This window comes from Rattus norvegicus, chromosome 2 (genome assembly GCF_036323735.1).
Source record: "Rattus norvegicus strain BN/NHsdMcwi chromosome 2, GRCr8, whole genome shotgun sequence".
Classification (NCBI taxonomy): Eukaryota; Metazoa; Chordata; class Mammalia; order Rodentia; family Muridae; genus Rattus; species Rattus norvegicus.
In genome coordinates, this window is record NC_086020.1 from 180,904,730 (window position 1) to 180,963,001 (window position 58,272).

General features: G+C 39.4%; 3 protein-coding genes across 3 annotated transcripts; all 3 read right to left on the minus strand.

Annotated features, from left to right (window-relative positions):
- Positions 1-23,418: 23,418 nt before the first annotated feature.
- On the minus strand, positions 23,419-25,139 carry LOC120100586 (late cornified envelope protein 1C-like). The gene is made up of 2 exons (XM_063282771.1): positions 25,087-25,139; positions 23,419-24,060 (listed from the first exon to the last, which is right to left on the minus strand). Exon 2 carries the CDS (start codon positions 24,035-24,037, stop codon positions 23,615-23,617), a length of 423 nt encoding a protein of 140 aa, XP_063138841.1. The 5' UTR covers positions 24,038-24,060; positions 25,087-25,139; the 3' UTR covers positions 23,419-23,614.
- Positions 25,140-28,961: 3,822 nt separating this feature from the next.
- Positions 28,962-29,623, minus strand: LOC103695131 (late cornified envelope protein 1C-like). Its single transcript, XM_039103328.2, has one exon. The coding sequence runs from the start codon at positions 29,551-29,553 to the stop codon at positions 29,140-29,142; it is 414 nt and encodes a 137-aa protein (XP_038959256.2). The 5' UTR covers positions 29,554-29,623; the 3' UTR covers positions 28,962-29,139.
- Positions 29,624-47,094: 17,471 nt separating this feature from the next.
- LOC120100587 (late cornified envelope protein 1B-like) lies at positions 47,095-48,411 on the minus strand. The gene has a single exon (XM_039103329.2). The coding sequence runs from the start codon at positions 47,748-47,750 to the stop codon at positions 47,310-47,312; it is 441 nt and encodes a 146-aa protein (XP_038959257.1). The 5' UTR covers positions 47,751-48,411; the 3' UTR covers positions 47,095-47,309.
- Between the last annotated feature and the right edge of the window lie 9,861 nt (positions 48,412-58,272).

Here is a 58,272-nt window from a genome sequence, read left to right on the forward strand (position 1 = left end):
CTATGGGTATCTCTTTTTTTACGTTAGGGAAGTTTTCTTCTATGATTTTGTTGAAGATATTTACTGGTCCTTTGAGCTGGGAGTCTTCACTCTCTTCTGTACCTATTATCCTTAGGTTTAATCTTCTCATTGAGTCCTGGATTTCCTGTATGTTTTGGACCAGTAGCTTTTTCCGCTTTACATTATCTTTGACAGTTGAGTCAATGATTTCTATGGAATCTTCTGCTCCTGAGATTCTCTCTTCCATCTCTTGTATTCTGTTGGTGAAGCTTGTATCTACAGCTCCTTGTCTCTTCTTTTGGTTTTCTATATCCAGGGTTGTTTCCATGTGTTCTTTCTTGATTGCTTCTATTTCCATTTTTAATTCCTTCAACTGTTTGATTGTGTTTTCCTGGAATTCTTTCAGGGATTCTTGTGTCTCCTCTCTATGGGCTTCTACTTGTTTATTTATGTTTTCCTGGAATTCTTTCAGGGATTTTTGTGTCTCCTCTCTATGGGCTTCTACTTGTTTATTTATGTTTTCCTGGAATTCTGTCAGGCATTTTTGCATTCCTCTCTGTAGGCTTCTACTTGTTCTCTAAGGGAGTTCTTCACGTCTTTCTTGAAGTCCTCCAGTATCATGATCAAAAATGATTTTGAAACTAGATCTTGCTTTTCTGGTGTGTTTGGATATTCCATGTTTGTTTTGATGGGAGAATTGGGCTCCGATGGTTCCCTGTAGTCTTGGTTTCTGTTGCTTGGGTTCCTGCGCTTGCCTCTTGCCATCAGATTATCTCTAGTGTTACTTTGTTCTGCTATTTCTGACAGTGGCTAGACTGTCCTATAAGCCTGTGTGTCAGGAGTGCTGTAGACCTGTTTTCCTCTCTTTCAGTCAGTTATTGGGACAGAGTGTTCTGCTTTCTGTCGTGTAGTTTTTCCCCTCTACAGGTCTTCAGCTGTTCCTGTGGGCCTGTGTCTTGAGTTCACCAGGCAGCTTTCTTGCAGCAGAAAATTTGGTCTTACCTGTGGTCCCGAGGCTCAAGTTCGCTCGTGGGGTGCTGACCACGGGCTCTCTGCAGCGGCAGCAACCAGGAAGACCTGTGCCGCCGTTTACGGGAGCTTCAGTGCACCAGGGTTCCAGATGGTCTTTGGCTTTTTCCTCTGGCGTCCGAGATGTGTGTGCAGGGAGCAGTCTCTTCTGGTTTCCCAGGCTTGTCTGCCTCTCTGAAGGTTTAGCTCTCCCTCCCACGGGATTTGGGTGCAGAGAACTGTTTATCCGGTCTGTTTCCTTCAGGTTCAGGAGGTGTCTCAGGCAGGGGTCCTGCCGCTCCTGGCCCCTCCCCCACGGGAGCCCAGAGGCCTTATATAGTTTCCTCTTGGGCCAGGGATGTGGGCAGGGGTGAGCAGTGTTGGTGGTCTCTTCCGCTCTGCAGCCTCAGGAGTGCCCACCTGACCAGGCGGTGAGGTCTCTCTCTCTCTCTGGTTGTGATACTTCTAGAATGGAGTGTTTACTCAGCAAATACTTGTGAAGCTCCCCAGTGGTAAGTTCCTCCTGACACCTGATGTTTTCTAAGATAGCTTTTGTCTGTTTGGTCCCCACATTCCACTGAAACAGTAGTCTTTTAAAAAAAAACTATAGAGCAAATATAAAAGAATAAATTGACATTCTTCTCACAACACTTGCAAAAACTAACTCAAAATGAATCAAGTATCTGAAAAGCTAAATCAATAAAACTCTATGAAGAAATTCTTCATGGCCTTGTCAGCACATGTGATCTTGGTTCTCCTGGATCATTTTATTAAATAGACAATTACCACTGATATTTATGGCATTCCTGGGCTAAGAGAGTGAGCAAACTCTCTTCCTAAAAGGTCTTGTCTCAATTGGTGCATTATTTCCCTTGTGGATAACAAAAATAATTTTTGTTTCATTTTGTTTGTATGGCTTAAGAATTGGCTGAACAATCAACTTTACACTTGTTACTGTGCTAGTTGGATTATTTTAGCAGGGAATTGGAAGATTCACCCTGTAAATATATCCCTGAGGTCCCCTTATTACTAAAATAAATATGCTTTACTAGCTATACATTTAACAGAGGGATCGTGTCTAGGATATACACATAACTTAAAGAAATAAACTTCAAGGGACCTAGTTTGTTTTTTATTGCTGTTATAAAACACTGATCAAAACCACTGTAGACAGGAAAATGTCCATCCTTTGGGGAAAACAAAGCAGGAACTGAATCAGGAGCTTGAATGCAGAAACTGTAGTAGTGATTAGAAAATATTACTTCAAGACACTGAAGAAAGAAATTGAAGAAGACCTTACAAGATGGAAAGATCTCCCATGCTCATGGATTGGCAGGATCAATATAGTAAAAATGGCCATTTTACCAAAAGCGATCTACAGATTCAATGCAATCCCCATCAAAATACCAATCCAATTCTTCAAAGAGTTAGACAGAACAATTTGCAAATTCATCTGGAATAACAAAAAACCCAGGATAGCTAAAACTATCCTCAACAATAAAAGGACTTCAGGGGGAATCACTATCCCTGAACTCAAGCAGTATTACAGAGCAATAGTGATAAAAACTGCATGGTATTGGTACAGAGACAGACAGATAGACCAATGGAATAGAATTGAAGACCCAGAAATAAACCCACACACCTATGGTCACTTGATTTTTGACAAAGGAGCCAAAACCATCCAATGGAAAAAAGATAGCATTTTCAGCAAATGGTGCTGGTTCAACTGGAGGGCAACATGTAGAAGAATGCAGATCGATCCATGCTTATCACCCTGTACAAAGCTTAAGTCCAAGTGGATCAAGGACCTCCACATCAAACCAGACATACTCAAACTAATAGAAGAAAAACTAGGGAAGCATCTGGAACACATGGGCACTGGAAAAAATTTCCTGAACAAAACACCAATGGCTTATGCTCTAAGATCAAGAATCGACAAATGGGATCTCATAAAACTGCAAAGCTTCTGTAAGGCAAAGGACACTGTGGTTAGGACAAAACGGCAACCAACAGATTGGGAAAAGATCTTTACCAATCCTACAACAGATAGAGCCCTTATATCCAAAATATACAAAGAACTCAAGAAGTTAGACCGCAGGGAGACAAATAACCCTATTAAAAAATGGGGTTCAGAGCTAAACAAAGAATTCACAGCTGAGGAATGCCGAATGGCTGAGAAACACCTAAAGAAATATTCAACATCTTTAGTCATAAGGGAAATGCAAATCAAAACAACCCTGAGATTTCACCTCACACCAGTGAGAATGGCTAAGATCAAAAACTCAGGTGACAGCAGATGCTGGCAAAGGATGCGGAGAAAGAGGAACACTCCTCCATTGTTGGTGGGATTGCAGACTGGTAAAACCATTCTGGAAATCAGTCTGGAGGTTCCTCAGAAAATTGGACATTGAACTGCCTGAGGATCCAGCTATACCTCTTTTGGGCATATACCCAAAAGATGCCCCAACATATAAAAAAGACACGTGCTCCACTATGTTCATCGCAGCCTTATTTATAATAGCCAGAAAATGGAAAGAACCCAGATGCCCGTCAACAGAGGAATGGATACAGAAAATGTGGTACATCTACACAATGGAATATTACTCAGCTATCAAAAACAACGGCTTTATGAAATTCGTAGGCAAATGGTTGGAAATGGAAAATACCATTCTGAGTGAGCTAACCCAATCACAGAAAGACATACATGGTATGCACTCATTGATAAGTGGCTATTAGCCCAAATGCTTGAATTACCCTAGATGCCTAGAACAAATGAAACTCAAGACTGATGATCAAAATGTGAATGTTTCATGCCTTCTTTAAAGGGGGAACAAGAATACCCTTGGCAGGGAAAAGAGAGGCAAAGATTAAAACAGAGACTGAAGTAACACCCATTCAGAGCCTGCCCCACATGTGGCCCATACATATACAGCCACCCAATTAGACAAGATGGATGAAGCAAAGAAGTGCAGACCGACAGGAGCCGGATGTAGATCGCTCCTGAGAGACACAGCCAGAATACAGCAAATACAGAGGCGAATGCCAGCAGCAAACCACTGAACTGAGAATAGAACCCCCGTTGAAGGAATCAGAGAAAGAAGTGGAAGAGCTTGAAGGGGCTCGAGACCCCATATGTACAACAATGCCAAGCAACCAGAGCTTCCAGGGACTAAGCCACTACCTAAAGACTATACATGGACTGACCCTGGACTCTGACCACATAGGTAGCAATGAACATCTTAGTAAGAGCACCAGTGGAAGGGGAAGCCCTGGGTCCTGCTAAGACTGAACCCCCAGTGAACTAGACTGTTGGGGGGGAGGGAGGCAATGGGGGGAGGGTTGGGAGGGGAATACCCATAAGGAAGGGGAGGGGGAGGGGGGAGGGGGATTTTTGCCCGGAAACCGGGAAAGGGAACAACACTCGAAATGTATATAAGAAATACTCAAGTTAATAAAAAAAAAAAAGAAAATATTGCTTGCTGGTTTGCTCTCCAGGTTCATGTTCAGCTATCTTTGTTATACCTATAGAACAATCAATTGAATTATCCTTTTTCCAGATGACTGGAACTTGTGTGAGGTTGCCAAAAATCTAACCAACACACCAAAACAAACAAATAAACAAATTACTTAAAATTGGGTTATAGAACTAAGTAGCTGTCACAAGAAGGGATATAGATGTTATGAGAAATGTTATTTTAAGTTCAGTATCTATAACCATTTAGGAATTGCAAAGTAAAACTAATTTGAGATTTTATTCCTACCCCAGTCAAAATGGATAAGATTTTTTAAAACTTATAACTAATGCAGGCATGCATGTGGATAAAGTGAAAGATTTGCCCACTGTTAATAGGACTACAAACTGGAGCTGACATTATGGGAATCGGTGTAGAAGCTCCTCAGAAAGCTTGAACTCAATCTAGCAAACAATCCAACTCTACCACTTTCTTGAGCACGAATCTATAGGAAATCCATCTGACTACAGAGATGCCTGCTCATCCATATCCTTTACTGTTCCAATAAAAATGACCAGGATGTAGAAACAGCATGGATGCCATCCACTAGTTAATAGATAACAAACAGGAAGTGTCTAGGGTGAATTAAGGCTTCTAGCGGATGCCCTGGGTGAATTAAGTCCTGAGGGAATTTCTATTTTGGCATGAGCATAGTTTGTTGAGGACTTCAAGACCAATTTGTCCATGGCAAATTTGCAAAGCCATAACTGCCTATGGACCAGGCTCCTGAGGAATGGTGAAGTCCAGGTGTGAGTGTTCGTGAAGGATCGATCAGTGTGTATACAAGGGCTAGCAACTGCAATGTCCTTCTAACAGATGCTTATAGTCGAAGACTATTATGCCACAGAAACTTCTTACATAGACTAGCTGGTCTTCCTCTTATTCTATATCTAATAAACATGCTGACATGCTGATTTTCTGAGTTTTTCCTCCACTAACACTCTCTGTCTCTGTCTCTGTCTCTGTCTCTGTCTCTGTCTCTCTCTCTCTCTCTCTCTCTCTCTCTCTCTCTCTCTCTCTCTCTGTGTGTGTGTGTGTGTGTGTGTGTGTGTGTGTGTGTTCCTAAATATAACCTGTTCATTCCATATAATGTTACCTGTATTTATGTTTTCTGGTCTGACCATTTGGCAGTGGGCAAACAATTGTTGTGCTCTTCCCTGGGGAAGATTATTTCAACTGCTCCAGCTTTACTCGCTTGCCTATAGTTCTTTGTCTGTGGTTGAGTCCTCATAAGTTTTTCTCTGTCCAGTCTGGCATATACATTGGTTTCATCCTTGTTCAGCTCATGTTTGGGCAATCATGTTAGTGAAAATTTATGGGTGTAGCTTCTGATATTACTAGGAGACCCAATCTTAAAGCAAGCTTCTTAATCCTTTAGCTCTTACAACTTTTCTGCCATCCTCTTACACAATGTTCCCTGGGCCTTAGGTGTTTTATAGATTATATCTATTGGTACTGGGCTTCACAACTCTGCATTTTGTTTGGTGGTTTTCTATAGTAGTCTCTGTTGCAAAGAGAAGTTTTCTTGTTGAGTAGTGAAGGCTACATTTACCTATGGGTATAGGACAACTGTTTATAGATTGTTATTAGGGATTATACTGGTTTAGTAAATTGGTAATTGTAGATTTTCCTCCAATAAACACGAGCTAACTAGCACTGAGTAGTTAGCTAGGTTTCCAGGATGAGGCATATTCTCCTTCTTAAATACAATAAGAAAACTGTTGGTTGCCACTAAATAATGCATGCCACCACTGCCCTCTTAGGGTTAGTGTGCAATGCTGCTTGCTGCTGCGGTTCATAGCTGGGTGGGATTTTTGGTGCCTCTCTCCCTTGAAAGGTTGCAAGATGTTTTCTGGGATCATGGAAGCTGGTCCTTAGGAAGAAAGTGTTCCTCCCTAATTCCAAATCAGGAGTATTTGAGCCCCATACTTTGGGTTTTCAGCAATAGGCACTTACATTTATCTCTGAGGAATAACCAAGGTCAATAGCAACAGACCCTATGTTTTGGGAGTCTCTTGAACATCCCTGGTCGGGATGTACTACTTCTGTTTGGTATTGGAGTTTGGGTTAGGTGTTCTTTGGGTCTTGGGTCTTGAAGGGAGTATTATTGGTCCATGTTAGAAAAGTTCATTAAAACTATCTATGTAAATTTATTGAGTATAAATAGTTAGTGGTACCATTTCTCTTGGCTTTTTCAGGCATTCTTGTTATTTTGTTCACCTCCCCTCTGTCTTTATCTTCCCCTCCCTTACCTAAAGTGCCCCCTTTTCCCATTTTTCCTTCAGATCGCCCGTATCCTGCCATTCCCCTCTCTGTCCTCCCTATTTCTTCCAAACCAATGTTTCTGTTTTACCTTCCTTGTTTCTTTAGTTACTGCAGGCTATGTACTCACAGCTGAAGATTTGGAGATAGGTTCTTCCAATAGGGGAAAACATGTGTTTGTCAATAAACTTCTTATCCAATCTTCCATAGATATTTTCCCATACTGATGTCAGCTCTCTTTATCAAACTTCAGGACTATCCTTCGAACTCCGAGGAAGAATTTCATCCAATTCTTAACTATGTTGTAACATATACATCTATATAAGCATACATGTGCACACACATACACACACACACACACACACAAAGTATATGAAGGGTAATATGTGATCTGAGAGTTAAGGTCAAATAATAGTAGTGATGAAGATTGGAATAAACTGTAATTGCCATGACTTGCAATCAAATGAAATTAGCATTATTTGATAAAGTGGAACCAAAAAAATACTATATAAAAATAATATATATTTATTGCTTATCAGAAAGTTCTCATATTCCAGAAAGATAAAAATATATCTGTCTATAGTTCTAAAACCATGTCCTCATAACAAAGATTAATTCTATCATTCATATTAACCCTTTAGTTCTGCCTGCCTTTGCATCTCTTGGAGCTTGACTCTATCTCTACCTCCCCATCCTAATCTACAGGTTTATTAGTTCAAGGCCTCTAGGCCTGAAGAAAGAAATCAGAAACCATCAAGTTTTGTTTTAATGTGTGTCCCATGAACATGCTATTAGGAGTATGTTTATGTAGTTGATGTGACAACCAGTACAAGTTTATACATTAGGTTGGCTGAGATATAGATGGTAAATTCTCAGCATATTTGGATTCAAACTTTTTAATTTGCTTGCTTTGTTTATATAAATGTCAATAGCTATCAGTGTCAATAGCTTCAATTCAGAATATAATTTGATCATCTTAAATATTAGCTTTCTGGGTATGTGTTATAAAAAACTGGGCACTGACATGAATAAGATCTAGAATGAGAATCATGGCCAAATTAGAATTGATATGTGTGGGTCATGTTGTAAAGTTTTAGGAATGATTAGTTATTTCTTTTGCAAATGGTTAACTGTGTCCATCTACATAGCTTAAATCATTCAGACCACAATATAAAATAAAAATATTTTATGATTCAATATGAATGAAAAATAATTTTGAATGAGGCTTTGATATATTTGATTCTATCTTTTCTGAAATACACTTCATACAATATTCATAAAATATAATTTAAAATTGTTTGTATCCACATATTGCTCAGTCGCAGGAATATTTTCTGAGAACTGTCATCAGATTATTTTGGTCACTGTGTCAGTATCATAGAGCAGTCTTGCATACTTCACACATATCCTATATGCTGTAACCTATTGCTTCTAGACTACAAGCCAGTGTAACACATTACTGTTCTGAATACTGTTCTGCAGGCAATTGTAACATGTTGAATATTTATATGCCTAAATATAAGTATAAATCAAAAATGAGTGGAGCATGAAGAACTGGAAGGAATTCTGGGTGAGGCAGTGAATGATGAGTGAGTGTGAAGATTGGGAGAACCAGGATAACACCACAGACTTAATCGCCACTTTCCCTTGGGTCATTCTAAAGCAAAGGAAAACAAGCAAAATGTTTTATTAATAATAAATTAATCTTAGCTTATTATACCTTCATTAAATTATAAGCATTTAAATCCTTTGTAACTTTTTGTTTTATACTGAGATTTAGCTGAAAACGAAGCAAATACAGCTATACTAGTTTCTTTCTTTATACACCTATTCTATAAACATCTTTCTGTGTAATTTAAAAAGTACTTTACTTTTATTTGTTAAAAATTAGGACACAAGACAGGCATGGTAGAACATGATATAACTCTAGTACTTGGTGGGAGAACTGTGAATTTGGAGCCAACCTACATTACATAGTAAATTTCGATCAAGCTTGGGCTGTGCAATATAACAGTCTCAGAAAACCAACCATACAAACAAGTGGGGGTAAAAGCTGCAAAAATCTAAGGCACAAACACACAACCCAAAATTATCAACACCATTGCGTCTACTTCCATATCCTGTCCCACTAAGAGTCTTCGGAGACACCAGCATATGTGGAGCTAATTCCTATGGTTACAGCACCCTCTTCTGGATCCCCCTGATAACTTGCTGCCATTCATTTTGAGGAACAGTACCTTTTAAGAATGGTTTGCTTCTGTCTTCATCATAGATTCCTTTGCAAGCATAAAACATATCATGAACAGTTTTACCTTCTTATGAAAATCTTTCTGCCTTGAAGTCAAATTTTCAAATGTTTTAAGGATCTTGCTTAGACCTCAAATGTGAAGTTACATGTTTTCTGCTCTTACGTTCTTTTCTTTGTCTTCCTCTCTTACAATCTTACTGGTCTAATTGCAACAACTCCTCTTCAGTCCAGTTTTCAACACTCTCTCATGCATCTCCACACAAACACAAGCCCAAGGTTGTTTTCTGTCTCAATTATAGATTTGTTGATATTTTGCAACCTCCTTACGCTTGACAAAGCCTTTGAAGTTATGGATGAACCTCTTCTCCCAGATGCCACTCATTCATTCATTGGTGATGTCACCTCAGCCCCAACAGGTTCCTATATGCAGATATGGTGATGCAATCCTTTCATAACTGCACCACTGTCTTCTCAGTCCATTGCATAAACAGGATAGGTCAATGTTCTCATGTGTTACTCCCTATATAGCTCCTTCTTCCCACTAGTTGAAGAAATTGTGTTTGTAGGGAGAAATACCACTTTATTATGATGATGAAGATTGCTCATGGAAGAAGTATGTGTGAGAGCATTACCAACAATAAGCAAAAAATGTAAAGTTTTTCTGCTCTGATGACACTTTACATTATACTGGCATAGTTATTCAGTAGCATCTCAGAAGAGGAACTAGGGCATTCCTGATGTCTTATTTCTGAAGTGTACCAAGTATGTGTTTAGTGATATGTTTGAAGGGGTTGGAACTCTCACTATGGTAGATCATGAATGATTTCTTGTAGCCTACAGCACCACACTAAAGCTAAATTGTGATCCTTTCTTTGCAATCCTAGAAACTTTCCATTGATGTGGCCTGTTTACAAGTAAAAGTTCTTTGAGACATTTATTTCCTAAATTAGACAGGAGTCATCAGTGTTGAAGAGTTATGCTGATAAGAAGCAAAGTTTCTCATCTGCCTTAACATCAACATCTACAGCTTCTTTTACCATTTTGATAAAAATTCCATTTTCATTTATTTTACCAAATTAATGAGTTGATTACTTAATCAGATTCAGCAAATAGGTCGTAACTATTGGCTTTGGACATGTCTGACCAGCAAACAATCCTTAATTGTTCTTGTTAGTGTTTTTGACTGAACTTTATTGCCAGGACTACTACCTAATGTAGCCTATTACTGCTTTTGCAGAGGACTACGTTCTCAGCACCTTCAAGGTGGCTCACAACCTTCTATAACTACAGTTCCAGCAGATCCAGTGCTCTTTTCTGATTTTGACAGGTGCCAATCATGCATGTGGTATACATGTTAGTCTGCAGGCAAACATTCACACGCAAACAAAAAAAAAGCTTCAAATATTTGTCAGTAAAAGATTTGAGAACTGAAGTTACAAATGCAAAAAAACAATTATCTACTGTGATCAAGTAGGCTTCATCATAGAGGTGCAAATATGGTTCAAAATATATAAATCAATAAGAGTAATCTAAGACCTCAAAGACAGAAACCACATGATCATCTCATTAGATACAGAAAATATTTTTTAATAAAGTTCGATATCTTTTCATGGGAAAATTCCTGAGGAAACTAGGGTTGTTATATAGGTATAAGGCCAACAATTGACAAGCAGGACTTCATAAACTAAAATGATTCTACACAGGTAAGGAAACAATTAGGTGAGCCAGAAGCCCAAAGAATGAGAGAAAATTATTTCCATCTATACATCTGACAGGATTAATAAAGAGGGACCTTAAATAATGGTCAAAAGGAAAAAAGAAAAGAAAACAACAGCAACAAACTAATGATATATTTAAAAATGGGTCTGGGATCTGAACAGAGAACACTCAAAGGACCAAATTTACTTAATTAACTAATTAATTAATTAATTAAAGCCAAGAAATATCTTTAAAAATGTTTACCATCCCTAGCTGGAACGAACCTGAATATGTGCTGTTGGAGAACTAGCTTTCACAGAGCCCAAAAGCTCTCTGCAAGCCTCCAAAGTAGGAAAGCAACCAATAGTCCTACACAGCTGTGATGCTGAAGAATCACAAAAACAATCACATGGCGTATTAACCCTAAGAGTGCAGTAGCCGCATATATATACCTTAAATGGTAACAAACAGCTCTCTAATTGCACTTAAAATCTGCCCAACTAGAGGGAAATCATGTCAGATACTGGAAACCTACACAACTACCTATGAATAGTGATGTCATGGATCTCAGAGGAGAACCTAAAACTACTACTTTACTCAACCAGCATAATCTCTAACTACTCCCTAAATATGTGTTCTTATACCCACAGCTAAGACTAGTAGTCTTCACCCTTCATCGAGGGAATTTCTCTTTGCAAAAGACAGATCTCTGAAGAAAACCACAACCAATCAAAATGCAGAGTTGTGGATCCCATTCCCAATGCACACATGTATAGCTTCTGTACCCTAAAGCACAGGGTTCATTGTTGAAAAGAGGGAGGAATGATTGTAAGAGCTGGAGAAACAGGTAGTTTGCTGTGAGACTGTGTTTTCTAGAAATATCAGAGGCTACATCTAAAAAGGCTCATCAACAGAACTTCCTAAGCATGAGCTGAACAAAGAGACAACACAACAATAGACATGCTAATATGGATGGGCAAAAGCCTTAATCCTATACAAAGAATTGCAGGCAATTTAAGGAGTGCTAAGAGAACGGAATAGTCTTCCCTAGGAAAAGCATAAAAATGGTTAGTCAACATCAAGGTGAGCTGAGAGAGGGAGAGGTGAGGAAGGGAGAGAGGGGATGAGAAAGGGAGAGAGAGAAAGAGAGAAGTGGGGGAAGGGAGAGAGATAGATAGTTGTAATCATTTTGTAGCACTCAAGTAAATCACCCATATGCTTTATATTAAGGAATGAGCCATTCTTAGCACAAATTAGGCAGACCCTGCCCTAGACCTTAAAGCATGAAACAGGCTCTGACACTGACACATAATTTTGACACTTGTAGAGCCATAATGATTTTAGGAAAATCTAGAAAACTGTGAAAATGTTAAAGTCATAGCCCTTGTTTCAAAGAAGATAAGATATAATTTGTTTTGGAGTCAAATATTAATGACTGTGGCCTGAGAACACGGATTCAAGCTATATCAAATCCCATGTCTCATGCTGCTGAGGATGTGGCTAATGAAGTCTGGAAACAGCTGCTGACTTATTGTTCTTGCCTCAGGCCAGGTGGACAGCTTCTCAAGCCTGGACTTGCCTAGGCTTGCCCAGTTCTTGGAAACAAAGATTTAGGCCTTGTCTCCTTAACCGCCAATTTGAAGCCAAGGACTCAGGCTAGCCTTCTCAAATACATCCCAAGAGGTTTCACCTGCTAGTCAGCTGGTATTTGGTCAGATACAGAGGTGGGAACAGAATGGTTATTAAGGGAATGAAAATGACCCAGTATAAATTATAATGATGCCCTGGACTGGCAAGATTCTAGCCTCTCCACAATCACTGCCCTGATGAGTTAGTTGGCCCTACAAAAGGCTCAGTGTGAGGTGTAATTCTACCCTGGGGCTTTTATTTTTAATAATAGTGTCCGTAAGTGTTAAATGACCAATGCCTTAGAATCTTCAATAAAAAAAAATCTCTAGTGGATATTTTCTCATGAAAAAAGTATGGTGTCTTAGTCATGGTTTCTATTCCTGCACAAACATCAGTACCAGGAAGCAAGTTGGGGAGGAAAGGGTTTATTCAGCTTAAACTTCCACATTGCTGTTTATCACCAAAGGAAGTCAGTACTGGAACTCACACTGGGCAGGAAGCAGTAGCTGATGCAGAGACCAGGGAGGGATGTTACTTACTGGCTTGCTTTCCCTAGCTTGCTCAGCTTGCTTTCCTATAGAACCCAAGACGACCAGCCCAGGGACAGCACTACCCACAATGGACTGGTCCTCCCACCTTGATCACTAATTTAAAAATGCTTTACAGGTGGGTCTCATGATGGCATTTCCACAACTAAGGCTGTTTTCTCTGTGATAACTCCAGCTTGTGTCAGGTTGACTACAAAACCAGCCAGTACAGATGGAGAAACAGATTGGAGAAAGGCACTTAGCATTATAGTTTGAATCGATTGAGATTCAGAATCATAGCACTCTCCATGGATCCATGGTTTGGCCATTTTTCCCCAAGTTCTTGACAATGTTTTAAAAGTCTGTTTAAGGCATTATAAGCTGGGGGTTCATGACTCAATGAAGCTTGGAGTCCAAACATGGTCCATGAATGAAGCTGTGTGAGATTTCTGAGAGCTTCTGAGAAAACGACAAGAAAACAGGACAAGAGTCTCATAACCTCTGTTGCTCCTTAGTATGGATTTGTTTTAGAAATTTGTTTTTTTTTTTTGCCCCTCTCAGCTGTAGTAAATAAGATTATGTTTGCTTCAGACCCATCATCTATTATTATTATTTACATGATGTTTCCAAGCACAGGGTGTCCTCTTGTCTATATCTGGCTTGAAGTCATATGACTTTGCCCTTGTGACGTGTACAACTTGAACTCAAGTGAACTTGGCTCACATGACCTTGCACAAGGCCCTCAGAATATAATTTTTCTCATGCTCTGAATAAAGTTGGCTAGTACATAATATTTGAGTCCACCTCATTTTTAGCCTCTACTCTCCCAGCTTCAGACTGCCAAATAGATCACTAATATTACTAGGGGGCTGTACTTTAAATGTTATTCCTCTAACTTGCTCCAGTCTGTGCTTTCTGCTTCCTGACCCACTATTGTCATACCCCATCCATTATAATATCATGTTTCCAATTTTTCATACTGGATTCCCCACTATGTATTTCTAGCTATAATGGAGTGAAACTATGAAATCCCCAGCCAAAATAAACATTTCCTGGTAAGTTTCAAACCTGGGACACAAGGCTGAGGTGCCTGATCAATATATCAAAGGAAACCTGGTGGCCAGGATTTCTCAGCATCCCTTACTTAGTCCTTACCTGTTACAGGGTGTGCTTGGCATACCCTACCACCTACTATGAATTTTCCACCCCAGGGACACTCTTGCCCTTCCACCTGAAGTTTTTCCCTATATAATCCAGACATTTTGGTTGCCTTTTCTTTTTGTACCTTTGGCCCCCTGGATGTTGCACCTGGTTCCCTTTCCCCTTCTTTCCTTTCCCTTCCTCTTCTCCTACCTCTCCCAAATTTGTTTGCCTCTAGTTACGTCTCCTTTATCTACAATAAACTTTACCCTTAACCATACCTAGGAGCAGACATGTCCTTTCCTTTCCTTTTTTCTTCTTTTCTTCCTTCAATCATTTTCTTCTTGCAGTTGTGTGTCACAGAAGAAATACACTGAATATCATAGAGGAATATAAGGAATATTAGATAAGGCCTAGAGTAGCACAAAACCTGAGGGATACATAAGCTAGGATGCATAATAGAGAGGGAAGGAACTCCCTAGTGGAAACATGAAGAATGTGGTCCAACCTCAACTATTAGTCAGTTACAGTGTTGTCCTGATGGTAAGGAGACATCTGTCAACACTGAAGGGGAAGGAAATGCTTTAGGAGACCAGTTTCTGTGAGGACAAAGGTCAGAAACTAGTATCTAAATAGGCAGGTTACAGGAATTGAATAATCAAGTTCATAGATATAACTCTTTCCTTCATATTTACTTAAATCCTGTGACTGGAATGGGATGTAGAAGAACAGAATATCCTACACAATATAACTTACTAAGCCACCTGAGATATTAACTAGGTTCCCAGTAGTATAAAATCCCAACATAAATGCTGAGCCTTGAAGAAGGGTATACTATAGATGTCCCATTTGTGGCTGTGCATGCCACTGATGATCTCTGTACTTTGACCAGTTGTAAGCTTCTGCCTTATCCAAAGGAATATATTTTAATAAGATAAATAAGATTTTAATCAAACATTCACAATTTGACTTGAGCTTTTTGTCTCCTATATCCACCAGCATCTTCCACAGAAGTAACACTGTAGGTATTATAGTAGAGTTATAAAAAAATACTAGTTTAAGCCTGGAGTATGTAGTTATCTACATATTAATAGATTATTAAATACTTTGAGTAATATTATCATGACTTTACTGTTTATAAATAGTTAATCTGCATTTATTAGGTCATGCTCACAGATGACACACTCTGAGATACACATACAGACATATGTCAGCTTCAAGGCCTCTTATAACCTTTGGTTGGGTTTTTCCAACAGGACTTAGCTATGGGGAAGTGACCTGGATGTCATTGTCTTGCCTCAGGATGGGGACTAGTTCCTGATTCCTGGAATGATGTGGAGAAGAAGTCATCTAATTCAAGCTCCACTCTTGAGATGAGTGGATATCTGACAGGTTCTTGCACTTGATGAATGGGTCAATTCAATGAATTCAGAACCTCGTGTTCTGAATAGCAGCTATTAATGAAGATGAGATTACTTCCTAAGTATCTTATCTTTCCAAGGCTACCCTAGCTCATTTATTCATTCTGTCTGTCCTCTACATTGTGTTGTTTCACCTTCTCAATCTGTAGAAAATAAGAAAGGAAATAGTGAAGGGAACAATCTCACTCTGAGTTATTTTTCAAACAAACCTCCCATTTGCCTCTTTTTTGAGCTACTAACCAACAAAATTATGAATTTAGATTCTCCAACTACAAATCCTTCTTATATGACTAATCTATAGTCATTATTCCAAAACTAACCATAATTAATAGCCTCAATATATAACAAAATATCAAAAATAAACACCAGTAGGAAAAATATCAACTGGTTTACAAAAGACACAATCTGTTCTCTTACCCACATATTCAAAAACACACATACTCTCACACAAAAGCTGATGTTCATCTTTACTAATAGTAAAATAAATACGAAGAGAACAAGAAAGCACCCTGTATTTGAAGACATGCTGTCAGATTCCTTTATGTATTTCAAAATAACAATAATTTATAATAACACACTGCCCACTTGTAATGTGAGGGAGTTTATAATAATATACTATTATCTTAGGGTGATAATACAAAATAGTGCAACTATTCTAGAAGTCAGTGTGTACTAAATGATGTGTAGAAAATGTATACAAAGCATGCACATTTCCTTTTATGTAATTCTGAGCTTCTAAGCATCTGAAGAAGAAAACATTTGTACATATGAGATATAAATACATAAGAATATTTCATAGGTAAAATAAGAGATCAGCAAAATTATGAAATGAATATAAATATGCAGTGCGTCAAAGATAGCTTAGTGAGAAAAGCACTTGTCATGCAAGACTGAAATCCTGAGTTGATCCCTAGCATCCATGATAGATGGAAAGATCAAACTAAATGTTTTCAGAACTCCACATGTATGCAGTGGTATATACTCTTCACTCATCTACATACACATAATAAATGAATATTTTAAAGGGTTCAACATATTAACATGCACAGTACTCTCGATGACATCAGCAATGCTATAGAAAAACTTACTCAATAAAAGAACCATCAATAATGACAAGGAAATTTTTACTTAATAGTGATAAAATCTAACTGAGTAAACCAATAGTATAACCCCTTTCATTTACTGTGTCCATTCAATAAAAAACTTCAGAGTCATCACATAAACCAAGTGACACAAGTTGCAACACCAGAAATAGACCAAGCAGACATTATACAAGACTCGATATCAGAAACTCTGAATCCAACATCCTTGGAGGAATGCATAATCTCAATTATGCATAGTCATTGTTAGACTACCCAGCCATTACAAGTAAGAAAATATGATAAATGTTTTTATAATATACATTAATTCTATCAGTTATATTCCTCTAGATAACCCTTGTGAGATCAAAACAGAAAAAAAAAATATATATATATATATATATATATATATATACCTTGCAGGTTAAGAGTTCTGTTTACAGTTAAGAATAAGTTCCTGTTTGACCCATCTGCTCTGGATGTGCTTAATCATGTGTCTAAGAGGTGGATGAGCAGGAAATATGTCAAAATGTATTCTTGTCCCTGATTGGATATGATGAAATGCAGTGAATTGTGAGATTTGCCTTTTTAAGCCTCTGCAAGTGTGTCTCCTGATCGTTTTCTGGGAACCCAGAGATTGCCCTTGTTAGAGAGTCAATCTGACCAGGATTTAATGAAAGCTTGCTTTAATTTTGGCTTTAAATGTGGTAATGGACTTATTCTCAACTGCTGGGGACTAACACTCTGATTCAAGAGACACTTCTTCCCTTAGGTTGTCTTCTTTCAGGTATTTGATGAAAACTTTAAGAGTAACTAATGCAGTGCTTCTCCTGTGCAGGTCCTTGTGACTAGAGTAACATATAGAAAAAGGTCTCAGGACACCTTAGGTGGGTAGCTGTGGGCCCATTACACTAGCACGCCCTGTGCCCTCAGCATATGAGCAGGGGCATTAGAAGAACGATCCCCTGCTTCTGTGTGGCTCCTGTGATACATCATTTCTAGAATTCCTGCCCCACTGCACGCTAGAGGCTGGGTGGGTCGGGCAAAGTAGGAGCTCCAAACATGGAATAGGAAAGAGAATGGCAGAATAACTATTTCCACCGTTCATTGCATCATCTTGGTGGTACCTGACCCTTAGGTTTTTTCTTTGAGTTTAGTGTCCATCTTTTCTCATCTTTTTCTTCAATATTGCTTTATTAGCACCAGGTTTCTAGGTTTGAACAAAGAAACATACATACCTTCAAGACAGTAGTCCTTAAACTGTGGGTTGAAAACACTTTGGGGGTCAAATGACACTTTTACAGGGACTTCCTAAAACCATTGGAAAACAGAGACCTTTACATTATAATTTATAATACTAACACAGTTACAGTTATGAAGTAACAACAGAAATAATTGTATGCTTGTTGGATACTACAACATGAGGGACTATGTTAAAGTGTCACAGCCTTAGGAAGGTTGAGAGGCACTGTGCTAGGGCTTTTTATGTATGTTCCACCTTGTTCTCAGAGGGATCATCTATCATCTATCTATCTATCTATCTATCTATCTATCTATCTATCTATCTATCTATCTATCTATCCTCTCTCTCTCTCTCTCTCTCTCTCTCTCTCTCTCTCTCTCTCTCTCTCTCTCTCTCTCTCTCTCGTGAGCAGTCATTATACCCTGCCAGAAGAATAAATATCTGAACCCCATTTTTTTTGGAGTTTTTGTCTAGTGTCTCTTTTTTCCCCCTCCATCTTTATTAAATTGGGTATTTCTTTTTTTTTCAATTGAAAGAGAGATCAATGTTTATTTGTAATTTTATGCTTTTTTTTCATCTTTATTAACTTGAGTATTTCTTATTTACATTTCGATTGGTATTCCCCTTCCTGGTTTACGGGCCAACATCCCCCTAACCCCTCCCTCTCCCCTTCTATGTGGGTGTTCCCCTCCCCATCCTCCCCCCATTACTGCCCCCCCCAACAATCACGTTCACTGGGGGTTCAGTCTTGGCAGGACCAAGGGCTTCCCCTTCCACTGGTGATCTTACTAGGCTATTCATTGCGACCTATGCAATTGGAGCCCAGGGTCAGTCTATGTATAGTCTTCGGGTAGTTGCTTAGTCCCTGGAAGCTCTGGTTGCTTGGCATTGTTGTTTATATGGAGTCTCAAGCCCCTTCAAGCTCTTCCAGTCCTTTCTCTGATTCCTTCAACGGGGGTCCCGTTCTCAGTTCAGTGGTTTGCTGCTGGCATTCGCCTATGTATTTGCCGTATTCTGGCTGTGTCTCTCAGGAGAAGATCTACATCCGGTTCCTGTTGGCCTGCACTTCTTTGCTTCATCCATCTTATCTAGTTTGGTGGCTGTATATGTATGGACCACATGTGGGGCAGGCTCTGAATGGGCCTTCCTTCATCCTCTGTTCTAAACTTTGCCTCCCTATTCCCTCCCAAGGGTACTCTTGTTCCCCTTTTAAAGAAGGAATGAAGCATTCCCATTTTGGTCATCCTTCTTAAGCTAAACCACATTCTTAACCCAGGCTCCAGATACTCAGAGTATTATGAAATAAAAACTTCCACCACTGACGTGTAGGGAAGGGATGATGATGGTCAAAATGATTGAGTCTGGAAAAGAGCAGCAAGAAAGACTTTATTATTCTGTAATAAAGAAAATAAGTGACACTTCTGTAGGCAGGGTTGGGATTCATAATTTTCCACATGATTTCAGCATCCCAGAGCACAGGACAGGAGGAGAAGAGAATAACTAGTGTCCTCCTTCTCTACTGCTTGTCTGAGGTGCTCAGGGCAAAGGTAAGAAGTAGCTCCAGATTGCTGGCTACCAACACAGTTGTAGCATGTACATTAGATATAAATTATAGGGAACAGGAATCCCCAAAGTCATCCTTTTAAGATAGCTTGAGTTGGAAAATTTTCCCTAGCTGTCAGGTTTGCAACTCTGGAACTGGACATCCTCAGACATCACATTAGTTCTAGTAGCACATATGTAAGTTAGTAAAGATTCCTTATCATTTCTTACTCAAGTTCTTCAAGTATAAAATATGGATTTTAATAATCTTCACTTCATCAATTTTCAGAGTATTAAATTATCTAGTTTAATACTGGTCAAATGGTTTCATGCACATTTTTTCCATGCCGAAAGATATCATCATCGCCATCATCATCATCACCACCACCACCACCCATTACTATCACCATCTATTATACTTAATCAGTCTAGAGGAGCATGTAGACTTTACTGTGACATACTTAGTCTACTTTTCCATAGCATCAGAGAATACTATTTCTTTTCCACATGGCTCAGGCTATGCAATGCCCCCATCTGGCAGAAATGTGTAACACCCCAAAGGGACCTGCCCCAGTAACACATGGCTGTCACTTTTTTCCTCCATATGTTATAACAAAAGCACCTAGACAGAATGATAATGTCCTGCTTGTCCTCTACTCAGGAGCAGAGCTCACTGACTTGAGATCAGTTGGTCAAGGTTTTTTCTGGATATTAAGTTAAATAGTGGTCTAGTCATCAACTTGACTTACATTTGAATTTTAAAAAGATTTCAATATATTGGAACTGAATAAACATTGATCATCTTGTCACGTCTCAACAATTTAAAATACTTGAATTTATGGCAATAACAAGACAATGAACAAAATTAAACCTTTCCAGATCTTATTATATAAAAATAATTGTGAATCACAGCCTATTGAGAAAGACTGAGTTTTCGTTTAGTGAGGTGTTCCAGGCACGGCCAATGCCTTGCACTGTGTCAATTACTAGAAATTCTACCACAGTAATAAGGACCACAGTAAAGCAAAATATATAATGCTATAGAACATATATCTGTACCTATATGAGGATAATAGGACCAATAGGCAACATGTGTGGTAGACTGCTCCTTTCTGTATGCAAGGAGAGAGTGATCAGTCATTATATCCTATCAGAGGACTGACTATCTGGATCACATTTTTTTTTCCTTTTTTAAAATTATTTTTTTATTCTTTTACAATCCAGATTTTATTCCCCTCTCACTCCACCCTCCAACTGTTCCATATCCCATACCTCCTCTCCGCAACCCCCTCTCCATGGACGCCCCCACCCCACCAGACCTCTAAATTTCCTGGGACCTCCAGTCTCTTGAGGGTTAGGTACATCTTCTCTAACTGAACCCAGACCCAGCAGGCCTCTGCTGTATATGTGTTAGGGGCCTCATATCATCTGGTTTATGCTGCCTGGTTGGTGATTCAGTGACCGAGTGATCTTGGTCCAGGTTAAATTGAGACTGCTGCTCCTTTTACACAATAGCCCTCCTTAGTTTCTTCCAGCTTTTCTCCAATTCAACCACAGGGGTCCGAAACTTCTGTTCATTGGTTGGGTGCAAATATCTGCATCTGACTCTTTTAGCTGCTTGTCAGGTCATTTGGAGGGCAGTCATGATAGGTCCCTTTTTGTAAATGCTCCATAGCCTCAGTAATAGTGTCAGGTCTTGGGGCCTCCTCTTGAGCTGGATGCCACTTTGGGCTGTTACTGGAGCTTCTTTTCCTGGGGATCTTCTCCATTTGCATCCCTGCAGTTCTTTCAGACCGAAAGAATTATGGGTCAGAGTTTTGACTGTGGGATAGCAATCCCGTCTCTCACTTGATGCTGTCTTTCTGCAGGAGGTGGACTGTACAAGTTCTCTCTCCCCACTGTTGGGAATTTCATCTAAGGTCTTCCCTTAGAGTCCTGAGAGTCTCTTACCTCCCAGGTCTCTAGTACATTCAGGAGGGTCCTCCCAACCTCTTAATTCCCAAGGTTTCCTGTTTCCCTTCTTTCTGCTGGCCTTCAAGACTTCAGTCCTTTTCCCCCCACTCAATACCATGTTTTCCTTTCTCCCCCACACCCCATACCCCCATCCTCGCCCCACCTCTGTTCCCTTTCTCTCCCAGTTTCCTCCTTCCCTCCATGCTTGTGGTTGCTTTCTTCTCCTTCCCAAGTGGGACTGAAGAATTCAAGGTCCATACATAAACATAATAAAAGCAATTTACTGCAAACCAACAGCCAATATCAAATTAAATGGAGAGATACTTGAAGCAATCCCACTAAAATCTGGAAGAAGATAAGGATGCCCACTCTCCTAATATCTGTTCAATATAGTACTTGAAGTGGTAGCTAGAACAATGAGACAACAAAAAGAGATCAAGGGGATACAAATTGGAAGTGAAGAAATAAAGCTATCACTATTTGCAGATGATATGATAGCATACATAAGCGATCCCAAAAATTCTATCCAGAGTACTTCTCCAGCTGATGAACAACTTCAGAAAAGTGGCCAGATATAAAATCAAATCAAAGAAATCAGTAGCCTTCCTTTATACAAATGATAAACAGTCTGAGAAAGAAATTAGAGAAACAACTCCCTTCACAATAGCCACAGATACTATAAAATATCTTGGGGTAACTCTAACCAAACAAGTGAAAGATCTGTATGACAATTATTTCAAGACTCTCAAGAAAGAAATCGAAGAAGATTTCAGAAAATGGAGAGATCTCCCATGCTCATGGATTGGTAGAATTAACATAGTAAAAACGGCCATCCTACCAAAAGCAATCTCCAGATTCAGTGTAATCCCGGTCAAAATCCCAACACAATTTTTCAAAGATATGAAAACACAATTCTCAATTTCATCTGGAAAGGTAAAAGACCCAGAATAGCAAAAACAATTCTTAACAATAAAAGAATGGCTAGGAAAATCACCATCCTTAAGCTCAAACTCTACTATAGAACAATAGTGATAAAAACTGCATGGTATTGGTACAGAGACAGACAGGTTGATCAGTGAAATAGAATTGAAAATCCAGAAATAAAACCACACACTTACACACACTTTATCTTTGACAAAGAAGCCAAAAAATATACAATGGAAAAAAGAAAGCATCTTTGATAAATGGTGATGCTCTGCCTGTCTGTATGTAGAAAAATGAAAATAAACCCATATTTATCACCTTACCCAAAGCTGAATTCCAAGTGGATCAAGGACCTCAAAATAAAACCAGATGCACTCAATCTAATAGAAGAGAAAGTGGGAAAGAATCTTGAACTCATTGGCACAGGGGGAAATTTCCTAAACAGAACTCCAATGGCTCACGCTCTAAGATCAAGAATTGATAAATGGGACCTCATGAAAGTGGGAAGCTTCTGTAAGGCAAAGGACAGTCAATAAGACAAATCAGCAACTACAGATTGGGAAAAAAAATCTTCACTAACCCCACATCTGTTAGAGGGCTAACATCCAAAATACATAAAGAGCTCAGAAAGTTAACAGACATTGAATACTGAGTATTATGGAATAAACTACCACCACTGACTGAAACGTAGGGATGGTGATAGTCAAAATGATTGAGTCTGGAGAAGATCAACAGGAAAGACATTATTATTCTGTAATAAAGAAAATAAGTGACACTTCTGTAAGAATGGTTGCGATTCATAATTTTCCACATGATTTCAGCATCCCAGAACCCAGGACAGAAGAAGAGAACAACCACTGTCCTCCTTCTTTACTGCTTGTCTGAGGTCCTCGTGGCAAAGGTAGGCAACAGTTACAGACTGCTGGCTACCGACACAGCTGCTGCCACTTCTGCTGCCACAGGAGCCACTGCAGTTCTCACTGCTAGAACAGCAAATAGTTGTGTGGGCCCCTAAAGAAACAGTAACACCAATAGGCAACATATGGGATAGACTGACCATCACTGTAGGCAGTAAAGATGAGTGAGGAGCCACTGTCCACACCCTGTGAGTTAACCTGCTACTGTTTCACACAGACCCAGGCTTCTGAGTCATCTTTGGAACAACTGAGCCTTGACTGGCAAAGCTGATTTGTAAGGTGCTTGTAGTCAAATAGTCAAGAGTCTAGAGAAGATTGTTAGGGAAGCACTTTATTATTTTGTCCACAAGAAGACAGACCCTTTAAAAGAGCACATTCAAAACATCTCACAGGATTACAGCATTGTAGAGCCCAAGACACAGAGGGCAGCAGGAGAGTAGAACAAGCCAGGGAAGGTCTTCTGAACATGGCTTCCTCCTGAATGGCTTATCTAATGTGTTAGTTGCTCAGGTCAGCAGCAATCCCCAGACTGCTGGCTACCACCACAGCTGCTGCCACAGCAGCCACTGCTGCCACCACTGCTGCCACAGCAGCCTCCACTGCTGCCACAGCAGCCACTGCTGCCACCACTGCTACAGCATCCAGAGCTGTGGCGATGGCGATGGAAAGATCTGCGGGGTCTGTGGTGGCTCAGGCAGCAGCCTCCACCCCCAGAGCTGCAGCAGCCACCAGAGCTGGAGCCACAGCAGCCCCCAGAGCTGGAGCCACAGCAGCCCCCAGAACCCAGGCTACAGCAGGAAGACACAGGGGGGCACTTGGGAGGACATTTAGGGGGGCATTTTGGAGGGCACTTTGGTGTCTGGCACTTGGGAGGGCACTTGGGGGTGCACTTGGGAGGGGGCTGGCACTGCTGCTGGTTCTGCTGGCAGGACATCTCAGATGGTGAGTGCTCTGGTGCTGTGGGAGAATCACAGTGCAAGTTAGAACCAGGATCCTGGGGCTATCCTATCCACCTCTAAACATCACTGATCATCATAGAAAGTCCATAAAAGTAGTTTTATTTCTAACATATCCCAAAGCTTTCTTCAGTACTGGTCAGTAGAATCAAATTGTCTTGCAAAATTTGACAGGGAAAAGGAGATTCTTATTCTTCAGAGGAACCTTCCTCCAGTAACAACCCCTAAGTTTAGAGATTTCATAGTCTGGAGTCATAATCCGTATAATTTCCTCATCCATTAATTTCTCTGAATGACAATGCCACTGTGCTTGGTCTACAGTCATTGTATATCATGGTAATTCTTAGGACAGTTCCATGGATTCCTGCCACTTCCAAAACCGATGAGGATACTGACATCAGAGAAGGAAATAAAGATTATTGATCAGTGTTCACACTCCATTTAATAAAAGACTTATCCATTCCTGAAGCCATCAACCAGGTCTGGTTCCTTGTTTCAGGCAAGTCTAAACTCATGTGAACACCCTACCTTGACTGGTGTTTGACATAGTAATTCTTGTGCTCAGTGTCTTAAAAATTCTGAGCAGCTGTGATCAAATTCCAGATCCATGGCGCTGTGATTTCCAAGCCCAAAGATCCCTTTGGTGCCCTGTCCTCCCTGTTAGTCTTGCTTTGCAGGCTATCCCAAGGAGGTGTTACAAAAGGGAGCTCCCCCTCCTGAAGCCTACCTAGCTCCTCAGCTCTCTGTATTTCAGGTTTCCATCCTGAGCACCCACTCCACAGGAGGGCAGAATATCCACTCAGATTCTGAAGTCAGAGGAACCTAGTTCCTTCTAATACCTCCCAGGAGTTTTAGAGTCCCTTTGACTCAACCACTCCTACCCAGCCTTCATCACCCCCCACCCCTTGCTCTCTGCTCTGCTAGCATGACTCAGCTCAGTGGCTTTACCCAGCTCATTTTGACTTGCCACCTCTCCTCTTAACTTCCCTCTGTATAGGCCATTTTCCCAATCCCAATGGGCACTTACCGAGGTTACAGGCACAGAAGATCTGTAGATACCTCAGAAGGTAAATGAATGGAGGTGCTCTGTCCTTCGGCCCTTTTATTCTGATCCTGGGCTCTGCCCAAGTCTGTGAGACAGTGATTGGGCATGAGAGGCCCTGCCTACACTCACATGATCCTCTGATTAGTGATGAACAGATAGGTGTTTCTCACCAGCCTTCCTCTGTGGAGTTCATGGATGCTGCATCCAGCTTGGACTATGATGTAGACATGAGATGAGGAAGTGGATTCCTGTCAAACTTAATCTTACATACCTGAAGGATCCATAAGAGTATCTCATTGCTCAGCTGATCATTTTGAGGCTCTTTTTGAATGATTCACATTCCAAGTTTCAGGTTTAAGGTACAAAGTTGATTTCGCATCTATCTCCCTCCGTCCTGCCCACTATATGTATTTGACAGTACCATCTTCTCTTCTCTTTGTCTCACCCTTACCACTATCATTAGTTCCATTTACTCCTACAGACAGTTTCACTTTGAATTTCATGTCATATATAATTATACAGCTTTGTATGTCTATATCAAATTGAGCAATGAAAGCATGAGAGACTATATATACTTTTCTTTCTCCAACTGCCTTAATTCACCTAATAGAATTATCCTGTTATTTTTATTTCTCTGAAAATAACTTCTTTGAAAAAAACCCCAACATACACCATATTTTCTTAATCCATTCCCCTATGTTAGATATGAAGATTTGTTCTGTAATTTATATATGGTAAAGACTCATGATAGTGATATACGAGTGTCTGTGCTATGTTGACGTGGTGTCATTTGAGTAAATGTCCACAAGTGTATATAGACATAATAGGTCCATTTTTCACAGTGACTTATATTACCAGTGGGGTAAGAGAGAATCTCACTGTAGTTTGTATTGGATTTGCGTTTCTACTATGGCTATCAAATTTGAATATTTTCAAATGATTGAAAGTCATCTTATTCAATTGTATTTTGATTTCTGAGAAATATCTATTAATTTCACCAGCCCATTTGTATGGAGAGACATTCCAGGATTAACAGGTACTTGCTGACTGGGTGGGTCCTTGTCCTACAAAGGAAGAAGTTGAATTTGTCCGTCTGTCAAGGACTACTTGACCTTCCCCAGGTAGAGGACATGGGGGTAGACTCCCCAGACAAGGTCAGGGAAGGGGGAACCCTGCTAGTAAAAAAGTCCTCCATTTTGTGCCCACTGCAGAAGAGATATCCTGTAACATGGTAGATTGCAACCTTAATTAGCAGGGTATTCTCACATAATTTTACCTTCTCTGTGAATTTTTTAATGTCTTAATATGTGTGTGTATATTTATAAATTCAGCAAGAAAATTGACCAGTTGGCTATTTAGTAGGTAAAGGAACAGAATATAGGGTCTAAAGGTGTGAGGAGAGTGTGAGGAAAGGGATGGCAATGGCCAGATTCTACCATGGTCCGAGAATCAAGTGACAGACATGAAGAGAATCACAAGTTAAAAAAACAAAAATGTCTCGGTGTTACTGAAGGGCCTTGATAATTTTATTTGTTGTATTATGTTACTTGTGTTTTTTTGAAACAGGATTTCTCTATGTAGACCTAGAACTCACTCTGTACACTAGGCTAGCTTTGAACTCATAGAGGCAGTGCTTTAATTTAAAGGCAAAGCACAGAATTAGTGGGAAAAGACAGACATACGGACAACCTAATTTGCACTTTTAGTATTTGTCTTGATCTTCTACCTACTGAGACATTAGTAGCCAGCAGCATGAGAGATAGGAACCAGGCAATGGCAATTCAAGCAGGAAGAATGAATTATCTAATAGGCACTTGCGCACAGTGATGTAAGTCCCACATCACCTCACTGCATGCTGTAATGTAGGATGGCGTTCTTTTGGAGGGTTCGGAACTTCGGCAAGGTGAATGTGGCTTTTTAATGGTTTTGAAAGAAATATTTTTTCTAATCCCCAAAATGTGTGATGCCCCACCCAGCCATTAAGTTCTCAAGTATGACTCAGACACTTAACCAGTCTCAGGTGGATGAAGAAGCAAAGTACATTCTGCAAAAGCCTCTGAACTTCTGGCTGCTGAGTCACAGAAGCTGGAGGTCCCTATACCTGGCAGCATCACTACATCACCCAGAGTCTGCTGTGGTAGTTCAGACAGCAGTCATCACATGCTGATCTGTCCTAGGTACCGACTGACTGTCCATGTGAGAAGAAAATGGGGTAATTTAGACAAACACTCAGTAAAAGTGGGTCAGTCGCATAAGGAGGTAATGGTGTCTGATGTAGGGTCCAGCAGCTCCCTGTTCTGTAGTAAGCATATATTTATTGGTGGATGACCAAGCTGGAGCTTAAGCAGAGTAAAAATCCCACAGAGCTGGTTCATTCCTGCTCCATTGTCTTTATACAACCATTTCTTTACATGTTCTAAGCTTCTTCAGGATAAGCCATAGAGAAAATTATCTCCAAAATAGTTTGACAAACATTTTGAATTATAGCATCGGATCCTCAGTTTGACCTTGTAAACAAATGAATTTTTCCCCCCACAGAAGAAGCCAATAAGAGCAAGTGTTCCCTATAGCCATCAATATATACTCTAAAAGCTGTCAGTAAGGAAGAAATTACATTTCTTTGGGGAGGTAATTCCCAATATATTTAAGTAATGTACTTCGCAAATGTGTGTATGAGCCATAAAATAACACACATCTACATATATGAGAATAAGGAGTACAAAGGTTATCACATGAATTGTTAATCCCAAGTTACAATCATTGCACAATGAGAGGCTTTGTACTGATTGGCCACCAGTGAGCATATCCCAGCTTATCACGTTTAATTATCCCAAACCAGGTACTTTCCTTTATGGAGACACTAGCCTTTTCCACCTTTCCCCATGGTACAAGTAATTTCACCTTGTATATCAAGATTCATCCTTAGAGCTTCTGGTACAGAAGATGTCTAGGCACCACTCCTGACCACTTAAGGGACACTGAAAAGGGTGAGGGTCACACATCTCTGTAAGTGTTTGGACCCAAATGTGCTTTTGGTCACCGAATAGGGACTAAATTGTCACAATAAAGGCTTCAAGTAAGAACAGGAAGTGAACACATGTTAGTTTATGTGCAATATCAGAGGCCTAAGGGCATTAAGAAATAAAGTGTGTCAGGCATATATGGATGGAGGCATGACCACCAACATTCTCAAAGCATGCCTGCTTGAAGGTTCATTGACCTTTAGCAGATTTTCTAGCATCTCTTCAGTTCCTGTTCTACCTCTGCGTTGAGCCCATGTCCAGATTCTCATGTTCTGATGTTTCCCTCTGGGAAGCTCATGAAGTTCTTTAGAGAAATCACTTATCAGGACCACAGAGAAAAAAAAAAGAGAACCAGAGGTGGTGAGTAGATATTCTCTAGTTTTAAGCCCTTTTGCCATGTCCTTGCAATCTCCCTTCAGCCTGTGACACTCGCCCTGGTTATGTGAGCACACAAATGACCCAGAAATGGGTCCCAAAAGTGTTGACTGACTGCTCATCGTCTGCCTCCTTCTGTGAGGTCAAAAGGAAGCTGTTTCAAATCTGCAGGTAGGAAACCAGCGAGTAGATCCTTCCCATCACCTGCCTCATCCTCTCCTCTGTTGCGTACACCTTCCACTTTCTTAGAACTCTGTCTATACGACTTTAGCCACAGCTCTTCAGATGCAAGCAGAGAAAAACAGATCCATTTGAGCTTCTGCATGCTTCTCATTGTGCTCCTACTGCATGGGAATCTGGTGGCCCATATTACTGCTATAGGCTGTAATTCCATTGACTTGCTAATAACACCGACTTAGAAGTATGCTGTTGTTAAAAATAAACACTAGTTTAGTCATGTTTGAAAGGGGAGATTTTTATTATTGCAGTCTGTTCATTTTAGGAGAAAGTCACAACTTTGCATAGGATGACCAAGAGTCCAGAATATAGAGCACAACAGAAAAGAGGAGTGGAGTCAGGGCTTCTGTCTGTATTTGACTTCTGTCTCCACAGCTTGTCTGAAGTCCAAGGGCCCAGATCAGCAGCAGTCCCCAGACTGCTGGCTACCACCACAGCTGCTGCCACAGCAACCACCACTGCTGCCACAGCAGCCTCCACTGCTGCCACAGCAGCCACTGCTGCCACCACTGCTACAGCATCCAGAGCTGTGGCGATGGCGATGGAAAGATCTGCGGGGTCTGTGGTGGCTCAGGCAGCAGCCTCCACCCCCAGAGCTGCAGCAGCCACCAGAGCTGGAGCCACAGCAGCCCCCAGAGCTGGAGCCACAGCAGCCCCCAGAACCCAGGCTACAGCAGGAAGACACAGGGGGGCACTTGGGAGGACATTTAGGGGGGCATTTTGGAGGGCACTTTGGTGTCTGGCACTTGGGAGGGCACTTGGGGGTGCACTTGGGAGGGGGCTGGCACTGCTGCTGGTTCTGCTGGCAGGACATCTCAACAGTGAGAGCAGTAGATCTGTGGAAGAGTTGCACACATGTCAGAACTAGGACTCTGGGGCTACCCTTCCCCTCTGCATCCATAATAATCAGAGACACACTCTAGAGGTTTCTGCTGTGAAATATTCATCCTCTTACATGATCACTATTATTTATTGTAAGCTTCAGAAACCCACATAAACCAGTAAAAACTGACATTTAGTGTCTAGCAGTGAATGACAAGCTAGGAAGTATAAAATGGTTCTGAATCACAGACTTGGAAATTGACTGTTTAAAGCATCATTTCAGGTAAAATGGATTTCACTACAAAGAGAAACATGTACCCTATTGTCTCCATCTCTTCCTTTGAAGGCTAGCCCAGGGCTGTGTTTTGGAGTGCATCAATAGAATATGCACAATTTCCTGTGCTTCTGAGAGGCCCACTCTTCTTATATATTTGGTTGTGAGCCTAGCCTTTAACGGCTGAGCCATCTCTCCAGCCCGAGGCCCACTCTTCTTAAGGGAAGCTTATTCTGCTCAGAGCCCTAAGTCAAATGGATCCTGACTGCTCATGCCTCCTATGGATGTCGGAATGCTCTTTTCTTTACCCATCATTCTGGCCCATCCTAAGTCCTCTGGAAGAATGGCCTCCAGGCTCTGTGGTTCTTCTCAGCCTCCCCTCCAGCTCTCCTCTCAGCTTTCCTCTAGTTCAGTCCACGCTCTTGCTCCCAATGGACACTTACCAAGAGACAGACAGCACAAGATCTGTAGGCACCCCAGGAGGACTGAATGGAGGTGCTCTGCCACTCAGCCTTTTTATTCCAATCCTGGCCTCTGCCCAGCCCGTGAGACAGTGGCTGGGCTTGGATGACCCTGACTCCTGACACCCATATGGTTCTGTGACTAGTGATGACCAGATGTTTCTCACCAGACTTACTCCTTGGGACTCAAAGATACTCAAGCATGGACTATGGTTTAGGCATGAGGTGAGGAGGAAGTGGATTCCTAGCATCCTTAACTTCACATACCTGAAAGGCATGTGCTTAGAGACTGCTCAATTCTTAGTCTATCTCACTTGATTCCTATTTCTAGTGTTCCCTTCTGTCCTGATAGTCTTTTAATCAAATTTACTCTAGATAGAGTTCCTAAAACTGCAGTGCTCAAGCGTGGCTACTTGCATAGTGTTTTGTACTCTCCTTATGTGTGTAACTCCATAACCCATCTAAACAGGCAAAACTCTGGTCAAGTAATTTGAGTGAGCAGAGGGATGATATGAGGTTTTGAAACCTATTTGACCAGTACATTTTTCCTTTTTAAGTGTAACTTTTAAAAATAGAAGAAAATTACTTATGTCTGTAGTGAAAGTCAGTAATATATTTGAAAAGGTAGGAGAGAATAAATCATCTATAGAACATTGAAAACTCTTAACAAAAATACATGTTTAGCCTGCTGAATAAAGAGGGGAAAGTTAGTTCTTTTAAAAGAGTTAACTGAATGTGTGTTGATATAGTCAAAATACATCATATACATGCAATAAACTTCACATGGAAACCCCATAAAGTTAATGTAATATAAGAATAATTTTTCAAATTCTAATATTTTCTAGAGAAAATTAATTTTGTTGTTTGTTGCTTGATTGATTCATTTTTCTCAGGGTCATGTGAGATAAAGGAAATGATATCTGATGTCTGCAGATGAGAAATATGTAGAAAGGAGAAAATTCTGTGAAATGATGTATGCATATTCTTCCATGTGAATCAAAGTGTGTAAGAAGAGACACATTTCTCCCTGACAGGAGCAGGGGACTTCAAGGGCAAGAATTCTTACTAATTCCTGGGATGTGTTTGAGCTGTGTTTTTAGGCCCATGTACTCCCTTCATTGCCCTGGTTCTCACAAAAGTCTACTGTTCTACAGTTTGCATATGGATGGGTGTGTTGAATGTCCCCATTTTGGAAATCTCACTGGAAATCTATTAGGTTTAATTTAGAACAAGGTGATTATAAAGACCATCACATGGTGATAGTCTCTACAAACTGACCAAACTCAGGAAGATAGTCAAAATCAGAAGGAGTCAGGGGAGAAGCAAGGCCTCTTCTGCTAGCTACCTTGGACTCCAGAATGGGTAAGATTGGGAATAATGTTCAAGTCATATGGGAATAATTAACACCAAGGAAATGTGTGAGAGATGACATCTACCTATCTATAGATTTGGGGGAAACTTGAATGCAATTTATCATGACTCCATCTGTCAATTTATCCATTATCTGTTGTCTATCATTTGTCTGTTTACTTATAATGTACATATCTGCCTTCTCTCTATTATGTATCTGTCTTTCATCTATCTATATATCTATCATCTAATTTTCATCTGTTATCTATAGTTTAATATCCTTTATCTTTTTGTCTATCTATCTATGTATCACTTATTTGTCACCTATAATCTACTATGCACATGTCTACCATGTGTGCACATATCTATCTATCCTCTAACTAGCTAGCTATGTATTTATTTACATATCACTACTACTCAATTTTTCTCAGAGGCTTTACTATTTACAGGTGCTAACATTCCTTGTCAGAATTTTGGCACTAGGCTATGTGATTTTTCCTGAATTATTTTCTAATATTAGATGCAAGATATGACTCTTCTCTTAAATAATTTACATTAATTAATTATTTTGGTCTTGTTCAGGACTCCCAACAGGTTAAAGTAAAAATCCAAAGTGCTATCAGATACAGCTTTTTACTTAGCCTGCATCTTAAACATTTTCTACCTTCCCTAATGAATGTTTTTGGCTAAATCCCACTATATTTCACACTTGCTACAAAATGCTTCATCGTACAACACATACTGAATACTTTGCCCTGCCATGTCTACTCATCACAGTCCCTTTGATTTTTTTTCTTTTCATGTAACATGTTATTTACATAAGCCTATGGTAAATTTTTTGACAACCTTTCCAGCATTTTGTATTTATCTTCATTAATTCAACACAGGAAGATGCATACATTAGCCGTTTAAAGATATTTAAATACTCCAACATTATCAATGATATTTCTGTATATTAATACTTACTCCTAATGACATGGGTCACCCAATAGTAATCTGCAATTTCAGACTGCAGGGTGAGGCATGGTGACCACATCATCTAAAGATCTGCCACCAGTGTCTCAGCAGCTGTGACGTTTGTTCTCCTGGTGAGGTTACCCCCAGAGGGCTTAGTAACAGGGAGAGGCCAGGAACTGACTGCGGGGTTCTCCAATGGCGGCTCTGCACACGTCAGCTTCCAGCTATGGGATGATGGGTGGCTAAGGTGCCAACTGGTTCGTACCTCTGCCTGTGTTCAGGACAACACCCAAGACTTCAGTTGACTTGGATAAGTGGTGTGTAGGTATGATGCTTACTTCAGGAAGACTGGAATTTGATCCCTGACTATGAGCTCAGCTGGGTTAGATGTCAGCTCAAGGTGGCTGCCATGCTCAGCCAAGCTTTGATTTTGCTGAGGCTCACTTTGACATGGTTCTCTCTTTTGGGGTAAAATTTCCACTTCATCAAATATAAGAGAAAACTGTTGAACTGTTACCATAATCAAATCATACCGGATAGTTTTGTCTTCTTTGTTAGCCTATAACAATATTTAGTGTATTAGTTCCTTCCTTCAGTTTTATAAACCTTTTATACAATCATTATATAAGGCTCTGTATCTTAAACCAAAAAACTAGGGACTAGGGGAAGGAGCAATACTAGATACCAGGAAGGCATTAGTCTAAATAATTAACTAAAGGGAAGAAAGAGTTTGATCAGGGATATAAAATTCACTGTCCCATGTCACATTGGCATGCCGGTTACTTTACCCAAGTCATAGAACATCTGAGTGAGTTATCTAGGTTCAAGAAAAATAAGACTTAAGGATAATTAAAGTCGATTCTCTCTTCAACAGACGAAGATCATTACAGAAAACCATAACTAATCACAATGGGCATAGCAAGCAACCACGTGATGCCTGGCTCCAGCAAAAAGCTTAGAAGCCATAGTAGAATGTTCAGTTGCTGAAAATCATGCTAAACATTATCCTTCAGCGTTTATTATTCTCCAGTATTATTACTGAGGACATAAAATTATTTATTTTTACTCACTGAATCCTGTTTCCATAAGCAACATTGTTAAATAGTACACTGGACAGAAAACGTATTTGCATCATTCTCTTCCCTAGTAGCTATCAAAAATATGACATAATGAAAAATATGACTATTATCCTTTTCCAAATGAAAAATTTTATGTAAGAAATACCAAAGATAAATGGTGGTTTCATGTTGATTTTGTTCATTAATTTCAAAAGTGACTTATAACCCATTCTCTACCTTTCAAAATGAAAATATCATGTCATTTACCCTTTCTTTTTCTCTCTCAAACTCTTCCCTTATACCTCCCACCTTGATCTCACTCCAATTCCTGAACACTAGTTTTTCAATCATTGTTGGACAGATATATGTACACATGCATTCCTAAGTATATAAATGTAACAAAATCACTCCTTATGGTATTACTTGGCTGCCTATGAGCAGAGCTAACCTCTTAGCATTGGATAGTCAGTTTCAGGGCTCTTCCCAAGGCAGACTATTTCTCCTGTTCTCAGTATTTTTTTTCTTTATGTTTTTATCTATCATCCTAAATTGATCAATGTTCTATGTTAGAAAATTTCCAGCGATGGCTTCTGGTGGATTCTGCCACCACATCTAACAGTCCCCAGCCTATATCTGCTCTGCTCCTGCCTCTCTGTCCAAAAGGGCCATCAGTATTCTGTAGTTGCCTATATTTTCTTTCCTAAGACAGAATCCAGCAAGATTTCACTATTCTATGTTAACATGTCTAATGATGCTATCTTTTTTCAAGTCTTGTTTAGAAGCAGTGTTGGTGAGATTACACGGATACGACATTTTAAACACTTTTAGGGAATTAAATCTCACAAACTTCCAGTTTTTCTGTCTCTTATAATCTTTCTTCCTCTTCTTCCACTATGAGCTCTAAGCCTTCCTTGCAGAAGCTATATTGTTTACATATCTTAGGAACTAGACACCACATGGTCTTTTGTTCTCTGCATTTTAATTGGTTGTGGCTTCCTGTAATGATCTCTGTGACAAAGAGAAGTTTTCTTGGTGAGGGATGAAACTCATTCTTACCTGTGGGTATAAAATAGATTTTTAAAATATACTTAGGAATTGTGCTGATTAGCAAAGTGACAGTTTTAGGAGCTCCTCCAAAATCAAAATCCATGACTTGATTAGACATGGGCAGTTGGGTAGGTTTCCAGTACCAGCCATGATTTCACTCTTGTTGAGCAAGTTTTAAACCCAGTTAGAGAGCTGTTGTGTACTTACAAGAATCTGTGCCACTATTTTACCCTTAGGGTTATCTCATCATGCTTATTGTTCTTGCGGTTCATTGGAATCATAGCTGGATGAGTCTACTGGTTGCTTTTGTCCCTTGTCGGCTTGCATGATGCCTTCTGGAATCATGAAAGTTGGTGCTCAGAAAGGAAGCTATTGGGTCAGAACCAATGAGGATCCTCTACATTCTATATATAAGGCCCCACTTATAAATTTTTGGCTTAAACTCCTGGATAAATGGGTCCTAGTCAGAAAGTCCTTTCCTACACCTATATTCTGAAGGGTACTGCATAGGTTTGGTTTTGTTTTCTAGAAATTTCAGTGCTGGGGCTGGGGATTTAGCTCAGTGGTAGAGCGCTTACCTAGGAAGCGCAAGGTCCTGGGTTCAGTCCCCAGCTCTGAAAAAAAGAACAACAACAAAAAAAAAAAAAAAGAAATTTCAGTGCTTTAGGTTTATATTCTATTTTTTAATTCACTTGAAATTGGATTCTGTGAAAGATGGCAGATAAGGGTTTAATTTCATTGTTCTACATGTAGACATCAGTTTTTTCTGGCACTGTTTGTTATAGATGCTGCCTCTATTACAGTGTGTTTCTTCGGCAAGTTTGTTCTATATCAGATGACTAAAGTATAATCAGTTTTGAGTCTTCAATTTTGCTTTAGTGGATTATTTATTTATCTGTTTTTGTGCCAATACCAGATTGTTTTTATTACTATGTGTCTGTAATATGTCTTAAGGTTCAGACTTACATTCCTTCCAGGGGTTTTTGTTGTTGTTCAGAATTGTTTTTTCTATTCAGGGTCTTATGTGATTGCATATATATATTTAGAATATTTTTTCTATTTCTGTGAGGAGAGAAGTGGAGATTTTAATTCAGATTTAATTAAATCCATAAATGGTTTTTGATAGAATGATAACTTTCACAGTATTAGTTTTACCAATCCATAAGCGTTTGACATCTTTCCATTTTATAGTCTTTCTCTAGTTTTCTTCAGGGGCTTTGTTTTTCATTGTAAAGACTCTTTATGTTCTTGGTCAGGCTTTTCCTAGAAATTGTATTTTCTTGAGGTTATTGAGAATGAAAATGTGACCATGGTTTCTTTCTCTGTATGTTTGTTTGAGGTGAACTGAATAGCTATTGATTTTTACAAGTTAGATCCTGCCACATTGGTAAAATTGTCGATAATTTCTAGAAATTTTGAGGTCAAGATTTTAGATTCTCTTATGCATCATGTCATGTCACCTGCTGATAAAGGTAACTTGGCTTCTTTTTATCCATAATTTTCTTTAATTTCTTTCTTTCGCCTCGTTGCTTGAGTTGGTGCTTCAAATACAATATTAAAAAAGTAGTGCAGATAGTAAATATCCCTATCTCATTCTTCATTTCAGTGGGATTTCATGTATTTTTTTCTCCATTTAGGATGATATTGGGTGTGATTTTTCATATATAGCTTCTATTATGTTGAATGATGTTCCCCTCAGGCTCTTTATTCTCTTGAACTTTTTACCATAAAGGCATGTTGGATTTTGTCAAAGACTTTTTCTGCATTAATTAAGATAACCATGCGACCTTTTGTCAGTTACTCCATTTATGTTATTACTTTTATTTTCTTATGTTAAATCATCCCTGCATCTCAAGAATAAAGTCAAGATACTCATACTGTAAAACTTTTTGAAGTCTGTATGTATGCTTTCTGGAAGTATTTTATTGAGTATTTTCTATCTATGTTCATCCAGAATATAGGTCTATAGATTCTACTTTTAATGGTGTCTTTACGTGGTTTCAGTATTAAAGTGATACTGCCTTCATAGAAGAAGTGTCTACCACTGGACCTTCTTTTCCTCAGGCTCTTCTCCATTTCCATCCCTGCAGTTCTTTCAGGCAATAACAATTAATGGGTCAGAATTTGACTGTGGGATAGCAAACCCATTCCTCACTTGATGTCCTGTCTTTCTGCTGGAGTTGGGCTCTACAAGTTTCCTCACCCCACTGTAGAGCATTTCATCTAGAGTCCCCCAATTGAGTCATGAGAGATCCTCACTTCCCAGGTCTGTGGAACATTCTGGAGGTTCCTCCAACTTCTTACCTACTGAGGTAGCCTGTTTCTATACTTTATGCTGGCCCTCAGGGCTTCAGTCCTTTTTCGCCATCCAATAGTAGATCATGCTCCCCCCAACCTCTGCTGTTTCATTTCCTGACCAGGTCCCTCCCCCACTTTGTGGGTGCTTTCTTCTTTCTCCCTGTGGGACTGAGGCATCCACTTGGGCCCTTCAGCTTGTTGACATTTTTTGAGTTCTCTAGACTACATCTTGGGTATTCTATACTTTTTTTCTAATATCCACTTATTAGTGAGTACATACTGTGCATGTTCTTTTGTGTCTGAGTTACCTCATGCTTGATGATATTTTCTATCCATTTGCCTGCAAAACCCAGGATATCCACATTCTTTTTTTTTGTTGTTAGAACTTTTTTTTTATCTTTTTTTTTTATTAACTTGAGTATTTCTTATTTACATTCCGAGTGTTATTCCCTTTCCCGGTTTCCGGGCAAACATCCCCCTAATGCCGCCCCTCCTTATGGGTGTTCCCCTCCCCATCCTCCCCCCATTGCCGCCCTCCCCACAACAGTCACCTTCACTGGGGGTTCAGTCTTAGCAGGACCAAGGGCTTCCCCTTCCACTGGTGATCTTACTAGAATATTCATTGCTACCTATGAGGTCAGAGTCCAGGGTCAGTCCATGTATAGTCTTTAGGCAGTGGCTTAGTCCCTAGAAGCTCTGGTTGCTTGGCATTGTTGTTCATAAGGGGTCTCGAGCCCCTTCAAGCACTTCCAGTTCTTTCTCTGATTCCTTCAACGGGGGTCCTATTCTCAATTCAGTGGTTTGCTGCTGGCATTCGCCTCTGTATTTCCTGTATTCTGGCTGTATCTCTCAGGAGCGATCTACATCCGGCTCCTGTCGGCCTGCACTTCTTTGCTTCATCCATCTTGTCTAATTGGATGGCTGTATATGTATGGGCCACATGTGGGGCAGGCTCTGAATGGGTGTTCCTTCTGTGTCTGTTTTAATCTTTGCCTCTCTATTCCCTCCCTAGGGTATTCTTGTTCCCCTTTTAAAGAAGGAGTGAAGCATTCACAATTTGATCATCCATCTTGAGTTTCATTTGTTCTAGGCATCTAGGGTAAATCAAGCATTTGGGCTAATAACCACTTATCAATGAGTGCATACCATGTGTGTCTTTCTTTGATTGGGTTACCTCACTCAGAATGATATTTTCCAGTTCCCACCATTTGCCTACGAATTTCATAAAGTCATTGTTTTTGATAGCTGAGTAATATTCCATTGTGTAGATGTACCACATTTTCTGTATCCATTCCTCTGTTGACGGGCATCTGGGTTCTTTCCAGCTTCTGGATATTATAAATAAGGCTGCTATGAACATAGTGGAGCACGTGTCTTTTTTATATGTTGGGGCATCTTTTGGGTATATGCCCAAGAGAGGTATAGCTGGATCCTCAGGCAGTTCAATGTCCAATTTTCTGAGGAACCTCCAGACTGATTTCCAGAATGGTTGTACCAGTCTGCAATCCCAACAACAATAGAGGAGTGTTCCTCTTTCTCTGCATCCTCGCCAGCATCTGCTGTCACCTGAGTTTTTGATCTTAGCCATTCTCACTGGTGTGAGGTGAAATCTCAGGGTTGTTTTGATTTGCATTTCCCTTATGACTAAAGATGTTGAACATTTCTCTAGGTGTTTCTCAGCCATTCAGCATTCCTCAGCTGTGAATTCTTTGTTTAGCTCTGAACCCCATTTTTAATAGGGTTATTTGTCTCCCTGCGGTCTAACTTATTGAGTTCTTTGCATATTTTGGATATGAGGCCTCTATCTATTGTAGGATTGGTAAAGATCTTTTCCCAATCTGTTGGTTGCCCTTATGTCCTAACCACAGTGTCTTTTGCCTTACAGAAGTTTTGCAGTTTTATGAGATCCCATTTGTCGATTCTTGATCTTAGAGCATAAGCCATTGGTGTTTTGTTCAGGAAATTTTTTCCAGTGCCCATGTGTTCCAGATGTTCCCTAGTTTTTCTTCTATTAGTTTGAGTATATCAGGTTTGATGTGGAGGTCCTTTATCCACTTGGACTTCAGCTTTGTACAGGGTGATAAGCATGGATCGATCTGCATTCTTCAACATGTTGACACAAAAGAGAAACAAGTTGAGAAAGAAATTAGGGAAACGACACCCTTCATAATAGACCCAAATAATATAAAGTACCTCGGTGTGATGTTTGTGTCCAGTTGAACCAGCACCATTTGCTGAAAATGCTATCTTTCTTCCATTTGATGGTTTTGACGTCTTTGTCAAAAATCAAGTGCCCATAGGTGTGTGGGTTCATTTCTGGGTCTTCAATTCTGTTCCATTTCTCTATCTGTTTTTCTCTGTACCAATACCATGCAGTTTTTATCACTATTACTCTGTAATACTGCTTGAGTTCAGGGATAGTGATTCCCCCTGAAGTCCTTTTATTGTTGAGGATAGTTTTAGCTATCCTGGGTTTTTTGTTATTCCAGATGAATTTGCAAATTGTTCTGTCTAACTCTTTGAAGAATTGGATTGGTATTTTGATGGGGATTGCATTGAATCTGTAGATCGCTTTTGGTAGAATGGCCATTTTTACTATATTAATCCTGCCAATCCATGAGCATGGGAGATCTTTCAATCTTCTGAGAACTTCTTCAATTTCTTTCTTCAGTGTCTTGAAGTTCTTATTGTACAAATCTTTTACTTGCTTGGTTAAAGTCACACCGTCACACCGAGGTACTTTATATTATTTGGGTCTATTATGAAGGGTGTCATTTCCCTAATTTCTTTCTCAACTTGTTTCTCTTTTGTGTAAAGGAGGGCTACTGATTTATTTGAGTTAATTTTATATCCAGTCACTTTGCTGCAGTTGTTTATCAGCTTTAGTAGTTCTCTGGTGGAACTTTTGGGATCACTTAAATATACTATCATATCATCTGCAAATAGTGATATTTTGACTTCTTCTTTTCCGATCTGTATCCCCTTGACCTCCTTTTGTTGTCTGATTGCTCTTGCTAGAACTTCAAGAACTATATTGAATAAGTAGGAAGAGAGTGGGCAGCCTTGTCTAGTCCCTGATTTTAGTGGGATTGCTTCAAGTTTCTCTCCATTTAGTTTAATGTTAGCAACCGGTTTGCTGTATATGGCTTTTACTATGTTCCGGTATGGGCCTTGAATTCCTATTCTTTCCAGGACTTTTATCATGAAGGGGTGTTGACTTTTGTCAAATGCTTTCTCAGCATCTAATGAAATGATCATGTGGTTTTGTTCTTTCAGTTTGTTTATATAATGGATCACGTTGATGGTTTTCCGTATATTAAACCATCCCTGCATGCCTGGGATGAAGCCTACGTGATCATGGTGGATGATTGTTTTGATGTGCTTTTGGATTCGGTTTGCCAGAATTTTATTAAGTATTTTTGCATCGATATTCATAAGGGAAATTGGTCTGAAGTTCTCTTTCTTTGTTGGGTCTTTCTGTGGTTTAGGTATAAGAGTAATTGTGGCTTCATAGAAGGAATTTGGTAGTGCTCCATCTGTTTCAATTTTGTGGAATAGTTTGGATAATATTGGTACTAGGTCTTCTATGAAGATCTGATAGAATTCTGCACTAAACCCGTCTGTACCTGGGCTCTTTTTGGTTGGGAGACCTTTAATGACTGCTTCTATTTCCTTAGGAGTTATGGGGTTATTTAACTGGTTTATCTGTTCCTGATTTAACTTCGGTACCTGGTATCTGTCTAGGAAATTGTCCATTTCTTGCAGATATTCAAGTTTTGTTCAATATAGGCTTTTATAGTAAGATCTGATAATTTTTTGAATTTCCTCTGAATCTGTAGTTATGTCTCCCTTTTCATTTCTGATTTTGTTAATTTGGATGCACTCTCTGTGTCCTCTCATTAGTCTGGCTAAGGGTTTATCTATCTTGTTGATTTTCTCAAAGAACCAACTTTTGGTTCTGTTGATTCTTTCTATGGTCCTTTTTGTTTCTTCTTGGTTGATTTCAGCTCTGAGTTTGATTATTTCCTGCCTTCTACTCCTCCTGGGTGTATTTGCTTCTTTTGGTTCTAGAGCTTTTAGCTGTGTTGTCAAGCTGGTGACATATGCTCTTTCCTGTTTCTTTCTGCAGGCACTCCGCGCTATGAGTTTTCCTCTTAGCACAGCTTTCATTGTGTCCCATAAGTTTGGGTATGTTGTACCTTCATTTTCATTAAATTCTGAGAAGTCTTTAATTTCTTTATTTCTTCCTTTACCAGGTTATCATTGAGTAGAGCATTGTTCAATTTCCATGTATATGTGGGCATTCTTCCCTTATTGTTATTGACGACCAGCTTTAGGCTGGGGTGGTCTGATAGCACACATGGGATTGTTTCTATCTTTCTGTACCTGTTGAGGCCCATTTTTTGACCAATTATATGGTCAATTTTGGAGAGAGTACCATGAGGAGCTGAGAAGAAGGTATATCCTTTTGCTTTAGGATAGAATGTTCTATAAATATCTGTTAAGTCCATTTGGCTCATGACTTCTCTTAATCTGTCTAGGTCTCGGTTTAATTTCTGTTTCCATGATCTGTCCATTGATGAGAGTGGGGTGTTGAAGTCTCCTACTATCATTGTGTGAGGTTCAATGTGTGTTTCGAGCTTTAGTAAGGTTTCTTTTACATACGTAGGTGCCCTTATATTTGGGGCATAGATATTTAGGATTGAGAGTTCATCTTGGTGGATTTTTCCTTTGATGAATATGAAGTGTCCTTCCTTATCTTTTTTGATGAATTTTAGTTGAAAATTGATTTTATTTGATATTAGAATGGCTACTTCAGCTTGCTTCTTCCAACCATTTGCTTGGAAAGTTGTTTTCCAACCTTTCACTCTGAGGTAGTGTCTGTCTTTGTCTCTGAGGTGTGTTTCCTGTAGGCAGCAGAATGCAGGGTCCTCGTTGCGTATCCAGTTTGTTAATCTTTGTCTTTTTATTGGGGAGTTGAGGGCATTGGTGTTGAGCGATATTAAGGAATAGTGATTATTGCTTCCTGTTATATTCATATTTGGATATGAGGTTATGTTCGTGTGCTTTACTTCTCTTTGTTTTGTTGCCAAGACGATTAGTTTCTTGCTTCTTCTAGGGTATAGCTTGCCTCCTTATGTTGGGCTTTACCATTTATTATCCTTTGTAGTGCTGGATTTGTAGAAAGATATTGTGTAAATTTGGTTTTGTCATGGAATATCTTGGTTTCTCCATCTATGTTAGTTGAGAGTTTTGCACGATATAGTAACCTGGGCTGGCATTTTTGTTCTCTTAGGGTCTGTATGACATCTGTCCAGGATCTTCTGGCTTTCATAGTTTCTGGTGAAAAGTCTGGTGTGATTCTGATAGGTCTGCCTTTATATGTTACTTGATCTTTTTCCCTTACTGCTTTTAATATTCTTTCTTTATTTTGAGCATTTGGTGTTTTGACTATTATGTGACAGGAGGAGTTTCTTTTCTGGTCCAATCTATTTGGAATTCTGTAGGCTTCTTGTATGCTCATGGGTATCTCTTTCTTTAGGTTAGGGAAGTTTTCTTCTATGATTTTGTTGAAGATATTTACTGGTCCTTTGAGCTGGGAGTCTTCACTCTCTTCTATACCTATTATTCTTAGGTTTGATCTTCTCATTGAGTCCTGGGTTTCCTGTATGTTTTGGACAAGTAGCTTTTTCCGCTTTACATTATCTTTGACAGTTGAGTCGATGATTTCTATGGAATCTTCTGCTCCTGAGATTCTCTCTTCCATCTCTTGTATTCTGTTGGTGATGCTCGTATCTACAGCTCCTTGTCTCTTCTTTTGGTTTTCTATATCCAGGGTTGTTTCCATGTGTTCTTTCTTGATTGCTTCTATTTCCATTTTCAATTCCTTCAACTGTTTGATTGTGTTTTCCTGGAATTCTTTCAGTGATTTTTGTGACTCCTCTCTATGGGCTTCTACTTGTTTACTTATGTTTTCCTGGAATTCTTTTAGGGATTTTTGCGATTCCTCTCTGTAGGCTTCTACTTGTTCTCTAAGGGAGTTCTTCACGTCTTTCTTGAAGTCCTCCAGCATCATGATCAAATATGATTTTGAAACTAGGTCTTGCTTTTCTGGTGTGTTTGGATATTCTCTGTTTGCTTTGGTGGGAGAATTGGGCTCAGATGATGCCCTGTAGTCTTGGTTTCTGTTGCTTGGGTTCCTGTGCTTGCCTCTCGCCATCAGATTATCTCTAGTGTTACTTTGTTCTGCTATTTCTGACAGTGGTTAGACTGTCCTATGAGCCTGTGTTTCAGGAGTGGTGTAGACCTGTTTTCATGTTTTCTTTCAGCCAGTTATGGGGACAGAGTGTTCTGCTTTCGGGCGTGTAGTTTTTCCTATCTACAGGTCTTCAGCTGTTCCTGTGGGCCTGTGTCTTGCGCTCACCATGCAGGTTGCTTGCAGCAGAAAAGTTGGTCATACCTGTGGTTCCGAGGCTCAAGTTTGCTCGTGGGGTGTTGCTTATGAGCTCCCCGTGGCTGCAGCAACCAGGAAGATCTGTGCCGCCCTTTCTGGGAGCTTCCGTGCACCAGGGTTCCCGTGCACCAGGGTTCTAGATGGCGTTTGGTGTTTTCCTCTGGAATCAGAAATGTGTGCAGAGTGCAGTCTCTTCTGGTTTCCCAGGCATGTCTGCCTCTCTGAAGGTTTTACCCTCCCTCCCACAGGATTTGGGTGCAGAGAACTGTTTATCTGGTCGGTCCCTTAAGGTTCCGGCAGTGTCTCAGATGCAGCAGACCTGCTGCTCCTGGGCCCTCCTCTATGGGAACCCAGAGGCCGTATACAGTTTCCTCTTGGGCCAGGGATGTGGGCAGAGGTGGGCAGTGTTAGTGGTCTCTTCTGCTCTGCAGCTTCAGGAGTGCCCACCTGACCAGGTGGTGAGGGCTCTCTCCCAAGGGGTTTGGGAGCAGAAAGCTGCTGCAGGCAGGGATCCGCTGGTTTGGGTCTCCCACTCAATACCAGAAGTGTCCGGTCCTAGAGGAATTTTGCCTCTGTGTGTCCTGAGTTCACCAGGCAGGTCGCTTGCAGCAGAAAAGTTGGTCTTACCTGTGGTCCTGAGGCTCAAGTTTGCTCATGGGGTGTTGCTTATCGGATATCCTCATTCTTAATAGCTGTGTAATATTCCATTGTGTAAATTAACTACATTTTCTGTATCTATTCTTCTGTCATGGGGCATCTGGGATTTTTCCAGCTTCTGGCTATCACAAATAAGGCTGCTATGAACATAGTGGACCATGTGCTCCTGTAGCATGGTGGGGCATCTTTTGGGTATATGCCCAAGAAACACTTTCAATGCTAGTACCCTTCAGATTATTCCACAAAATAGAAACAGAAGAAATATCACCAAGTTTATTTTATGAGAGCATAGTTTCCTAATACCCAAACCACATAAAGACTCAATAAATAAAGATAATTACTGCCAATGTCACTTATAAACATAAATGCAAAAATCTTAATAAATACTCTCTTGAAAACAAGAATGCATGAAAAAGATCACCCATCAGGATCAAGTAGGCTTCATCACAGAGATGCAGGTATTGTTCAACATACATAAATCAGTAAATATAATTTACCATTCAAGCAAACTGAAAGACAAAACATACATGATTATGTGCAAAAAAGACCTTTGACAAAATCTAACACCCATCCATGATAAAATTCCTTGAGATTTTAGGAACAAGGGACATACCACAACATGATAAAGGCAGTTTACCACAAGCCAACAGTCAGCATAAACTTAAATGGTGAGAAATTCAAATAAGTTCTATTAAAATCTGGGTTAAGACAAAGTTGTTCACTCTCTCCATAGTTATTCAATATAGTACTTGAAGTCTTCAGTGGAAGATTAAGAAAACTGAAGGAGATCAAGGAAATGCGAAATGGAAATGAAGTCAAAGTATTTTTATTTGCAGATGATATAATAGTATAGATAAGGAACCCAATATTTCCATCAGGAAACTATGATAGCTGATAAACACTTTAAGCGAAGAAGCTGAATATAAAATTGACTCAAAAAATCAGTTTCCTTCATATAGACAAGTGATAAATAACCTGACAGAGAAATCTGGGAAACAACACTTTGAACAGTGGCCTCAGATAATGTGAAATATCTTAGGATATCTTTTACTGTGCAAGCAAAAGACTTGTATGAGAAAATCTTCAAGTCACCAAAGAAATTAAAGAAGAACTCAGAAGATAGACTTATCTCCCATGTGTCATGTGTCAGTAGGACTAATACAATAAAAAAATGACCATTCTACCAAAAGCAATCCATAAATTAAATGCAATCCCCATAAAAATTATCACATAATTCTTGACAGACCTTGAAAGGACAACTCTAAGCTGCATATGAAAACAAAGAGCCTAAGATTCTTAAAACAACCCTGAGTAGTAAAAGAACTGCTGAATATATCAGAATCTCTGATTACAAACTCTACTGAAGTCGGTGCTGAGGATCAAGCTTGACTCCTCTGGTGAAACAATGCATGCTCTTAACCATGGAACCATCTCTCCTCACCAAATACAACAGTTTTAGGCTGTTCGTATTGTAGAAAATTTTTCTTGCTTCATCACTGCCGCATATAGTGTCACTGGATACATTAGATTAGGGTGTCAGTCATGGACTTTTAGTGCTTGGAATGAATGCTCCATTAAGCTTCCATTAAGCTTCCATTAAGAAACCAGTCATCATTCTGATAGGTTTTCCTTTATATGTGACTTGTGTTTTTTGTCTTCCAGCTTTCAATACATTTTTTTCTTCTATTCACTTAGTGTGTTAACTATGATTTAACGAGGGGGGGGTGTCTATTTGGTGTTCTGTATGCTTCTTGTAGCTTTAAAGGGGTTGGTTCCCTAGTTTGGGTAAGCATTCTTCCATGTTCTTGTTGAAGATCTGTTTTACACCAGTGGCATGAAATTCTTCTTCCTCATCTTTTCCTAAAATTAGAAGGCCTTGAGGCAAGAGAGATGGCTCAGTGGTTAAGAGCACTGACTGCTCTTCTAGAAGTCTTGAGTTCAAATCCGAGCAACCACATGGTGGCTCACAACCATCTGGAATGGGATCTGATGCCCTCAGTGTACATATATATATATATATATATATATATATATATATATATATATATATATTAAAATTAGAAGGTCTTTTCATGATGTCCTACATTTCCTACAAGTGTTTCCCCAGTGTCTTTAAAAACAGATTTAATTACTTTGCTTATTTCTGCTAGACTATTTAATATTCCTTGCTTAATTCTTCTAGATGGTCTATATTTGAATCCTGATAATTCTGTCTTCTGCTTGATTAAACTAACTTATCAGGCTTCTTGAGTTTTCTTCTGGAGTTATTGGATTTTTCAATTCCATTTCCATTAAGCTTGAGTCATCTTTAATGTTTCTGTCTCCATTTTGAATTCCATTTTCAAATCCTAGATTGTTTTTGTTGTTTCTGTTGGCATTATGGTTTTGTGATTTTGAGCATCACTCAGGCATTTATTGACTTTAAGTTTATTGAACTTCATCTTTATGGCTTCTCTTGATTTCTTAAATTCTTGGATGAAGTTTATGTTCATTCTTTCAAATTCTGTGTTATGTGATTCCTCTAGGTAATCCTGATTGTGTGGAGAGGTTGGAATCAAATCATAACTTGATGATTAAATAAGCAATCAAATACCTTCAATTTAAAGGATGCATAGTTTGTCAGGAATTTTCACTATAGTGAGAGGTATTAGATATTGACCTCTCACATCATATCAAACCACCTCTTATAAATGCTACTATCATAATTACTAACAATGGAGTAGAAGATATAAACCCAGAAAATAGATGTGAACCGTAAAGGAACAATAACACCAATGGGCAACATATTGGATAGATTGATCATCACTGTAGGCAGTAATGTAGGTGAGTGAGGAACCACTGTCCACACCCTGTGAGTTAACCTGCTACTGCTCCACACAGACCCAGGCTTCTGAGTCATCTTTGGAACAACTGACACTTGATTGGCAAAGCTGATCTGTAAAGTGCTTGTAGTCAAATGATCAAGAATCTAGAGAAGTTTGTTAGGGAAGCACTTTATTATTTTGTCCCCGAGAAGACAGGCATTTCAAAAGGGGACATTCAAAACATCTCACAAGATTACAGCATCTTAGAGCCCAGGACACACAGGGCATCAGGAGAGAAGAACAGGTCAGCAGAAGAGAACAGGCCAGAGAAAGTCCTCCGAACATGGCTTCCTCCTGAATGGCTTGTTTAATGTGTTAGTTGCTCAAGTCAGCAGCAGTCCCCAGACTGCTGGTTGCCGCCACAGCTGCTGCCACAGCAGCCACCACTGCTGCCACCGCTGCTGCCACAGCAGCCACCGCTGCTGCCACAGCAGCCACCGCTGCTGCCACAGCAGCCACTGCTGCCACCACTGCTACAGCATCCAGAGCTGTGGCGATGGCGACGGAAAGATCTGCGGGGTCTGTGGTGGCTCAGGCAGCAACCTCCACCCCCAGAGCTGCAGCAGCCACCAGAGCTGGAGCCACAGCAGCCACCAGAGCTGCAGCAGCCCCCGGAACCCAGGCTACAGCAGGAAGACACAGGGGGGCACTTGGGAGGACATTTAGGGGGACACTTTGGAGGGCACTTTGGTGTCTGGCACTTGGGAGGGCACTTGGGAGGACACTTGGGAGGGGGCTGGCACTGCTGCTGGTTCTGCTGGCAGGACATCTTGGCTGTGGATATTCAGGAGCTGTGAGAGAGTCACAGGGCAAGTTAGAACCTGAATCCTGGGGTCTAAACATAGCTGATAGTCATAGAAACTCCATAAAAGTAGTTTTATTTCTAAGAAACCCGAAAGCCTTCTGCAGTACTGGCCGGTAATGTCAAATTATCTTGTAAGCTTTGACAGGAAAAATAAAACAGGTTCTTATTCTTTCTAAAAATATATTCTCCTGTAACAATCCCCAATTTGAAAGATTTTATAGTCTGGAGGCATATTCGAATAATTTACTCCTCCACTTAATAATTCTAAATGGTATCTTTTACAATGCCATTGGGCTTGATCTATAACTATTATGCCTTATGGTGATTCTGATGAGGTTTCCACAGATCCCTCAAGCTCCCGAAACTGTTCAAAATAGTGATATCAGAGAAGGAAATGATAATTATTGATCAATGTTCTAACTCCTTTTCATAACATATCTAGCTTATTCCTGAAAGCATGAACCATGCCTGCTCCCTTCTTTTGGGCAAGTCTCAATTCAACATTTTATGTTGACTGGTCTTGTCCTGGTATGTCTTAAAAATTCTGAGCAGCCTATGATGAAATTTCAATCCATGGCTCAGTGTTTTCCAAACCCAAAGATCCCTTGGTGCTCTGTCCTCCTTGTTATTCTTTTTTCCTAATTTATCCCAGGCTGTGTTACCAGCTCTCCTCCTCCTCCTCCTCCTCCTCCTCCTCCTCCTCCTCCTCCTCCTCCTCCTCCTCCTCCTCCTCCTCCTCCTCCTCCTCCTCCTGAAGCCTACCAAGGTCCAAAGCTTTCTGTATTTCAGGATCCCTTCTTGAGGGACTACTTCACTGAAGGGTAGATTATTATCTTCTCATTCAAAAGTCAAAGGTACCCAGTTCCTTCTATTGCTTTCCATAGACTCAAAGTATCTTTCCCCAACACTTCCATCTCCTACCCCCACATTCTATGTTCTGTCAGTGTGGTCTCCAGGATGTGGGGTCCTGCTATGCCTCTCCTCCAGGTCTCCTTTTAGCTTTTTTCTGGTACAGGCCATGCTCTTTTCCCCAATGAACACTTACCAGGGTGACAGGCAGCACAAGATCCTTGGGCACCAAAGGATGTGTGTGAATGGAGATGCACTGCCTCTCAGCCCTTTTATTCTATTCCTAGGCTCTGCCCCAGTCTATGAGACAGTAGCTGGGTATGGCTGGTCCTGCCTTCTGACACCCACACGGTCTTGTGACTAGCAATGACCAAATGTTCCTTAGCAGCCTTCCTCCATGGGGTTAATGGATCCTTCATTCAGCTCGGACTATGTCTTAAGCATAAGGCTAGCAAGTGGATGCCTGTCATCCTTAATCTCATGCTTCAAGGATTCCTGCCATAGGAGTATATCTGTCAGGATAGACAAATCCCAGTCACAAGACCCAGCTGAAGCCAGATAAACTGAGATGGGATTTCAAAATCTGCTTATTGTGTCTCAGTTTCTCTCTTTATCTATAATATTGAGATATCAATGAGAATTATTCATAAAGGGAAGGACTTGTGAAAGTCAAAGAGTATCACCAAAAATGTAGAAAGTGAAAAATATGGGGGAAAAAACAGTAGCTGGTGGAAAGACTTGTACATGGTAGCTCTCTAACAAATTACCTGTGTAGGGATGACAAGGTATAGATCTTTTTAAAAATGATTTAAGATTGATAGATATGATTGACCTATGTCATTCTCATCAGAAAATTTCACAGTGAACCCCACTATTTTGTATTATTAATGTCAACAGAAAATATAATAAAGTTTAGTTCTTTCTATAGTCAGTGAATCTATGAGTTGTTGTGTTTAATATGTTTTTCAATCACCTTCCTTTTTCTCCTGATGAGAACTTAACTGGAGAAATCCTAAACAGTGTGGGACTCTTAGAAGAAGTGGAGTCACAACTTTGCTCTTCATACTCTTATGGAGTTTTAGATTTCTGAAGGCCATCACTGAAAATGATGATGACCAAAAGTGAGAAATGAAGAAAAGAGGGAAAGCTTGGGCTATGCTAACATCTGCTTCTCTATGTTGACAAACAGGTAGTAGGGAACTGTTAAGTAGTCAGGTGAGTTTTAAGATCACATATCCTGCATACTTACCAAAAATGGGCTTGTATTTTTATTTTTAAAGTCCCTCCCCTTCCTCAGTCCTTCACCGCCACAGGCTTTATACAAAATGGTATTTTTAACTTGTACAAATTTATTGTTTTTAAAAAAGGGTTGAAATTTATTGTAAGCTAAAGTTCTTGAAAAGACAAACATGACTATGAGCTTTGATTTAAAAAAATATACTAACACAATGAGATATCAACAAACCAAAATCAAATTGAATCATATGAGGGGAAATTCAATTTCTCCTTAGCCACTGATGGACCCTTCACTGAGAAGCCACAGGGACTAATCTGTTTCTTAGATGGGTTTGATGAGCTAAGTAAAATGTGGAGAAGACATGCACATATGTATAAATAGAGGTAGTGACTATGTATTTACAGTGGTTTGTGTCTTTTTTAATCAAAATTCACTTTTTCTGGTGATCATCTGTTCTCTAACCTGTCTGTCTGTCTCTATATGTCTGTCTATAGTCTCACTCACTTTTGTTCTGAGCCTCCAACATTGACATGTACCCAAATTCCCAGAGTCCTATGAAAATTGTCTTCACTGTGAGGCAGATACAAGGATAAGGACCAATGCCAAGCCATAAACCATTAAATAAAACACTATGATGGTTTTGCTGATTATTTTTTGACTTTATGGCTCTTGATTATGAACTTTGAGGAAGACAGCATGATATTGTAATGTGAGACGCTTAGGCAGAATTGCAACTATGTGGTCATTCCCTAATTTATTTTTCACATCACATCCAAATAGTTAACACTCAGTTACTGGTGGAATCTGTGCTCTGCTGTACTGATTGGATTTTGTCAACTTGATATAGGTTTGAGTCATTTGAGAAGACAAAACCCCAACTGATAAAATGTCTCCATGAGATTGGCCTGTGGAAAAGCCCGTGGGGTTTTTCTTAATTGATGGCTAGTGGGGAAAGGCCCAGTTCATTGTAGGCAGTTTGATTCCTTGGCAAATGGTTCTGGGATATTTAAAAAAGCAAACTGAGAAAGCCAGGGGGACAAAGCCTATAAGCAGCATTTCTCCATGGTTTTTGCTTCAGTTCCTGCCCTCCATTCTTCCTTGGCTTCCTCCAATGGACTGATCTAATATATGTAAATCAAATAAACCCCTCTAAACTTCAAGTTGATTCTGATCAATGTCTTATCACAGCAATGGAAAGCAGGCTAAGAAAACTAAGTAAAGGATTTAAACCCAAGTGTGAATTATGGCTTCTGCCCAACTCCTATTCAACAATTTATTATTTTCCAATTTACAGTTGTTAGGACTGAGCCACATTATTTTCTGTACTTTGAATATGCTTTTCATTGTAACACAGTGCTGTGGCCTTTGCTCATCTGGAAAGTACCACTCCATCTCCTGTATTTTGGTGTCACTCATGTGCTAGGTCATGTACATGAGATTATAATGAACTCTTTCAAAACTTGACCAAAGTTTTATACTTTGTTTTTCATTAATTAAAATAGGGTGCTTGGTATTGGAGAGATGGCTCAGTGGTTAAGCACATTTGCCATTCTTGCAAAGGACTGACACCCTTGGATGACTCAAAAAAGCCTATTATTTAAGGGGCTCCAACACTCTTTTCTGATACCCATATTATTAAGCATGAATATACAACACATGTATACATACAAGTGCTCATAGACATACATATAAATAAACCTAAAATACCAGAATGATGTACACTTTGGCTATTTTCAACCTTTTAAACCATGCTGTGGACATGATCAGTGATGTTTCAAAATTTAATAACTACTCCTTAAGGCTCAAGTTACTACATAACAATGTACATCCTGAGACAGTGTAGTGTGAGGCCACATCACCGGAACATTTGCTACTGTCTCACTAGCACTCATATTTGCTCTCCTGCTCAGGTCGCTCCAAGAGCTAAGTAATGGAGACAAGTCAGGAATTTCTTCCTGGTTTCTGCAATGACATGTCTGTAACCCCAACTCCACCTTCTAGGATGACAAGATTCAGATGCCAGCTGATACATACCTCTACGTCTCTGCATGTACATACTTAAGTCCTCAGCTCATATGTGTGACTCTGAGGATGTGTGAGTGCTGTGCCTGCTTTGGGAGACTGGAATTTAAGGCTTGTCTATATACTCTCTAGTATAGGTATCAGGTTCATATTACCATATGGATAAGAAAAAAAGTGGTTTACAAGTGCTCTATTTGTCAAAGTGTCTCCATTTCTCCATCTCATGCAATATAAGAAATGCTGGTGACCTCTATCCAGAAATTATTTTATCTCAAAAGTTGTCTTTCTATGAATTTTACAGAAAACAGTGATTAATGTGTTTTCTTCTGTTTTCTCCATTTTACCTGTAAACAAGCAAAGCAATTATACATTCATCTTAGAATACAAGAGAAAATTCAATTAATATTCACATAACAGCATTTAAAGTTGTAATAGACAAACTTTTAGCCAAACTAACTAAAAGGCAGAGAGATAGTATCCAAATAAACAAAACCAGAAATGAAAAGGGAAACATAACAACAGACACTGAGGAAATCCAAAGAATCATCAAATCTTACTTCAAAAACCTGTACCCAACAAAATTTGAAAATCTAAACAAAATGGATGATTTTCTTGAACATACCACTTCTCAAACTTAAATCAAGATGAGGTAAACAATTTAAATAGCCCTATAACCTCCAAGGAAATAAAGGCAGTCACTAAAAGTTTCCCAACCCAAAAAGCTCAGGGCTAGATGGTTTTAGTGCAGAATTCTACCAGAATTTCATAAAAGAGCTAATACTCAAACTATTCCAAATAGAAATAGAAGGAACATTGTCAAAATAATTCTATGATGACACAGTCTCCCTGATACCTACACTATACAAAGAAAGAGAATTCCAAACCAATCAATCAAAGATAACAGCTTGGGTTGGGGATTTAGCTCAGTGGTAGAGCGCTTGCCTAGCAAGCTCAAGGCCCTGGGTTCGGTCCCCCGCTCTGAAAAAAAAAGAAAAAAAAAAGATAACAACTTGTCTTTGTGTAGGGTTATCTTTGGCTTCTGAAGTCTATATCACTGGTTATTTTCCAGCAGTATTCTACAGTTTGTGCAATTTAATATAATAATTTTGCTCTGAAGTATAAAATTTGAAAGTATAGTAATTTGATACTTACAACCTTGAGTTTCTGTGTTTGATTACTTTGTTGGTATAAGCTCTATTAAATACCATGTCTTACAATTGATTTTCAATTTCAGTTAAAATTCCTATTGTAGTCTATTTGATGAGGATTAGATTGAACTTGAAGATTGCTTTCTATAATATAGTTATTTTCACACAATAATTCTGTTATTATATTAAAACGGGAAGCTTTCCCATCTTTAGTGTTTCTATCAATGCTTTTCTTCAGTGTCATAAAGTAACAATGTAGAACTCTTTTGCCTCCTTGATTTTGTTTATCTCACAGCACTTTTTTGGTCAAATGCTACCATAACTTATACAAATAATACTAAACATAGGATATTGATTTTTGTACAACACTATCTGAGATTTTTCTAGTGTCAATTTAGGGCATTTCAGATATAGGCTAATATTTTCTGAAAAAAGGGTAATTTTTTCCTTTTCCACTTGAATCTTTTTTATGCCTTTCTATCTCAGGCCTGTACCTAAAATTTTATAAGTGTAAAAAGTGAAGATCCTTGTCTTCTTCTCAATTTACCATGAAATATTTTCACTTTATCTAATTTAGGTAATGGTTGATACATCCTTTATAATCCAAACTTCTTCACTGCTCAGTTCATAAAGGATGTTTCCTTGCCTGTAGGGTTTTTTTTTTTTACATCAGTCTAGAGAGTATCGTGACCTTGACTCTAAGTCTATTAATATACTCTATTGCATTTACTGATTAGCCATTGTTTCACAATTCTGGCATCAAAATAATCAAACCAACCATCATAGTATTGTTTTTTAATGTGCTCTATTCTCACTGTTTTAATATATTACTTATCAGTTCATTGATCTTTGTCACATACATATTCTGTAGATTGTTAATATTCACCCCTTATTCTTCCTAATAAGTCCTTCAAGAGCCCCTTCTAGATCCTCTTCTAAATTTAAGGGATGAAGTAGGAGGAGAGGACAGTGAGGGTGGGTAGGAAAATATAACACAGTAGATGTTAATGATGCCATGTAGAAATATGCATTGCTGTGTGTATTACTATCATCTGTGGACAATGATTCTCTGAAGTACAGTGTAGTCTAGTATAGATCCACAACTAAGTTGGGATAATTCACCTCACATCATTGTTGAAAACTGTATCAGCGATAACCAAAAGAATATAAACTCTTGTGGCTGTTTAGGGCTGTGAACCAAAAGCATATGGCTAAGATTCTTTTGATAAAAGCACCAATCACTTTTGTCACAGTGCATAGGCAAACACATTGGTACTGATGAGGAAATTTACAACATTCTGGTTACCTTTAATAGTCTAAAAACATGCTATGTTAGTTTCTGGTGAGTTGGAGAAAATGTCTTCAAAAGTATTATCCTACTGGAAACCTTATGAGCTACAATCATGACAGGAATGGCAGAATAGGTCCATTGGGACAATAGTGGCATAGATCTTATGAACGTAAACAACCTTTTCCTGGTAGGATTAAGATCTATGTAGAAATTATTGTTTACGTGTTATTTTTAAAAATAGGATCCTGGTGTCTGTACTTATGAAAATTGGTTTTCAGTTATATTTATTGTGTATTTATATAGTTTCCTGCTAATTTTTAAAATTAGCATGTCAAGTAGAAGGTTATTTTCTTTTAATTTTGAGATTTCAATACAACTCCATCATTGTCCTATTTCCCTTCATCCCTCCAAACACTACCACACACCCCTGCTTGACCGTTTTCAAATTCATTGCCTCTTTTTCTGTGATGTGTATTTCAGACATATAATTGAAACACATTTCTTAATTTAACATTCTTTGTCAGTATGATAATGCTATCTGTAGATATATTTTATATCTAAACATTTTATAGTAAGCAACTTGTTTATGTGTTCTTCCCCAGGAAAGAGTGTTTCTCCTGCTTTCAGCATTGGAGTTGTCTGTAGGCCTTTCAGGAAGGTTAAGACCTCCAGGGATTTCCTCTGTTCACTTTGACATTTTTATTGTTGCTATTGTTTGACTCATGTTTAGGCAGCCATGCTGGTGAGACTACAATATTATTAGGAGACACATTCTCATCGCAAACTCCCTGATGTTCTGACCCTTCCACTTTTTCACTCACTATTCCATAATGGCAGTTAGCCTTAGTCGCTGAGCTTGTTATGCAGATGTTTCTTTTGGAACTGATCCTTGCAGTCTGCATTTTTGAATGGTTGTGGTATTCTTTAATTATCTCTGTTTAGAAAATAAATTCTTTAATTGAGAGTAAGGAGTACACTTTTCTGTGGGGACAGCTATGTCGAGTGCAGTTAAAGTTTATCCTGATGAAGTAAATCGATTGAGATAAGTTTTCCTCCAAGACTTAGAACATCACTAGCCCTTTATAGTTGTCTAGGTTTCAATACCAGGCATGATTTCCCTCTCATTGAGTAGATATTAAGTTTAATTAGAGAGCTATTGGATAACCCCAAGCTTATGCCACAACTGCAACTTTGGGGTTTTTAAGTCCTCCTGCTCCTTGTTATGTCTCATAAGGAACACATGATAACTGCAAACCTCAGACTGTCAACAGCTTAGTAGTCATGATATTCATGTTAGCTTGAGGCTTAAGTCTCCAGAGCTCACATTCAAGTCTTGATTCTAGTTTTCTTCTAGTGCATGCTACTGATACATATTTATGATCATTCAGGTCAGCTGAGGACCTGAATGCTTTTCTGGACAGAGACACAAGTGTGGACTAGCTGATATCTCAGTCAAATGATCCCAGAAGTTCCAAAGTGAGCCAGACATAATTGCTATTGGTGAAATCGGGGATCTTTTCCTAATTTCTCTCAGTAACTAAGCAGTAACCTGAGCAGGAAAGTAAAGTCAACCCAGTTGAAACAGTAAACAACTTCATTCTGTCTCAGAGGTTAGGTTCTTTGGATGATCCAAGTATTTAGGAAAATCTTTTCCTAAGCTTAGACATCAATAAAGATGCTAGTGAGAAGCTTAGACAATAGTAAATGTCTATAAGATGAATGTGTTCAACTATTGACTATAAGAGAAAAACATGAATACTAAGAAAGGTTAAAGAATTCATCTTGACTATATTAAACATCATAGATTAAAAGAAAAAAGGTGGATTCAAGGTGCACTATCAAGGCACCTAAAATGTTTATCATACATTTTAGGGAAAATCATAAAATAAAGACCAGAAAATAACATCAATTACTTAAGAACATATTTGAAAGAAGGTAGAAAACTCTTCAGGTTAAATGGTGCAAAAGGCTCTTTAATAAAGGTCTTTATTTCTCTTGAGTGACATACAGTTCTGGTCAAGTTCTCTATAACCACTTTGGATAGTTATTGTTGGGAGTGCATATGGCCCATAGCTATTTGTCTCCCATGCAGGAGTAAACTGACAATATGTCACAGCGTATGGTCTGCTCCTGTGTTATTTTTAGGTGAACAACATCCTTCTTTCCACATAATGTGAACTGTTTTTATGACTTTCTTTTTACTAATGTGCCATCTGACATCACCAGGAGAGCATACAGTTTCCATGAGAGAGACATGATGGCTTCTGTAGAGATATCCAGCAATATTGAAACATAAAGGACAAGAGTACCATATTCATAAAGATGGATTAGATGTAAATTCATGAAATATTCAATACAAAAATATTTAACAAGACAAATGCAAAAAAAAGACAAAAATAAGGAAACTGGCTCTCCCTGGTAATGATCACTGTTTTGTTATTTAAATTCATATTATATTTGCCAAATCTTGGGTTTCCTTGGGACATTTTCATAGACATTGTTTATATCTCCACCTTTTTTTAAATTATTATTTCCAAACTACTGTGTTATTGTGTGTGTGTGTGTGTGTGTGTGTGTGTGTGTGTGTGTGCGCGCGCGCACCTGCTTGTACCTTTAGAGTTATGAAGAGGGTGTTAGATGCCCTGAAGCAGGAGTTACAGTTGGTTTTGAGCTGTTTCACTTGGATGCTGGGAATCAGTCCAGATCTTCACTATAAGAGCAGAATGAATTCTTCACTGATATGAACCTCTCTTATTTGCTGTGTTTGAAAAGCAGATTACTCACCCCATATTTAGCAGTTTACATACATTTCTGTTGTGAACAATATAAAATGCTCTTCTTTTTCCCCATGAGACATTTTTATCTGTGAATTGAAATTTCATTAATTTGATATATTTCAAAACAGATTCTACTTAATATTCATTGTGATAGTACTGAATATAAATAGATAGAATGGAATGTGTAATGACACAAGCTACATAGACTTTCACAGCCATACCTCCACATAGCTCAGTGCTGAGTCAGATCTATTGTGTAGGGATTTTACTGCTGTGGATGTCTAAAGTTCACACACATAGGTACAACTGTAAAAGTGAATGGATGAAAGCACTCATGCAGAAAACTTCAAGATTTGATTAGCTCAATGTGGGCTACAAGCTGCACATGTCAGAGTAAGAACCATCAGGAAAAAGAAAAAAGGTGATGGGGAAATTGTCAGTTTCTAATACAGATACCCTGTAGGAATGCCAGGTATAAGTACCTAGGAGTTCACCCCTTCCCTTCATGCCTAAGTTATGCTTTAAGAGAGTTGCAGCATGCCTTGGTCTCAAGGAAGAAGGTTAATGATCTGTCACAAAACCATGTGCGTGTCAGGAGGCAGGGCATCCCATCTCCAGCCACAGTCTCACAGGCTGGGACAGAGCACAGGATCAGAATAAAAGGACAGATGGACAGGACATTTCCATCCACTCACTGGCTGAGATACCCACAGATCTGGTGCTACTTCTCATCTTGGTAAGTGTCCACTGGAGGTAAGGGCTGAGACTTTGGAGGGGAGCCAGACTAGAGGTGGACAGGAGACTGGGAAGGATCCGTGGGTCTTGTAGCCATGACATATCATGTTAACATGTGAGAGTTGAGCACTGGCATCTTGAACAAGCACTGGTCACAGTCTCGGTTCTGAGAGCCACTGGAAAGCATTGGGTACTCTGGCTCTGGAGAGCAGTACTGTCAGTGTATGGGACCCCATTGGGTGGGACAATCAAGCACAGAGAAATGTGCATCTGAACAGGTTTCCGGGGGAGAAGGAATGGCTTTTGAAGAAAATGCTTCCCCTCCCTGCCGATGAAAATCTAGAGTCAGGAAAGTCAGCAGGGTCTCATTTTGGCTTTGGGCTCTTTTGGGAAAGAAAAAGAGCCCAGCTTCTGGAATCTGTTCATA

What these genes read in the sequence shown, in the direction of transcription:
- LOC103695131 (XM_039103328.2), bottom strand. Translation starts at nt 29,553, where the DNA reads ATGTCCTGCCAGCAGAACCAGCAGCAGTGCCAGCCCCCTCCCAAGTGC.
- LOC120100587 (XM_039103329.2), bottom strand. Translation starts at nt 47,750, where the DNA reads ATGTCCTGCCAGCAGAACCAGCAGCAGTGCCAGCCCCCTCCCAAGTGT.
- LOC120100586 (XM_063282771.1), bottom strand. Translation starts at nt 24,037, where the DNA reads ATGTCCTGCCAGCAGAACCAGCAGCAGTGCCAGCCCCCTCCCAAGTGC.